The following is a 70,511-nucleotide window of genomic DNA, read 5'->3' as shown; positions in this document are numbered from 1 at the left end:
TGGTCCCCGAGCCACTTAGTTATCACTTTTGCCTTATGGCACGACGCTCCATCGTGCTGGAAAATGCATTGTTCTTCACCAAACTGTTGTTGGATTGTTGGAAGAAGTTGCTGTTGGAGGGTGTTTTGGTACCATTCTTTATTCATGGCTGTGTTTTTGGGCAGAATTGTGAGTGAGCCCACTCCCTTGGATGAGAAGCAACCCCACACATGAATGGTGTCAGGATGCTTTACTGTTGGCATGACACAGGACTGATGGTAGCGCTCACCTTTTCTTCTCCGGACAAGCCTTTTTCCAGATGCCCCAAACAATCGGAAAGGGACTTCATCGGAGAATATGACTTTGCCCCAGTCCTCAGCAGTCCATTCACTATACTTTCTGCAGAAGATCAATCTGTCCCTGATGTTTTTTTTGGAGAGAAGTGGCTTCTTTGCTGCCGTTCTTTACACCAGGCCATCTTCCAGAAGTCTTGGCCTCACTGTGCGTGCAGATGCGCTCACACCTGCCTGCTGCCATTCCTGAGCAAGCTCTGCACTGGTGGCACTCCGATCCCGCAGCTGAATCCTCTTTAGGAGACGATCCTGGCGCTTGCTGGACTTTCTTGGACGCCCTGAAGCCTTCTTTACAAGAATTGAACCTCTTTCCTTGAAGTTCTTGATGATCCTATAAATTGTTGATGTAGGTGCAATCTTAGTAGCCACAATATCCTTGCCTGTGAAGCCATTTTTATGCAACGCAATGATGGCTGCACGCGTTTCTTTGCAGGTCACCATGGTTAACAATGGAAGAACAATGATTTCAAGCATCACCCTCTTTTTAACATGTCAAGTCTGCCATTCTAACCCAATCAGCCTGACATAATGATCTCCAGCCTTGTGCTCGTCAACATTCTCACCTGAGTTAACAAGACGATTACTGAAATGATCTCAGCAGGTCCTTTAATGACAGCAATGAAATGCAGTGGAAAGGTTTTTTTGGGATTAAGTTAATTTTCATGTCAAAGAAGGACTATGCAATTCATCTGATGTATATACATATATACATACATACATACATATATATATATATATATATATATATATATAATTTATTTTTATTTATTCATTTTTCAGAGAAGATTCTTTTAAAATTCTGTCTGTATGCCACAATAAAATAATTTTTCAAGGTTGAAAATAAAGTAAATAAAAAAGTGCATTGAAAAAGAAAATATTGTTTTAGTCTTTCAGCTCTTAAAATAATCAAATTTTAATGTGTTAATTGTAGGTAATTTGTAATTACTTGTGAAATTTACTAACAATTTTTTAAATAAAATTTTTTTATGCACATTAAAAAATAAATTTTGCACAAAAATAAGAAGAGGCCAACATTTTTATTCACATGTAAAAATTAAAATGCATTCAGCAGACAAAGTGCAAACAAGCTTACCATATTAACAAAGCATTTCTCAAAAAACAAAAGAAGAAACAAACAAAAAACTACCAAATACAACAGTAGGACTGGATCCTTAGTAGGACTGGACTGGTAGTGATGTCAGAGGCTGTCACCGGACAACTCATTGGTGTTTTTTCAATGTATGCTTCAGACATGGATCACGACGAGGTGTTCCCCATAGGATATATATATATATATATATATATATATATATATATATATATATATATATATATATATATATATATATATGTAGGATCAATAAGTCATGTCATCTTGTCCATTACTTTAAATTCTACATCGAATTGATTTAACCTGTTTCAACTAAATTTTTTTTCCTTTGTTATACAAAGTCTAAATAAATTTTTTATGTCAGTTTGATCATACTTATTTTTTTTTGACCTGAAGCAACTGACCTTAAGTTTTAAGTTGAAGTCGATGGATTTTTTTGTGTGTGTGTGTGTGTGTGTGTTTGTGTGTGTTTGTGTGTGTGTGTGTGTGTGTGTGTGTATGTGTGTGTGTGTGTGTGTACGTGTGTGTGTTCTCTTTAGTTCCTTCCCAAGATGAACCTGGTCTTTAATAAGAGCGGGGCATAAAAATACATAGGCAAGTAAAGCTCATATGAATTTGAGATACTGCTGACATTTCTTTCCAACTTAAGGAGCCCCAGCCTCCATTTAACGCTGTATATAAGTCCTGGATTGATATTATAAAACGTGAAAGGTTTATACAGAAAGGAAATGTAGAACATCTTGATAAGACAACAATTGCATCAAATTTTTGTTTCATTTGTTTTTATTTATTTATATGCACTTTTATTTATGAATGTCGTACCTTGATGCTGATTAGCTGAGCTGCCCTTGATTCTGCTAGAATGACAATAATATGTTTTTAGCAAACTAATTTGTATACCTTGAAATGTGGTACTCACACTTATACATACTGCACTTCAGAATATTAAATCCTCCCCAGATTCTCTGCTAGAAAGATTTTTATGCATTGTTTTTAATGTTTTGTTTTACAAACAAAATTTTCTCTCAAATGTTTTGTCTGCATGAGTGTGTGGTATGTTGAGCTCACTGCTGAAGCAGCACAAGCAGATGCCCGTGAGTCCGGCACCAAAAAAATCAGATTTGAGCATTTATTAACTCATTCCATTGTCCTTGAACATTTGCAAAATATTCTGTTTTAGAAAAATATGGCAGTGAAAAAGTATAGCAAATCCAGAAATGTACTACACCAACACACTTGATATGGTGTCTCTAGAGGCTTGTGCAGGCTGAGAAGTTTCTAGAACAATTCAGTGAAAATGTCAATACTGCAAATTTTTCTGGTCACATTTCATTGTTACAAAAGAACAGTTTATATAAGTTTATATAAACAAAAAACTTACCAGCAGTGAGGTTTGTGGTGGACTTAAAATAAATAGTGAATTATATAATGAAATAAATAATAAAATGTTACTGTATTTGTGCAGTATGTGATTGTGATACTGAATAATGAGAAATCCACACTTTATTTTCATTTGAAAAGGCATTCATAAATCACATTTGGCTCAGTAGAGGAAACTGATAGAACTGTGCAACATTGTGAAATGCACGATATAAGATAACCTACATAATGTTGATTTTCCTGTTGTGGTTGGTGACTGAATTTGCTCAGAAGGAACCACTATTTAGAGAAATACACACATATTAATAAGAACAACCCAAAGATTGAGTGGAAAATCCAGTATAAGAGACAGTAAATCATTACAATAATTAAAACACAAATTAAAAAAAAAAAAAAAAAGAAGTCTGAATGGACTAAATAATTGACCAAACAAAAGGTTTTTATTAACTATTTAAGTTGTGGAACTTTTCTGCTAAACTGAAGCAGAGCAAGTTTTATGCCTTTGCGAATGTATATTTTGGGTTATAGCACATTAACGTTTCGCACATTATTCATAGCACACACACCTAGATGACCTTTAAGAACTTCAAACCACACCAGCTTACAAAGCCAGCACTCTACAACAGCTCGTGACTCGAGCACTTATGGTGATCATGGCATAGGTCTGTCTCAGTGAAAACAGCATCTCTGTCTGTAGCATAGACTGTGGTTTTATGACCACAGGTAATGAAGGCTCTTCTAGAGCTATCTAAATTAGATAAACTTAGATAAGTTTCCCTTTTATTCGTGATGACTGAATTTACACAGGGGGGAAAAAGCTATACATTAAAAAATAAAAAATAAACATTGTACAAACTTGAATTAATTAACATTTTAATGTGGACAAGTGAATATTACCAGCATTACAGACCTGTTAGGTTGAGCTTCTCACTATATGATTGTCTGGATGTTTGGAGAGTAACTGCAGCTCACTACTTTATTCTCGACTGACATCAGATTATCTAAATATGTATATTCCAAGATTGTAAAACCACATTGGGTTTTTCCAGACAGTTCATGGGATTGTATCTTTTTCAACTGTGGATATCTCCAAGAGAAAGAAAACAAGTATAACCACCATCATCTGATCCTGGTATGTCACAAAAAAATTCTAAATTCAATTTAAATAATTAAAATACTAAAAACATAAATAAATCAAGATGTATTTTTTTTTGATATATGAACATTGTTTGATTTTGCAAGTACAGTTCTGCATATGTTGTAACTGTTGAATGATTTACAATCGCTATTTTGAAGCAATGAAAGGAAACCTATAAAACAAATGGCACAATATGTCCAATTAAACATATGACACAGGAGTATAATGATCAGAACATTTAATTTTTCTGATGCAAAAAGGAAGTTCAGAATAGAATATTCATATCAAAGCCAATTTATCAATTTTCTAACAGTTGTTTGTGTTTGTCTCAAGCGTTAAGGTTGTGTTTGTCTAAAGTGTTAAACCACAGGACACCATTGTGGTTGAGCAGAGATGGGGGCTGCAAAAAAAAAAACAAGACAACTGCTGTTTAATAACTTTATTTAAACTCTGATTTAAGTCTGCTGGTTTTAGTCTATTTTTTTACTTTAAAATTGTGATATAAAATAAGGTAATAAAAGTTATTAAAATTAAATATAAAATTAAATTAAATAATTTCTTACAGAACACCACCATTCAGAAGATTGGGCTTGGAAAGATGTTTTAATGTTTTTTGGAAGAAGTCTCTCTTGCTCACAGAGGTTGCATTTATTTGATCACGAATACAAAACAAGTAAAATTTTCAAATATTAACAGCAAAAAGAATATTAAAATATGAAGAGAAATATGAAGAGAGAAAAATTGCAAAAGGTACAAGAAGAGAGAGAAAAAAGAGGTGCTTTAAATAATGAACATCAGGTAAAATATTCACACAAAGCAACAGGACAAAATATAAGTGTCCCTATGTTCATCAATAAAACTGCTATTCACAATAACACTGTACAAAATTGTTATGTAATTATTATTACTTAATGATATGCATATTAATGCTGTGTGCCTTTTGATGTGGTTATACTATACGCTTGAAACTGCCAAAAATACAAGTAAACTGAAATCAGACAGATGATTGTCACAGTTTTGAAAGGTTAAGATAATAAAATTAAGAAGCAGAAGTTACAATAACATTTACAATAAAAGGCATTTGCTATAGAGAAATAAATCCTGTTTAAAATGAAGATTGATCATCTCTAGCCTGCATTAAAACAGTAGCAGGCAGAATCTTATTCTTTCAGCGGACCGTCAGGTGACTGTAAACTCTGCTGTTGTCACTTGAAACGGCCGTTTTTGAGGATGGAGGCATACAATTGATTCAGTTCAACCTAGAGGAAAGTTAAATCTTGAAATGAACATAAATATTGTGCAATGTGTAACCAACTCCCTTTCTCACCTTAATTGGCATTGATTCTTGACTGTTTCCTGCATAACATGACACATCAGATATCAAATAATGACCATGTGGAAGTTCAGACTAAGATGAAGATATAGTTTATCAAATATACCTGGTGGTTGTGAGGGGGGTTTCATGGAGTCGATGGTTGAATAAATCCCTGCGTCTTCCTCTCCAGTCTAAATAACAAAGAGTGATATATTAAACAGCAGGAAATATTAAAATGATCCAATTAGCTGCTCTAACAAATGTGAAATTTTAACACTTACTGTGTATGAACTGGCTGTTGCTAAAGAATATCCTACAATGAAGACTGACATTTCAGCAAACCTTGGCCTGAACTTATGTTTTGAGTAAGAAATGGCTTAAATTGAGGGGGGGGGGGGGACGTACCCAGTTGTTTGCTGACGAATTCCATCCAAATCCTAGTAGATTTCACAAGTAGAATTTATGCACGGTTTCTCTTTTTCTCTCTCTTTTTTTTTTACATGTCATTTTAAAGGAGTAGTTCACCCCAAAAACAATGCTGACAGTTATTCACGCACAGCCCATTCAAGATATAGATGAGTTTGTTTCTTCATCAGAACGGATTTGGAGAAATTTAGGATTACATCAGTTGCTCACCATTGGATCCTCTGCAGTAAATGGGTGCCATCAGAATGAGAGTCCAAACAGTTGATAAAAAATCACAATAATCCCCAAGTAATCCACACAACTACAGTACATTAGTTAATGTCTTGTGAAGTAAAAAGCTGTGTGTTTGTAATAAACAAATCCATCATTGAAGGGTTAGTTTCACCAAAAAATGAAAAATCTGTCATTAATTACTCACCCTCACATCATTCCAAACCCATAAGACCTTTGTTCATCTTCAGAACATAAATTAAGATATTTCTGATGAAATCCGAGAGCTCTTTGACCCTCCCATAGACAGCAATGATATTATCACAATTGTAAACTTTAATTGATGGACTGGAGTCATGTGGATTACAACTGTTTAGACTCTGATTCTGATGGCACCCATTCACTGCAGAGGATCCATTGGTGAAAAAGGGATGTACTGATGAAGTAAATTTTCAGCAAATGTTCTTTTTCAGTGAACTATTCCATTAATTATTTCATAAATAGTATGTACTCAAGATATACTCAGAAACATCTTTACCTCTCCGCCTTTGATTTTCCTGTGATGAAAGAAACGTCAAACTTTCAAGCTGAACATTTATCTGTACAATCAGAGTGTTAAAACTATAAGCCATAAGGAAGACATGTCCATTTTATACACTTACTTGTGCATCTGTACAAACAGATGCCCACGAGTCCAGTCACCACAATTCCTCCACCACTTGCAACCACAGCAATTAAGAAAAGCATTTCTGTATGAGACAAAGATATTAAATATTAACAAGAAATGCACTGTGGCATTAATTTATATAGTTAATGTTCAGTGCCATCCAGTTTCCAATAAAAGCGCTGCACTGAATAAATGAATCCTCTTAGTAAAGCTACTTACTTGTATTTGAGTACTTTTTGATTTCAGGACCTTCAGTCATCAAGGGGAAAACTGTAAAGAAAAAACTGACCATTAGCATATCTGTATTATATTCAGCATGTTTATTAATCTTGTTTTGATTGAACACATTCACATCTGATTCATAGATTAAATGATCAACTTATTAAGCTTGGATGTGAATTGAGAATTTTTAAGACCATAGGTATAGAAATATATCGTATTTACCTAATGCGTGTTCTGTAGTATGAGTAAGTGCAGTCGATTCCAAGGATGTTGAAGTTTTGTAAATCAGAGGAGATGAGGACTCAACATCTGTAGGATCTATTGAACTATGGCTGTCATGGGTACTTAGACTGGACATATCTGTAGTAACACAACACATTTAGATGAGTGGATTTAAACCCAACCAATCAAAATGTTTGGTAAGTAGAGGAAAATCGTGAGAAGGAATGATGCACTTACCGGTTATCAAATCTGTTATGATTTCAGTACTGGATGTTACAGCCAAAGCTATTGAACCCACAGAACAAGAGTTACACTACATGTTAAACATATTATTAATGTGCAAATTATTGTTAAATGGATGATAATCATATGAGGTATGTGTACAAAATGAAATAGAATTATGGCTGAATTATGTTATTTGAGAGGATATAGCTTAGTTGTTAAGTCATAACAATCAATCAAGGCAACTTACATGTTTCCGTGTTCGATGTTGATGACACAGTGGACAAATTCGCTGAAATGGATGTGTAAATGAATTATGAAATCGCAATGATCAGTTAAGATTAGAGAGTGTTAAAATTAAAAAAAAAAAACTAAAATTGATATTTAAAGGATTATTTAGCTATTGGTCTATTGTGATTTGAGTCTATATAAATCTATATAAAAGCTTGCATAGTTATATTTTAGCAGATACAGTAAAAAGACTTTTTATTTAGTGTTAAAGACTCAGTGACTAAGGGTGTACAGTCCCTCCATAAGTATTGGAACAGTAAAGACAAAATTGTTCTGTTTGCTGTGGAGTCAAGAAATCTGTAAATATGATTATAATATGACTTATCAGTCTTATCAGTTATATCCATTGCTTCTGCATTCTAAGTCTTGCATTCGATGATGACACACACAAACCAGGATGACGACGAGGAAGCCGACTCTTAAAGAAAAGCAAGCAATTTGGATGCTTAAAGAAAAGAGGAAGTCAATTAGAACTAAATGAAAAACAAAGGGCATGAAATAAAGAGTTTGGAAACTACCAGCGACATCAGCAACCAACGATGACCTGATTGGATGAGAAAAATAACAGTAGTTGATGACAGACAAATCATAAAAGCCGTAAAAATTAACCCTAAAAACATGTCTGTAAAATCACTAAAAACCTCCAGAAAGCTGGGGTGATCCTCTGTCAATCTACAGTCTGCAGGAGAATTTGTCACAGAATTACAGAAGCTACACAGCAAGATGCAAACTGCTGATCAGTACTAAAAATAGAAAGGCAAGATGCTCCATAAATGTGAGCCAGTAGAGTTTTGGAACTGAGTTGATGGACCGATGACACAAAGATTAACCTTCATCTAAGTGATTGGAAAGCAAAAGTGTGGAGAAAAAAAGGAACTGCAAATGATCCTAAGCATACATCCTCATCTGTAAATCTTGGTGGAGGTGGTGTCATGGCATGGGCATGCATGGCTGTCTCTAGGACAGGACCTCTTCATTTTAATGATGTCTTAATGTATGATGACAGTAGCAGTGTATTTGTATTTGCCAGTAGCAAATGTATTTGGAAGGGTACAAAATCATCTTAGCTACCAATATTCAAAAAAAAAATGCCACCAAACTCATTAGAAAGCACTTCATATTGGATCAGGACAATGACCCAAAACTCCCTGCCAGTTCAGTCAAATAAATCTAAAGTTTTAGATTGCCCAAATTAATCTTCAGATTTAAATACGATTGAACATTTATTTCACCATCTGAAGAGGAGACTAAAGACAGAAACTCCCCAAAACAAGAAACAGTTGAAATTGGCTGCATTAAAGTCTGGGGGAAATTATTTCAAAGCATAAGACCAAGAGTCTGGTGATGTCTATGGGTTGCAGACTCACTGCTCTGATCGCATGCAAGGGATCTGCAACTAAATATAACTTGTAATCTATTACATCTGCCTTAAATTCAACTGTTCCAATACTTATGCTCACATCAAATAGTGGGATGAACCCTAAAAGTGCTGTCCTTTTTATTTGGTAAAACATGTATGTGTCGAAAGACCTAATAATAATATGTCACATTCTGTAGTTTTGTCGCATATTCATCTTTTAATCATATTTGCAAATGTCTTGACTCCACAGCAGATAAAGCAGTTTTGTCTTTATTGTTCCAACACTTATGGAGGGTATTGTATATAGATTTTTGTTCACTGCAAAGACAAGGCTCATGGTTATGACATCAGCTAAATCCTATTAACGGTTAAAAAAAAAGGAGGTGGTGACACTGTTTCCTGCCTAAACTTAGTGTTTCAATTGGAAATGCATCAGCGCAAAAAAAAAATAAACTCACTTTCAGCACCTACAATGCGTTCTAGCATTTTCTTATGTTACAAGAATATTACTTAATCCAAGGTATTTGAAGTAAGGAAATCTGGAAATTCCATGATAATCCCAACCTTGATAGGTTTTTCCCTTGGGGGTCATTGTAGTCGGGCTGCTCTCTGTGGTTGGTGGCAAAGACGACATGGCAGGCAAACCTTGCAAGAAACAAAAGCATCTGCTTTGAAAAGAATAAACCACTTCATCTGTCAATTTAAAATAATTTGTGATTAAACATTTTACCTCTGACCCTGACTGAGACTATGTTGGAATGAGGTGATGTTCCATTTTCTTTTAAAGCATGCACAGTATAGTAGCAGGATATGTTAACATGTGAACTCTCCTGATCGTGTGACCATATGATCAGGTCAGCAGCGGTAAGGGAAAAGTTACACGATGCACTTGGTTTTAAAAAGTCCTCCTGTCCTACAAGGTAAAACATGCACTCAGATATATGCTGATCCTCATGACCTCCACAGACCATCTGCACCTTCTCTTCATCAGTAGCAAATGTTGGATATATTGTCAGCTTGGCCTGCGGCAAACCTATAACAAACATGAGACACACAAATTCACCTTTGCAACAAAATATCATAATTAAGTATTATTATAAAATTAATTGGAATTTTTAATTATTCAATTATTATTATTAATTTAAAGCTCTTTGGTGACATTAACACATGCACATATATTTTGTATTAATTTAATAAATTTTAACTTTGCATGTGTTAATGTCATTAATTTAACATACAATTCCAATTCTATATGTATAATTGGACCAAATAGCATTTATTAAACAACTGACTCTTGAATATGAAGTAAAGTTTATTTTAGAAAGAGAAAAAAAATGTTAAAGTAAATATTACATTAACATCTGTTCAACATTTGGGCGACACTTTAAAATGAGGTCTCTTAATAACATTTGTAACGCATTAACATGAAAAAACAATGAGCAATACATTTTTACAGAATAATGTTAAAGTTAGTTAAAGTATTTTTCACATTTTTCATAGTTCACAGTGCATTAACAATGTTTTTAAAACTGCATTAGAACATTTAGATCAATATTAGCTCATATTCATAAAGGCTGGAGATGTTCATTATTAGTTCATTTTAACCAATGTATAATTAATGTTAGCAAATGAAACCTTGTAATTGTAAACTGTCACTAACATTCGTAAAAGTCAGGTCTAGAGCTCTAAAATTAGTATACTTTATATTAAAAACCAAACTGCAATGTTCAACGGGGAAGATAAATGGAAATTTCTGTATTATTATCTTTATAAAGCATAAGGGATCACTTACCTTGCGATTTATCCTCCAGTACAAGATGAAAGATTATGAAGATGAACAGGGCCATCACACAATGTCTGCAGGTGACAAACTTAAGATTAGAACTGAACAATAGACAATACTCTGAAAGTGTCTGAGAGGGAAGTAGGTAATGAGACTTACCTTAACATGGGCAGAAAGTCAGTTCAGCTTGACATTTCTGACAAGAATCCTATTAAAATATATTTCTAACCAATTACATGTATCAATTTCAGAATATGATCAAATCTGAAAAACTGACCACCAAGTAAGAAAACTAAAAGTGAAAATCATCCTCCAGAAACAGGTGTAGGTTAACATGGGTGATAAAGACATTTAAAGGAGAAGTTTACACAATCCCTTTCACTTAATCTATCAGCTTTTGTTTACTGAAACAAGAAGTACAATGGTCCTTGAAGTTAGATTATGAGTCAGGCGAAGATTAAATGTCACCTTATACACAATACATAATGTCAGGATAGCAAATCGTTGGATTAAGCAAAATGCTGAGTATTCATAAGGACTTCATGTTATGCAGTTCTGGGGGAAAAAAGGGCATCGATGGAAGAAAATAGTGGACAAAAATGTTTTTATATTTCTAAAATGTTGTTTGTTGCAAATGTGTGTTATAATCAGGCTTAACTTCCTCAGACTCCCCTATAAACCCAATATAAGAAACAAAGTGTCCTCTGAAGTCAGTAAGGGATGCCTATGTCCTTTTTTTTGAGAAAAAAAAAATGTCATCAATAAACCCCAGCAAATATTTACAAATGGCATTGCTTAGCAGATGGAAAATGTATATTTTTAGCCATTGTAGAATTCTGTCTGTTTTAGGTGATATTTACACATCCCCTTATTAATCTTATGGACACATTGGAGACCAAACTATTTAGGCATGTTGTACAAGGTCACCAATGACGTTTGCAACCGCTTGTGTCAGAGAGATACCACAGGAACAATGCAGTGCCGTTAATTTAAAGCATTTACGGATGGTCTTAATGGGGTCAATGTAACAACAATCCACACCCATCGCTGTGGCCTTCGAGGCCTGAAAAGGATCTACTGCCTGGGTTCAGAGAACAAAATCGAGGTCCCCTTAATGTCAGATATTAAATGTCTAGGGCCTGTTTGAACAGGGGGTTGGTGATTATATAAATCGGTCAAACAGAGAAAAGGGAATTCTTCTTTGAGCAAAGAGGATCTGCTTTGAAAGGTTGCTAGGAGTGACAAAAGCCACAGAAATGGAAGTGCTTGCCAGACTTTCTCTCTCTTTTGTAAACAGTTACAAGGAGAGTCTGAGACATTCGTCACATAAAAAAAAGAATGACTGAATTTGTCTATTTACATTTTTACTGTAGCTAAACTTTGTCAACATCAGTGATATACATTGAATTGAATTATCAGAACAGTGCATTTGAATATGTATGAAATAATCCAGTAAAAAATGCTTATAATTTACAATATATATATTTGGCAATAGTGTTTGTGGTGCATGATGACAAATAAATACAAATTAAAAAAGTAATTTTAAAATATTCTGGATGTAATGTTGAATCCAAACCACTATGGGCAATGACATTTAACCCTTTTTCATAATTTCAATATGACTGACCTTGTTAATGTTACATTTTTGTATTTTTATTTATATGAACACAAATTCAAAATGCCTGACAAAAGCTGTGATACATGTCAAATTATCTGTTACTGCAGTGGGGAAATGCGTAAAAAAAAAAATCACAAACCTCAAAACCAAATGTTCTCACCTTCAGATGTAGATGAGTTTGTTTCTTCTTCAAAGCAGATTTGACGAAGCACTAGTGGAAGCATTATTATGGATTATTGACTGGTATTTTGTCCAAAAGCGATGGTTCGAAGTTGTGTGTGGATTACTTGTTAATTATTGTGAGGTTTTTATCAGCTGTTTGGACTCTCATTCTGACGGCACCCATTCACTCCAGAGGATCCATTGGTGAGGAAGACATTACACTGAATTTCTCCAAATCTTGTGAATAAACTCATCTACATCTTGGATGGTCTGAGGGTGAGTACATTTTAAGCAAATTTAAATGTTTGAGTGGACTATTTTAAATAATTTTATTCTATTCTTTATAATCTATTCCTTTTGAGAAAAAACTTACAAGTATTAGAATTATTTTGGCATAACCTTCAATCTACTCAGTTTTTATATGCAATCTAATACTTTTATAAGACAAAGTGTCACAACTGCACGTTCAGGAAACAGATTGGTCCAAGAACTTCACAATATTATCAACTGGAGGAGTATAGTGACCAGTAACTCCAATAAAATGCAGCTATAATAATGCTCTCCGGTAGCTTTGGTAGCTTTATGAGCATTTTATTGGAAACCTTAAATAATAAAATATTTTTTCCAGTCCTTTGTAGCTGGGTTGTCCTAGAGTTAGCTTTAACCAACTGAGGTAAATAGAGAGGAATTTTATAAAACCAGCTAGAAACTAGAAATCTCAGCTCATTATGTTTCCACAGATCCAGTATCTATGAAATATATGTATATAACAAATCCAGTTTAAAAAATAAAAACAGCAGATTTAGTTATAAATTATATTAATCATACTGAAAACAAAAATATATCAGTGAAAAACACTCCGCTGCCTAGCAATTCTAGCTCATTTTTCATTGTAAAAACTGAAAAATTTCTAATATACCACTTCCTAACATTCTGTCCTCATCATCTCCATTATGAGTCTTTTAAGGACTATAGGAGATATCAGATGAGTGTATTTACACAGCCACTGTGGTGGTCGAAGACACAGAAGTTGAGGCTCCTTCCGGTGTAACCTTGGCCAGTCGGTGGTCCTTGTTTTTGGAGCAGCTCTGTCCACAGAGCTGGCAGGACGCGCAGCAGGAGTTGCAGCAGGGGAAGAAGCGAAACACACTCACGCGCCACAGGAACCAGCCAGGGGCCCAACAACACCAGCACATGAGAACCCCTCCTGCTATCACACCCAGAACTACATACAGCACCAGCAGAGAAATGGAAGACTGGGAATCTGGAGAAGAAAGGATTTCATCTAAGGAACTCGGACGTACAATTCCCAGTGAGATTTTAATATATTCAGCACAAACACATATGCACTCACTGCATATTCTTAAACCTGCAAAAAATGCCATTTATGGAATCAATTAATAAAGGACCAAAATGGTAAGGAGAAGTCTTTTAAAATAAAGCAATAAGCCACGATAGTGTGTGTGTTATAGTACATTTTGCATGATTAAGTTAGTAGCAAAAGCAATATATAAAAGACACTTTGCTCAATAAATATTTATATGAATAATAGTTATCGAATTAAATCAAGCAATACAGTTCCTTAGCCTAAACTTACATTAATATAAAAAATGAAATACAATCGCATCCAATCAGACCAAGCAGAACACATGCCAACAGCTAATTAACTACATTAATTTAGTTGTAATTATCATTTAATTTTGTAATATAATTACGTATTGAAGATTTATGTATCATATTGCTTACATATCACCAGTGTTAAGTTTATTTGCTATTATAATATGTATTAATATGTTGGGTCCCACTTTATATTGTGTCCCTAATACCTGTGTACTTGCATCTTAACTGGATGTGTACATAGTATGTAACCACATTGCAAGTACACATTGGTACATAGTATCCACAGGTCTAATTTTTGTGTAACTACACATATGTGACAACTCACTGAATGGTATGTGTAAGTTCAAATGTGTAACAGGACATTGGTAACAACACTTTTTGTTAATGAAAGTACAAACGTGTAACAGGACTAACAGCACTTTTTGGTAAAGAAAGTGTTACACTTTATATTAGCTTTATCATGTAATGTCACACAGCAGCGGCCATCAAGTTAGGATTTACATATAAATGGTGGTTGGTTTCCAGAATGTTACACTTTATATTAAGTGTACAGTTCCCGAGGAGTTACCATGTAAGTACACTGGTAATACAGTGGAGCACCAACTCCAACTCGAGATCCAACTCCTCCCACTTTACATATCCCTAAACCTACACATCGCCACCCCCTGGATCAAATGGTTCCAATTACTCTTATACATATTGTTGTTACAAAATGTAGTAATAGGATTCCTGTTACATGAGTACTTGGTGAAGTGAAAAAAAGTGTTGTTACCAATTTCCTGTTATACATTTGTACTTACACAAATCACCTTGAGTTTTGATAAATGTGTGTAGTTACACAGCTGTAGATACTATGTACCAATGTGTACTTACACTGTGCTTAAATACTATACACATTTAGTTATAGGTAAGTACACAGGTATTAGGGACACAATATAAAGTGGTACCATATGTTGTATCAGAACAATTTTTAATAGTTTTAGAGGCTTTTTGTTGAATTTGGCAACTATGTGTTCTTCATCCAGTAAAATATGATATGATAGTCCCTAAAGTTTTCTTTGTGAAATCAGTTTCTTCAAGTATAGTGTGGTATTGGTTAAACACCTGTGGATTTTTAAAAGCAGTTTAGACCGAATGCGGAGTTAAATGTAAGCTTTTAGTTCAAATGCACAAGAGTAGTTTCTACATAGCAGACAAGTGCTTTTGAGAAGTTACAACTAACAGCTGATTTACTGCTCACTGTTTGCAATGAACATTTATGTGCTCTTCAATTAGCTTTGTGTCCTTAGCCTTTCAGAGTTCCCCATTATAAAGCAATAAAATAAAATTTATGGACACTCAAAAAGAGGTGCAGTTCTGAACAGTAGTCGATATATTTAGGTTATGTGCACTGAACCATCTTTTTACACTTCTTACACTTATCTATCTAATTCCTTTTAAGATCTAAATATGCACTTAAAGCAAGATGGTGGATACTGTACAGTTGCTTTAGTGACTTCAAACCCACAACCATGTAAAACCGATTAACTGAACGCTTTAGACAGTAACATGTGCTTGGTTCTGTTAGTTTGGCCTCCTTCAGTTAAGCATACAGAATTCTGGGAAGCCTGAAAAACTTCCATAGATGCTGAAGTTTTTTTATGGAACTATAGATGCCAATACAGAACCCTTATTTATAAGAGCGTTGCAGAATATTTATTCTGTTTCTGTTTGGCTGCATATTTTTTATTGCATTTAAGAACTACTTACCGGTCACAGAATCTGGATCAGGAATGGCGTTTGGAGTGGCACAGTTCTTTAAAGTGGACTCTGTCCAAGTGGGAACATCCAGCATCTGTGTAGGTTGGGTAACATGATGCTGTGGGGGCTTGGGTGTAGATAAAGGACCTGAAACACACAAAAACAGGAGCAAAATCTATCAAGAACAAATCCCAGATGGAAAAGCCTTCTCAAAATAAACTCACTGACCATTGCAACCAGGGTAATTGATTAAGTCACTGCCATCGCCACAGTTGTCAATGCCTTTATCATCCGCACAAACCAGACTCATTGGAATACACTTCCCATTGCGACAGTTGAAATAAGGTTCTCCGCTGCATTCTGATTGGTTAAAACCTGGAGAGACAAACAATATGAGCAAGCTGTTGATATTCTATCATGATTTAACTTCTAGAAAAAGTGAAGTGGGTGTAAATTCATTCTAACCCAGCCTGAATGATGTAAAGTCTCCAACAAAGTCCACCCTTGGCTGAGTTCCTCTTGTTACAAGACGTAGAGTTAGAAATTTGCCCGTTGACAACACTGGACGGGGAGGGCTCTTCCCACAGAGTGGCTGGCCTATAGGGGGTGCGGACTTATCCCTCCCGTCGTAGAACTGGATGTACGAGCCAGCATGGCAGGGGTCTACAGGCCCCTCCCCGGTGGTTGGCTCCAAGCTCAGATCAGGCCGCGTCGGGCCAGAAGAGGAGGACCCCCTAGGTGAATCTGGGAGGAGGGGTGCGGGGCTTTGCGGTGACACTCTTAGCAGGCTGTAGACCAGAAAGAAGCGAAAGTAGAACTGCACCTTGTCCCGGGGGGTGGCGGACTGTATGGTGAGGTGGCAATCTGTCCCAATGGAGACAAAGTAGTACTTCCGGGACTCCTGGTGGGACTTTACGATCATGCCGTCCCCCTGTATTGTCTGGCCACAGAAGTCCACAACATTCACTGTTGGGAATATTGAGATGGCCATAAGATTAAAAATCAAATAATCCACATGACTCCAGCCCATCAATTAACATCTCGTGAAGTGAAAAGCTGTATGTTCATAATAAACAAATCCATCAAGAAGTTTTTAACTTCAAGCCATTGCTTAAAATACGAGTCCTCTATCCATAATATTGCTTTATCCAGTAAAATGTTGTCTCGTCTGAATCAGATCAAGCATCATTTACAAGTGAAAACAGTCCAAAATGGTTCTAAACAAATATGTTTTTGGATTTTGATGTGAGAGGACAACGGGATGGACTTTTTCAGTAGAGGAAGACATTAACTGATGGAATTGAGTTGTGTTGATATCAGCTGTTTAGACTCTTATACTGTCGGCACCCATTCACTACAGAGGATCCACTGGTGGGCAAGTGATGCAACACCACATTTCTCCAAATCTTTTCTGATGAAGAAACAAACTTGCCTAAGAATTAGATTTTCATTTGGGTGCAAATTTTCATTCTTTTGGATAAACTATTCCTTTAATGGTCATGTAGACTGAAACAAATAACACATGGAATGAAGGAAAGCAGAACAAATGCAGTTCAATTTAAGAAAGACCACAAGCATGAACTGGCTTTGCAACACTCCCCCCCCCCACCCCCAAATCTGGGGTTACGAACCAAATAATAGGAAGATTTACAACCTCTCCTTGGTTTATTAGCTTTGTTACCAAGGGCAACCAGTAGATCCGTGATGTCTCACTGCCAGGAATGTCCAGAGAAACCTTCTATTGGTGGAAAAGGACCAATACCTCAAAATATTCTGTAACCATGTGTCCTCAACTGAGCAGCAGCAGAATAGTGAGTTCCCTATAAATGTTTTAATTGGCCAGACCAAAGCGCTCTATCACACCTGGGTTTCCACTGTAATTTCAAACTCTAGAGAAACAGCAAAGAGCGTGCCAACTCGGTGGGTAATGACAAAGATGCCAGGACCTTTTCACAGGACCAGATGAAGAGGCGCTATATCAGTTTTTTTAATGTCAGATCAAATGAATCATCCTTAATCAGATGTATTGTCTCTTAATGAAAAACATTTATTATAGTTTGTTCACTCAAAAAAATTATTCAAGGCCTTCTTAGGTATGACACATTTAAATTGTGTTCACTTTATTTAAATATAGCTAATTGGGAATAATACATATATATATTTAATAAGTCTAACGTAAAATGTATAAATAGTGTTATCTATGAGATTTATTTTAATTTGCTTAACTAATAAAATTAATTTGGCTTCGTGTGTCCGCCATTTTCTCATCTGCCGCCGAAAGGACTGCTATGTCGTATTCGTTATTAAGTATTATTTTGTTTGAGTATTTGTAATAAAGAATTTACCTAACTGTAAGAGAATGTTTAACTTATTATATCATAATTTTGAGTGAAAATACATTTTGGTCCAAAAATAGCAAAAACTACTACTTTATTCAGCATTGTCTTCTCTTCCGGGTCTGATGAGCGCGTCGTATGTATTTTCAATGCTTCAACAAATTCTAACTGACCCTCTGATGTCACATGGACTACTTTGATGATGTTTTTCTTACCTTTCTGGACATGGACAGTATACCGTACACACAGTTTCAATGGGGGGACAGAAAGCTCTCGGACTAAATGTAAAATATCTTAAACTGTGTTCCGAAGATGAACGGAGGTCTCACTGGTTTGGAACGACATGAGGGTGTTTTTGACTTTAGAATTCCATAAAGTGTTCATGTGTTACAAAGGCTGGGAAAAAAAGGCTTTAAAATGTGTACTTGCATTTTTCTAAGTACTTTTCACATTAACACATCTAAATAAAAATCTCAATCAAGATTTGTCTCTTGTCTTTATGGTGTGCAAAAGAAGGATTTCCTAATTGATTTTTCAATTAAATGTTTTAAGTTTAAGAAGCATAAAACTAATTTTATAAATGTATCCATTTCATCTTAACTATTTGGTCAAAATTGAGTTGGACCAACTCACTTAAGTTGGTCAAAATTGAGTTGGACCAACTTGATTACATTTCATTACATAAATTAGTTTTTTATGAGTTGGGTGTACACATATTTATTGGATGGAAATCCTGCCCTCAATTAAATTGAGTTTGTCCAATGAGTTATTTTTTTGAGTTAATAAAAAAAGGATTTACTACAAACATTTTAATGTTTGTATAAGTAATTAAATATACATTATATTTCATTTTAGATTTTGGTAAAAGGTTTTGTTATTACATGTTCAGTATTTTATTATAATAATACTAATAATAGCATACATGCATATTAACACACACACACACACATTTTGTAAGTAAAATAAAAATAATAAAATGTTTTTAAAAAAATTATTTGTGTACATTTTTTAAATGTAGGCATTAAAACATATTTAAAAAACATTTTAGGAATTAAATTTTTTTTTTTTTTTTACTTTCAATTTCAACTTTCAACTTCATTAGTTAACTGTGGTAAGAAAAATTACACGGGACGAGCCAAATGTGTGTGAAAGCCATTGCAATTCCAACTAGTTCTAATGCCAATACACACAAATGAGAAAACGAAAAGAAACCTGATTGCAACAAGTGTCGGAGTCAACGAGGTAATAACGGGATAAATCGTGAGAACTGAACACCCATCACCCTACCTGTCTCAATGGAGTGACTCTGGCGTGTCATTAAGCTGAAGAGAACAAACCATGCTGACAGGTGCTGAATGCATCGCACTCTGGCCATCTCGCGTGTCCAAGCAAAAGCACTTGCTGCTCCAGTGTTAAATACAATTGTTCTGTCGCATTTGTACCACGCAAAGTCTACTCTTGTGAAAACCAAACATTACCTTAATTTATAAAGACGACATATAGCCCCAGAAACACCCCTAGAAGTGCTTTTTAATGTTTTTTAAGCAGGAATATTTGTCTGTGGGGTTTCAAATGCCTCGAGCTTAATCCTTGTTCAACATCCTGGCTTTTGTGCTTTTGAAGACTCTTTGTCAAATTTATGCGTCTGAACTATTTCCATGACAACAGGACCAATGTCACAGACCTAAAGGAGGAGCTGTGCAGGACCCCCTCGAAGCTGCCCCAGCCCAAGCACCATCTACAGCTGAAGACAGCTAAACTTCTGTCACAATGATTACATTTAATATGTAAAGTTTTTGTCCAGCTCTCAAAGCCAACGGCTGGAGTTTTATAATTCTATGTGTACTGTTGTACAAAAGGATTGGGTATATATATATTAATTCTGCATTATTATATTTTTCACATATATAATAATTGTTATTAACTTCATGAGGTGAGTCACATGAGTAATTCATATTGGATTCTTGCTGTTGCTTATCATTATTTATTCCAACATATTTCATTTAGTCATTTAGCAGAAGTTTTTATCCAAAGTGACTTACAAATGAGGACAATGGAAGCAATCAAATTCAGCAAAAGAGCAATGATAAGCAAGAGCTATAACAAGACTCAGTTAGCTTAATGCAGTACACGTAGCAATTTTTAAATTAAATAATAAAATAAAATGAGATAAAATAGAAAAAGAATAGAGCAACTAGGGTTAGCGGCTTTTTTTGTTAATTGTATAACAAATCAAAAAAAGATTAGAGAAGCTAGTGTTAGTTTTTTAACAGACAAACACAGCCAATCTGTGAATAAATGCATGCATAGACATGATTTATATTTGTCTACACAACAAATTTCAGGTCAGCAGGTTTATTAGAAATGAATTCTGTCAGATGTATCCAAACCTAGTTGAAACTCTCTGTAAAACAATTTATAGCACACAATAAAAAACAAACACTGGTGCTGGTCTGAGACTTAAACCCAGTAAGATTCTGCAGTGGGACCCAAAGCAGGTCACGCTTACAAACATACACTCCACAACAGCACTTACACAAATTCAAAGAAAACTCAGCCATTAAACCACAATTTTGTCTAAGTTATTTTTCTCTAGACTTAATTAATGACCTTTGTGTGACACAGAAACCTCTGACATGCTCAGATTTCAGAGTTCAGAGGTGGAGTTTAAAGTCCAATAAAAAGCTTTTAAACCATTAGGGTCTTTATCAAAGCTTCTTATTAAAAGTTTAATTGGACTTTTCTCTTGTAAGTGTGTGAATGTGACTATTGATCTGTTTGGGCACAATTCTCACAAAACCCACAAATATGTGATTAACGTGAAGAAAATATAATTTACCAATATAATTGTTTAGCACACAAGGTCACTGTGACTTTTGACACTGACCCCCTTTTTTCAGGGACTAATTATTATTATTGTTAGCTATATTTTTGTTCATACAAACAATTAGGCCACATTATTTGTATGAACATACAGTTTTTTAAAACTATGACGTCCATTTAACTTTTCCAAGATGCAAAAATATATAAATAAATAAAAAATCAGAGAGGAAATGTACAGAAACCTGTTTTTGAATTTGTGGTGTAAGTTACTTCAGCATAGGACTATGTCTTCTATGTCAAAGTGGAATGAGCCATTTATGATCATTTACATGTAACCTAGCTCAAAAACAGCACATTATTTTGTGTTTCAAGAGTTTGTCTTGCATTTCAACAACTCAGTGTATTGTATTTTTTTTTCACAGCAGCGAGAAAGTTGCCATGTGGCAACAGCACGAGCGGCCCGCTGACGCACTGGCGTGGCGTCAGACGCCGCGTTTACGTCACGCGTAAGTACGTACGTCTCATAGAAGTTTGAAACTGACGAAGGGACAAAAAAATATTTATATAAAAACTGACGCAAGGGCGCTAAATACAAACGTACCATAAATAAAGTGTGATTTAAAATTCCTATATTTATGAAAGCATCCTCACAGTCAAGAATCTCTTGGTAAATTTACGCCAGGTGCACGTATTTAATGAAAATAAGTCAAGAGCTAGCTGCTAGCATGCTAACTGCGCAGCTTTAGCCGTCTCGATGAAAACGTCAATATTATTGTGTTTACTAAAGATATATAAAACAATATAGCTGTGTTGAACCCGTGAACCGGCGTGTTTATTTTTGACGGTATGTTTTAATCTAAACTGTGAATTATGTTGATGGGATAATCAAAAATTTATGTGCTAATTGGGACTCAATGGTTTTTCTTGAGTATTATTTGCTGTGCTTGCCAGTTGTTTGCTTGTTGAAATAAATTAGCTGTCATTAGAGTGTTTTTCTGATATTTGGGGTAAAATCAAAAGTATTGTGATGCAAGGCCTGTTCATCACACAGATGTGTTTATCTGTCAAATGTGTGTGATGTGATTTTCTGTGTAAGATGTCTGTGTTTGTTTTTTAATAATTTATTGCTGTGTGCAGTATGGAATCTTTGTGTAACTCTCTAAAAGTGTGTGTTGTGGTGTGTGTTCAGGTGTATTGTGTGTAACTCTAAAGACTTGTTGTTCTTTGTGCAGAATGGCTCCTCGTTTGCAGCTGGAAAAAGCTGCTTGGCAGTGGGCAGAGACGGTCAAACCAGAGGACATCACACATGAACACATAGAGTTAGCTTACAGGATAGCAGTACTGGCGTGCAAAAGAGGCACATGCAGGTAATGTGATGACAATAGTGATCTTTGTTTACTTCCCTCTCCGTTTAATTCTATCATGTTGTTGAGTGCATTAACTGTAATCTTGATTTAAAGAGACCGTTTCAATGAAACAACAGTGAAAACGTGTTAATTAGTGCAGATGGTTGTAATCACTTCACCGTCTCACCCTCAACATTTTTTGCTGCCACACAGGAGGAACTGTAGAGGGAATCCCAACTGTCTAGTCGGTATTGGGGAACAATCATGGTTGGGAGAAATTGATGAAAATGCCTTCCACAACATCGATGACCCAAATTCTGAAAGACGAGATAAAGTACGCTGAATAGCATGGTTTAATTTAAAATGATGAAAACCATACAGTATGTGAATCTGTCCTGTAGTATGCTAATACATAATGAAATAGTGCTATTTTAGTGTTATGTATATGTTATTATAGTATTTACTAATGTTTTAAATGGGTTTTTATATTATAATATTTTTTTTATTTTATATGTTTAGTTTCATTTTAGAATTCAAGGGTCCTCAAGTGGCTTAGGGCAAGTTTATTAATCATCATTTATGTGATTTCTCTCTCTGTTGAAGAACACGTTTGTGGGCTTGACGAATCTTGGTGCCACATGTTACGTGAACACTTTCCTTCAGGTGTGGTTCCACAATCTGGAGCTTCGTAGAGCCTTATATGGATTTCAGAATTCCAGAGCAGAAGGGCACAACACGGATTCGGGTGAGCTCAAGGGTCTGTCTTTTAAAGCCTAAATGGTTTTATTGTCAACATGCTTTACTTGTAATTGGGAAAAAGATTATACCGGTGTAGCATGCAGTATTTGTTGTAGTGACAATTGCCATTTAGTAACTCTAACTGGAGAAACTTTAAAGCTAAGCGTGAAGGGTACCATACTGAAAGTTTTAAATATGTGTTCAAAACTTAGAAAAGCCACATTTATTTAAAAAGCTTTTTCTAATTTCTAAACATTATCTTGCAGATTATGAACCGCGGACGATTTGTGAACATCTCCAGTATCTGTTTGCATTGCTACAGAACAGCAACAGACGGTATATCGACCCCTCGGGGCTGGTCAAGGCTCTTGGGCTCGACACAGGACAACAGCAGGTAGGCCGAAACAAGATGAAGCATGTTAGAGTGCCCTGTGGATCATGGGAAAGCTCAAAATACAGTTTTCTTTTATTTTTAGGATGCTCAGGAATTCTCCAAACTCTTCCTCTCACTTCTTGAAGACACACTTTCAAAGCAGAAGGACCCAAATCTCCAAAATGTCATTCAACAACAGTTTTGTGGACAGTTCTCTTATGTTACAGTGTAAGTTATTCTAAACGAATGTTATTTCATTACTCTCACTCTGAGTTTAATAGGTTATAATATAGTAATTAGTGCTTGTTTTTGTTGTGTTATGCCAGTTGCAACAAATGTGGACGTGAGTCTCCTCTACCATCACGATTTTATGAGCTTGAGTTGAACATTCAAGGACACAAAAACCTTGCGGAGTGTGTAACGGAGTTTCTTAAGGTGATAGCTCATATTTCTGTGCCTGACAGCTCCATATGTCAGTATAGATCAGATATTGATGGTCTCACTGTGTTGTTCCTCATGTTGTTTAGGAGGAGAAGCTGGACGGTGATAATCGCTACTATTGTGAGAGCTGTCAGAGTAAACAAAACGCCACCCGTCGGATCAAGCTCCAGAGTCTTCCCCGCACAATCAACTTTCAGCTCATGCGTTTTGTTTTTGATAGGTGAGTGTCATAATTTATCAATTATCAGACCTGTTGCTAAATGTTTTATATTTTTAATCATTTGTTTTTTATCTTTCTCTGCTTTTATAGGCAAAGTGGTCATAAGAAGAAACTTAACACCTTTATTAGTTTTCCAGAAGTTCTTGACATGGGACCATTTTTGGAAGGACAGGGTATACTGTGCATTTAGTTTATACACTGTAGTTCAAAAGACTTGTTTTATGTTTTCGAAAAAGTCTCTTATGCTCACCAATATCAAAACTACAGTAAAAACAGTAATGTTGTGAATTATTATTAGAATTTAAAACAACTGTTTTCTGGTTGAATATAACGTCAAATTTAATTTAATTCTATAATGGCAAAGCTGAATTTTCAGCATCATTGCTCCAGTCTTCAGTGTGTCACATGATCCTTCAGAAATCCTTCTAATATGCTGATTTTCTGCTCAAGAAACATTTCATTATCAGTTGAAAACAGTTGTGCTGCTTAATACTTTTTTCTGTGGAAACCATGATACATTTTTCCAAAGAACAGTATTTATTTGAAATAGAAATATTTTGTAACGATGTAAAGTCTTACTATCACTTTTGATACATTTAATGCTGAATACAAGTATTGAATTAAAAAATTCTAATTTTACTGACCCCATATTTCTCAGACAATAGTGTTTGTAATTTAGGAATCTGAGATAATGTGTTTAATTAACGTTGCTTGATTCTTTTTTTCTTCCTCCACCTCTACATTCTGAAGAGAAGTGTACGTATGAGCTCAGTGCAGTGTTGATTCATCGTGGCGTGAGTGCATATTCTGGCCACTACATCGCTCATGTAAGAGACGCCCACACCAACGACTGGTACAAATTCAATGATGAGGAGATCGAGAAAATGGAGGGCAAGAAACTTCAGCTGGGCATTGAGGAAGACATCGGTAACAGCACATTTGGACAATTTACTTTTAATGGAAAACATGAAAATGCAAAAGTGTACTTTATTGCTAATTCTTGTTTACATTGCAGCCGAGACTGCCAAGTCTCAAACCCGAAAGCCAAAATGTAGCAAAGGCTATCACTGTTCGAGAAACGCGTACATGTTAGTGTACAAACAGCAGATGGAAGAGATTGACCAAATAGAAACTAACGTTGAAGTACCAGGTAAAACTGACTGAGAATATACCTCTGTGGACATTATGGATTAATCAATCACATTTTCGAGTACTGTGGTTGTCATTAAGAAGAGAGTAATTATTCCCCCATTTATTATACAATATTTTTTGTAAGTGTTATATGTACATCATAAGATGTATTTGCTTGGTTTTTAGCTTTTCTTCAGAAGTTGGTTGACCAGGACAACAAGAAGTTTGAGGAGTGGTGCAATGAGATGGCAGACATGCGAAAGCAGAGTGTTGACAAAGGCAAAGCCAAACATGAGGAGGTGAAGGAGCTCTACGAATTGTTACCTGCAGAAGACGGTCCGTAAACATGCCCCTTGCATTAGTTTCTCCAACAATATGAACTGTTAAAAGGTTAGTTCATCGAAAAATCTAAATTATGTCATTAAAAACTCCCGTTCCAAACCCGTAAGACCTCCGTTTATCTCTGAAACACAGTTTAAGATATTTTAGATTTAGTCCGTGAGCTCTCAGTCCCTCCATTGAAGCTGTGTGTACCGTATACTGTCCATGTCCAGAAAGGTAAGAAAAACATCATCAAAGTAGTCCATGTGACATCAGAGGGTCAGTTAGAATATTTTGAAGCATCGAAAATAAATTTTGGTCCAAAAATGGTTAATTTGGTTCATTATCTGGCTCGGCTCGGTGTTCATCTTCAGTTCTCTCTTCACAGCAGTTCAGTCAGTGTACTGTTTGAGTAAATGAATTACTCCGGGATATTGGTTCGTTTGAACTCAGAGGGAGTGTCAGCCACATTAAAAAAGTTAACAGCTTAAGTCATTTGTGGATTAATGTATATTAGAGACGTGAACCATTTAAAATGATTCAGTTCGATTTGGTGAACTGGTTCAAAAAGATACGGTCACATCGAATGATTCGTTCGCGAACCGGATATCACAAACTGCTTTGTTTTGAACTCTCTCACAACAGACACGGAAGAGAAGACAACACTGAATAAAGTCACAGTTTTTGCTATTTTTGGACCAAAATGTATTTTCGATACTTCAAAAAATTCTAACTGACCCTCTGATGTCACATGGACTACTTTGATGATGTTTTTCTTACCTTTCTGGACATGGACAGTATACCGTACACACAATGTAGAGACAGAAAGCTCTCGGACTAAATCTAAAATATCTTAAACAATGTTCCAAAGATAAATGGAGGTCTCACGGGTTTGGAACGACATGAGGGTGAGTTATTAATGACATAATTTAGATTTTTCGATGAACTACCTTTTAATCTCCATATTTTCAGTCTTACACAATGTTATATTTACACTACCATTCAGAAGTTTGGGATTGGTGAGATCTTATTGGGTTCAGACATCATTCTAAAATTCTGATTTGCTGCTTAAGAAATGTTTCCTATTATAATTGTTGAAAACAATTGTGCTGCCTCATATTTTTGTGTCATCTGTGATTAATATTTTCATGAATCTTTGATGAATACAAATTAAAAAACAAACAAACATCATATTTGAAATATAATTGTTTTGTAATTGTAACATTTTAAATGAAATGCGTAATTGCTGAATAAAAGTATTTATTTCTTTTTTTAAATGTACTAACCCCAAACTTTTGAACAATAGTGTAACCAGTTTTAAGACTTTTGTATTTGTGTGAAAATCATTTCTTTTCATTTTCAAGAAGAAATGAATGCTTTGGGCTCTTTCTGTGATTTTAGGCCAATCGTATGAGTTTGTGCCTCTGGAGTGGCTCAAGAAATGGCTTGATGACTCTACGGCCATCAAGGAAATTGACAACAGCCAATTCTTATGTTCCCATGGCAAACTGCACCCAGACAACATTGCCGAGGTCAAAAGAATATCCTCGAAGGCCGCTGATCTCCTTTTCGGCCGCTATGGAGGAATATCTCGACTAGGCCGTGAGACTTTTTTGTCAAAACTCTTAATTGCTCATTACGGTGTTTTATACATACATTCATTCATCCTGGGTCGTGTTTAGAGTCATCGCTCTGCAGAGACTGTGTCACTCAGCGATGTCGGGTGATCAGACTGAAAAACCAGCTGAATGAAGATTACAGAGAGGTCATGAATCTTGTCAAAGGCCCTTTAAAAAGGTATAAGTGCTGCTTTAACCTGGATCTCCAAAAGATACACTGTTATTTTAGTATCAATGACATGCTATTATAGCCTTTATTGTTTTGAATTTGGTTTGATTTTTATATTTCCCATTTATTTTTTACGTTTTATCAATTTTGTGTCTAGTTTTTCTTGATTTTTTTTGTAATTTTAAATTAATGAAATATTTTATTAATTGTTTTAGTTCATTACAATAACCCTGCTAATGCAGTTCATTAAATATTTGAAGAAGCTGATGTGGTGTTTATGTTGGCTGTATTAAGTGATGAATCAGGTTTCTGGATCGGTAAGGCTTCTTTAAGAAGCTGGAGACAATTGGCATTAGACCAGCTAGAGGAAGATGAGGAGGAAACCAAACACAACAACAGCAGAGTTAACGGAGAGAGAAGCAGCAGTGCAGAATCTAAAGGTACTGAGACTTACTGAGGTTGTTTATGGCTTTTGCTCTTGTCTTTAGTTGTTTATTTTCTTTTTTCATTTCGTTAGCCGATGGACTTAAAGGAGATAACGAAGAGGGGGATGGTGAAGAGATGAAAAACTTTAATGAAGACATCCTCTGCTATCACGGTTTGTTTTCTCTCTGGATAAAACTGAAATATTTTGTTTATTATATTTCCTATTATATTTTAATATTTAGTGGTGTCTATACTGTTTAATGATGTTTTTAGTGATGCACAGACTTGTTGTAATTTAAATAACATTTTTAGAAATTCTGTATTTTTCATTAGCAAGGCTGATTTATGTAATTGTGTTGTCTCTTTCTCCTGTAGGTGGTCTGAGTATAATGGAGAATGACAGGCGGGTGGTTTCTGCTGAGGTGTGGAATAAACTTCGGATGTATTTCCCCAGAGCACCAGAGTTCCCACAAATTCACGAGTCCTGTCAGCAGTGCATGGTAATAAAATGTTCAATTAAGTCTCATGGGACACTCATAATCTTGTGCACTGCTTACTGAGCTTTTTTGGGCAAAGGTTTTAAGATGGACTTTAATGTCTTTCAGAGACTGGAAAGAGAAGGTAAAGAAAATGAGGCTTTGAACAGAATGATGGCAAATGAACAGAAGAGCTCGCTGCTCAACCTCTTCCAGGAGAAGAATCGGCCCACACTACAGAAATGGCCACAGGTGATACCATTTTCCAAATTAAAGGATTCCATGTCAGGCTTTTCCATGATGTTAGAGGGTGAATGCATCAGCATTTTAATATTATTTTCAAACTGACTTTGGTTTTGATTGTGTTTTAGGACACCGATGTTCTGTACATTGTGCCTCATTACTTTGTAGATGAATGGAGGAAATTTATCAGGTACTGATAAAACTTTTTCTGTAATTATTAAGATTTTTCAGTTTAAATATGAATTATTTTTGTGTCCTAAATTATTGTTACGTCATCAGTTATACCTGATTTCCACAGGAGGCCCACAAAGAGCAACCCAGTGTCCAGTGTGGGGAACAGCATCCTGCTCTGTCCTCACGGAGGCTTCATGTTCACATATGACTCCATGCTGCAAGGAGACGCTCAACAGTGAGTTACTCACTTCTGACCTATCAAATGTCCAGGTTCATAAGTTTAAAGTCAGTGAGGATTTTCTTTTTTTTTAAGAAATAAGCAAGTATTCATTAAATTGCTCGAAAGTAATTATAAAGACTTTTGTAAAGTTGCGAATGATTTCTGCTGTTCTTTTGAACTTTCTGTTCATCAAAGAATTAAGCAAAATTGTTCATATTTAGAAATGTTTAAAATGCACATAAAAAAGCTTTTTTCATGTTTTACAATTAAAAGGGCACTTTTAAGTCTTGGTTGTTTGTGTTTGTCAATGCACAGTATAGCTCTTCTCTGGCCTGCTGAATGGGAGGTGATCAGCAGAATGTTTCTGGTGGACCAGGTCATCTCCATATGTCGGATTCATGACAAAACACAAGACAATGGCAATGTGCAATATCAGACTCATCCAGGTGAGCTAAACCGACAACCCTCAGCCAGGAGTTTTTCCAAACAGGCATTGTGTCTCATGTGAGAATGTGCTCTAAGATCTGTGTCGGGAGTGCAGAGAGGGCTTCATATTCCAGCAGCAGAGGGACATGAGGGAGTATGCGCAGGCCACAGTGTATGTTCGCAAAGTCATTGACAAGAAAAGGGTGAGTTTTTGCATGATCAGTTTAACCCTAAGCACTATGAGTGTACAACCAGTGATAAATAAGCTGTGCTGTTTGTTACAGATGATTAAAGAATCTGCCCCTGAGTTCAGTGTAAGTGGGTCAGATGTAGAGGATGAAAGAGAAGAGCCAAAGATGGATGGAGAGAACGATCCAGATTTCAGCCAGGTATGTTTAAAGATCCGTCTGCTTGTCTTTATGGCTATCCAACTATCTATCTATGCTTCATGCCTCCTTCTTTAAATCAGTCTGAGGGTGGAGCCAAACGGCAGAAGCTGAGTGAGTCCGGCTCTTTTTCTATGGCCCCTGTGACCACTGCGTCCAAGTCTTGCATCAGGAGGAGCACAAGGCACCGGAAACTCCGCGGGGAGAAAGCCCTCATCGTCTCTGCCAACCAGACACTCAAAGAGCTAAAGATCCAGGTCTTTTATTGCTGTGACAGTTGAGTATTCCCTTTTTATGTGATGCAGCGTGATGTCTTATTTAAAATGATTGCATCCACAGATCATGCATGCATTCTCTGTGGCTCCATTCGACCAAAACCTCTCCATAGATGGGCGCTGTTTAACAGATGACTCTGCCACACTAGGAAGTCTTGGAGTTATTCCAGAAAGCATCATTTGCCTTAAGGTACAACTCTCAAGTATTTATGATGGGAGCTGATACTGTGTTTTTTGAAAGAAGGCTGCATTAATTTGTAATATTACAGCTGAATTTACAGCATCTTGACAGTCAATGTCACATAATCCTTCAGAAATAATTCTGATATGCTGCTTACTAATGCTTATACTTATTACTTATGTTGATAACAGCTATGCTGCTTGATATTTTTGTGGAAACTGGTATTTTTTTGTGAGATCTCTTAATAAATTGAAAGTTCAGAAGAATAGCATTTATTTGAAATAGCATTATAAATGTTGGGACATTTAATCTTGTGCCCTTTCTGAATAAAGGTATTTCTTTTAAAGAAAAAAATCATACTGACCACAAACTTGTAAATGTGCTGTTTACTTTTTCCTCTATAGGCTGATGAACCTATTGCTGATTATGCTGCAATGGATGATGTTTATCAAGGTAAGTGCTGTTTACATCTGCTTAAATTCTCTAACCAGTATGTCCCATTTTCAAAGATCTATTTCTGCACTTTTATTTTTCTAGTCTGTATGCCTGAAGAAGGATTTAAAGGTATGCATACACTATTTTGTGATTGTTTCAGATATGCATTTTAATCTTTAAAGCCTTTGTGAAAGAATCCAGAAACAGTATATTAAGAAATATTATTCACAATCTACCGCATTTTCTTCCTTTGTTCAGGCACTGGCCTGTTAGGACACTGAGTGAAACAATGCTGACAATGTCTGAACAAGGATAAAGCTTGAATTACACATAGATGTTCATTCTTGGAATGAAGTCTTTTTTTATTTGACTTTTTTGGTTGTTTTTTTTTTTTTTTTTTTATTGAAACAACTTCAAAAGTGTCTTTTTGCTTTAAAACATCATGCTGGCTTTTAATATTGAAAGATGTTGATGCATTCTGCAAGATTTTGTGGTCGTGCTTAACATGACTGTGAAAAATACGGGTCGGGATTTCCTCAAAGGACATTCCATTTCAAGGAAAATCGGAATTCCTTCTGGTTTTGTTGCAATGTCATGTTCAGGGATTATGGCCTGAGCATATGTACGGTATGTGTGTAAAACAGTAAGTCTCTGTAAATCCTTTGTTGAAAAGAAGCTTGTGATGGCACTGCAATAGAGCTCGTACATATATAAGAATGCATGAGCAACTTGAATATTAAAAAATATTTTTAATTTCTTTGTTTTGTTCATGTAAATAACCTCATCAAAACACAGCAGTGGAGAGATGTCTAGAAAGATGAGGATAAATATGACACATTTCCAAAAGTGGGGAATATTACAGCATTGCTAAATAGTTTAGACATGTTCTGCTACTTGAAATAGTGTGCAGGCATTTGTGTGAACTTTTCTGTATGTTCTTTCATATGGGCAATAAATATTCTTTTTACATCTTCAGATGTGTAGTTTGTGCGTACAACAGTTGCAGAAATGTTACTTTGAAATGAGCACTTATATGAATTTGTATTCAAGTTGTTGGGTTGTATGTTTCTGTTACCGTTTTATTTCTGGTCTGATCAGTCAGCAACTTAAGACAGCAAAGAAAAAATATATATATGCTGACGTATAGTAAAAATAACAAATCTATTTTGTTCGTATCACTATATTCATATCACTATAAATATGAAATATTTATATGCTTTTAACCTGTATTAAAAAAACCTACTTTTTAAAGTATTTTTACATAGATGTAATACCCATTTTGATTTATAATGTAATTTTAATCAGCAAATTCTAAAATCTGTGTTCCCAACATATTAATACTTTTATTTATTCAGGGGCTTGCAATAAAAATCGTATTTTACAGTGTTTTTGTTTGTTTGTTTGTTTGTTTGTTTTTAACTCTGTTCAACTGCAATATCTCTCCAAAAGATGAACATATCTTTAGCAAGAACATCATAAAGATTGAAAACTTGCTAAAATGTTCCTGAGATGTTTATTTTAAATTAATTTGAAAATAAATATTTGACATTTGCATAACAAATTTATATTATAATAAAATATGACAATTGCATAAATTTATATCATATTATATTATAGCCTATGTTCTAAGATGAGTCATTGTATTTGAACTTTTGCAGATGACAGCAGTATCTTACTGGGTCTCAAGTGGTTAATACGACTTTATAAAATATGTTATACGCTGATTTACAACTATAAACCTATCTCGCAATAAAGGGAATTTAATATAATTAATCGGTAATTATTCAAACACACACGATATTCATGTATTTTGTATCCATAAAGGTTTTTATATTTATATATTTATATTTATGCATTTAGCAGACGCTTTTATCCAAAGCGACTTACAGTGCATTCAGGCTATCAATTTTTACCTATCATGTGTTCACGGGGATTCGAACCCCCAACAGCAGCGCAGTGCTCTACCAATTGAGCTACAGGATTTTATTGTTTTTGGGTGCTTGTTGTGACTATATTAATGATGTCTGTGGTGGAGTATTTGTCATTCTTTCCCTTCAAAAGCTTCCCGATAACCAGCTGTTTTTATACGCATGCGCATTAAGGAGGTAATCATGCCGCGCATGTACGTCATGGCTCGCTCATCTGTACGCGCTTGCGCACTGTCGGAGTCTTTTGGGCCGAAATCTTTATTTCGCAGCGGAATGTTGTCCTTCGAAGGAGTTTAAATAAAGAGCCGGATCATTTGAATTTAAAGGTAAAGGGGAAGTGTGTAGCTGTAGTTTACTGTAAGAGCCACAACGATTTGCCTCTAATATTGTGCCGTTTGCATTTTTTGCTGCTTTTTTTATATTAGCATCAGATAGCATGTCGGGTTAGCGGCAAACTGAAATGTCACTCATTGCATGCGATTATGACATCGTTTATCCTTATCATTCCCCTATGCTTGGAATAAATATGCTAAAATGTCTCCCTTTCAGTTATAAAAACACATTGTGCTTGTTTTCATTTAACTTATATTTCATTTGTCATAATAATCAGATGCTTTTAGAGCAGCTGAGATAAACAGAGATGTTATGGTGTAACGTTACTATATTAGTCACCGTAGATGAGCAGGTTTCTGTCAAGGACCTCTTATACATTTATTTAGGAACAGGGTAACGTTATGTGTATTTCACAAAAGAAAAAAAAGGTAATCTTTGAGCACGTTGTGTGTGTGTGTTGTTTCCCATTACAATTAATATCTAGAAAGTCTTAAACTTTAAAATTAAGTTAGTTGATCTGTCAATGGGGTAAGAAAAATAAACTAAGGGAATAAGGAGTAATAATAATAAAGTAAATAATATTATTTTTATATAAGCATAAACTTACTTAAATCAAGATACATTTACTTGAGTGGGAGAATAGCCTAACATGTTTTTGTTGTTGTTGTTGGGGTAAATAATTAAAAATGAATTGAATTAATGTTTAAAATAGAAACGTTTGCTTGCAAAGCAAAATAATTTAAGATGTTGACTTTGCGTTTATGCTTAAAACAAGAACAAATATCTTTCAGTGGGGTCAGAAATGATATTACTTTTTCTTAACCTGTTGAGATATTGTTTTCTCATTTTAAGGATAAACGTACTTGATACATTGTTCTGCATTTCCTCTTTTCCACCTCTGCAGGTACAGGATGGAGCTCCCAAACTACAGCCGGCAGCTCATGCAGCAGCTGCAAGCTTTACGTAAAGAAAGGCAGTTTTGCGACTGCTCCATCCTGGTGGGTGAGACCCCGCACCCCGCTCACAAGCTAGTGCTGGCGGCCTCCAGTATGTTACTGAAGTCTGTTCTGGAAGGTTCTGACAGCATCTCCATCGACACAGACTTACTGTCCTCTCAAGAGTTTTCTTCTCTTCTGGACATGGTGTACACTGGGAAACTGCCTCCAGGTAAACACAACTTCACCCGACTCATCGCCGCTGCGGACAGCTTGCAGATGTTTGATGTGGCTGTTGGTTGTAAGAACATTCTCACTGACCTCATGAAGCAGACTTCTGTGGAAATGAGAGAGTCGATGAAACCTCAGGTTATTAAACATTGTGTTAAGGAGCCGTCTGAATCCGAAGAGCTTAAAAGGGACAAAAATAGTTTTGAAGGTAAAAAGTTGACTAATTAATAGTAGAGATTTCTGTTTGAGATCACATTGTTCCAATGGCTTTTATGAATTATGTTTATTTCTGTTTTCAGAGGACAGTGCAGTTGAGTTGATCTCTCAAAATCAAGCTGGGGTCACAAAAATCCTCCAGAATGGACGATCGTATGTAAAGGTTCTTGAAATGTGGGATACAGTATCCACAGAGGAGCGCCAGGTACAATAATAATAAAAAAAAAGAAAAAGAAATAAAAATATTTGATGATTCACTTTTTAAATAAACAGTTCACACATAAATGATGTTTTGCTGAAAATGTACTCACTCACAGGCCTTCATCATTACAGATTTGGAGAAATTTAGCATTACATCAGTTGCTCACCAGTGGATCCTCTGCAGTGAATGGGTGCCGTCAAAATGAGAGTCCAAACAGCTGATAAAAACATCACAATAATCCACAAGTAATCCACACAGCTCCAGTATATTAGTTAACATCTTTTGAAGTGAAATATTGCATGTTTGTAACAAACAAATCCATCATTAAACATTTTTGACTTCATGCCATTGCTTATAGCCCAAATAATTTGTAATAATGCTTCCTACAATGAAACAGTCCTTACCCTGTTGTCCTCTCACATCATAATCCACTAACATATTTATTAACAACTGTTTCTGCTCGTAAAAAGTGTTTGATCTCAACATTTTTCACTGTAGAAAAGCAATATTAGGAATGAGGACTCATATTTTAGCCTTAAATGAAAAGCTAAACATTTTTGAAATGATGAATTTGTTTATCAAAAACATGCAGCTTTTCACTTTAATAGACATTAATTGATGAACATGAGTTGTGTGGATTATTTCTGGATTATTGTGATGTTTTTATCAGCTATTTAGACTCTCATTCTGTTGGCACCCATTCACTGCAAGTATCTTTTGGTGAGCAAGTCACGTAATGTTGAATTTTTTCCAGATCTCTAATAAACAAACTCATCTATGTTTTGGATGGCCAGAGGGTAAATAAACATTCAGCTAATTTTCAGTTTAGAATGAACTGTTCCTTTAAAGCCTATTGATGATCTAAAGAAAGAGTTAGGGCTGGATTCAGATCTCACTTCTGATCTTCTGCAGGTCATACTGGAGAGCTTCAAAGGAGATCCACCAGCAGATGAGGTTTACCAGAGGTTGCTCAATTTTGTGAAAGTAGAGAAAGCTGTCTCAGCTCAAACAGTCCTTAATTTGTTAGAACAGCTAAAATGTTTAAATCCTGAGCCGGGGTCAGTTTTGGAGGACCAGGGAAACAAGAGCTGTCCCGAGCAAGGAGGTGAGCTGACCTGGGTTGAGTGAAAATGTGAAGTTTTGAATCATGGGGTATTAAAAGGATAAATGGCTAAACATTTCAGGCAGAATTTGTTAAACTTTGAGTGAATGTACAAATAAAGAGACTGCTCTCTTTACTTACAGTTCCTGCATCAGGAGTTCAGTGGTCTAGTGGGATTTTAGCCCATATATCAGAACTATCTCATCACCTCTCCAGTGTCAGCAACCTCTCAGAGCTTTTGACCAACGCAGTAAACAGATGTACAAATGAAGTGGAAAAAGAGGTATATTTGTTCCTTACAGTTTCTTATATAATACAGTACAGCAGTACACAGTGATTATAATTTGTTATATACACACTACCATCTAAAGGTTTGAGATTAGTTAGATTTATTGAATGTCACAGAGGCTGCATTTATTTGAAAAAAATAAAAATGCAGTAAAAACAATACTTTTGTGAAATAACCGTTGTCTATTTGAATATATTTTAAAATGTAATTTATTCCTGTGATGCAAAGCTGATATTTCACCAGCCATTACGCCAGTCTTCAGTGTCACATGATCAAACACTTCTCATTGTTATTATTTGAAAACATTTTTTTATGATTCTTTGAGGAGTAGAAAGTTCAAAAGAAAAGCTTTTCTGAAATAAAAATCTTTTGACTTATTGAATACATCCTTGCTGATTAAAGTATACATTTATTTCCAAAAACAACAACAAATCTTACTGATGCCACACTTTTAAACTCAGGTAGTGCTGCAGTGCTGTTCTGGTCCATCTTCTGTGGAGGTGGTGGAAAGTTTGTTATGTAAACTCCGAGAGATGACCGTAAGTGAAGAAACGTTTCTGATGCTGCTCCATGAGGTGAAGGAAAGCTCCTCAGATGTGCTTCAGCTTCTGCAGTCCTTGAAAGACGCAAGGGGTATGAACAGTAAAACGTGCCAACAATACCTAATCTGTTTCATCACACAGCAAATCCCTGATGACTTATACTTCTGATGACTTATTCTTCATCAGGTGACACAGCAGAATACCGCAGTGGGGTGGATTTGTTGAGAATATATCAGAACAGGCTCATAGAACTGAATCTGGACCTCCAGCTTATCGAACAGAGCTCTAAAAAGGGTCCAGATATGAATGCAAATGAGAGAGAGGTACCTGTGTTGCATTATTAATCGGCTTTTCATAATTTTAAAGTGGCTTCAAAGCAAGGAAGCAGCTTTTACATGTATATATTTGTGTGCATTCAGTGTATTAAAGCTCTTCTGGGAGAGAAAGGAGATGCTGAGGTGGTTGGTAGGCTGATATCTGCAGCGCTGGATGGTTCACTGCAAGCCGTGACTGTTTGGAGGCTTCTGCTGTGGATAGAGACACACAGTCCAGAGCTGCAGCTCCTCATGCAGGAGGTCAAGGAGAAACCAAATGCTCAAAAACTTCTCCAAACCAGTGAGTGTTTAAAAGGCTTTGAATCAACACACTGCTTTTGGTCGATAGCTTTGTAGTTCTCTGAAAGGCTGAGTGTAAATTGCATCTTTAATAAGTGAATTAGACCCATTGCTCTGTGTTCCAAAATATTTTGCTGTGTTTCATTTTTTAGTTAAAGACATAGATGTGCTCTTTAAGCACAAATCACTCATTCTGGAAACAGTCAGTGACATTACCCTGCTCGAACAAGGTTTGAACACAGTGGATCATGGGAAAGAGCAATTTGCTGAGGTAAGAGGCGGAGGAAAAATATAATAAATGTATTAAATATATGCCTTAATTTGCATACTGCACACACTGAACAGTGTGTGTGTGTATATATATATATATATATATTAGTGGTGGGCCGTTATCGGCGTTAACGTGCTGCATTAACGTGAGACTCTTATCGGGCGATAAAAAAAATATCGCCGTTAATCTATTCTCAAAGTTGGGTTGGGAGCTGGGTCTATACTACGCGAGCTATGATGACTTTCACCTTGATATTTTATATAACCGCCTGGCTGAGGCCAGCCTAAAAAGATGCTCAGTTCAGTTGACGGGCCACTGCTGTGCATCGTCACGAAAGCTTATCTTTTTCACGTGTTTTTAAGCCTTACCGCTTGTCGATTTAAACATTAAAGCATCCAAAAACAAGACGCGGAAAAGCTGAACAGAGTAGTGGGTCGCGCGCTGTGTTCGGTGCGCACGAGAGAGAGAGAGCCGCGTATCACGGACAGTGACACTGAACCGAGCTCTCTTCTGCGAAGTTCTCCTCGAAGTCCCTCCTGCACCTGAACGAACAAATACAAATCGCAGTTTGAACAAACAAAAAGATGTGAAAGAGCACAATTCAGCACCGCGGTGTTCTGGTGTTCAGGGCCTTGTTGAGAAGGGGTTTATCAAGCTAGATGGTGCATTAGAGAAGGGGCTCATCTCCTGTTTCCAAAATGCATCACAAACTGCTTGAAAAAGCTGTAAACTAATTCCACATTGCACAAAGTGCAAACAACCTTACGCCTGTTTCACACATACTCCGTCTGCAGTGTGTATGCAGTCTGTGTGCGTTACGTATGTGGTGCAGCACAGACTCGATGTGCTTTCACACAGGACACGTTTGCAGTTCACTACTCTGTACGTAAACGATCGCTGCACTGCTGCAGACGCAACGCTCCTGGAACGCAACTGAAATCCGTTAACATGGGTTAAAAAATATGCAATGCATACACACTGCAGACGGTGTATGTGTGAAACAGGCGTAAGGTTGTTTGCACTTTGTGCAATGTGGAATTAGTTTAAAGCTTTTTCAAGCAGTTTGTGATGCATTTTGGAAACAGGAGATGAGCCCCTTCTCTAATGCACCATCTAGCTTGATAAACCTCTTCTCAAAGACTTACTGTTTGTCAATTTTATTTGGGTAACACACATATTCTGAATGCAGATTAATTTCAAGATCACAGTGAGATCAATCTAGATTAAAAAAATTAATCTATGCCCACCTATAATATATATATATATATATATATATATATATATATATGTATACACACACACACACATACAGACATGACTGTTCGGTTTATATATTTTCGGTACGGCAGGAATATTTAATGTTAATTTTTAAATTAAACAGCTACTTACTGAACAAATTGCTCTTAAAATATATTAAATTATAATGAACATTTTCTTATGGATAAAAATCTACCTCAGTTTATGATCTAAACTATAGGGAGCCCTTTTACATTATTATAAGTTAACAATTAAAAACAGAGGCCAAACTTACACATAATGCAGTTTTTAAATTAAATTCTAAGTTAAAAAAAAACTTCTATTTGTTGTTGAAATATATTAATTTACACAGTGGCTGTCATAAGCTGTTGCATAACTGATTTATTTAAACAATAAATAAAATTAAAACATCACTAACAAGTAAAGTAAAATACAATGAGCATATAATATTTAGCAAAATGCTCTTCTCTAGACTTAATTTCTCATATGTTTTAAAAAGTTTGGTTTTGGTTAGATTTTTTAAAATGTGTATTTAATTTATGCCTGTGATGACAAAACTGACTTTCAGATTTCTTATTTTTAATGCTTAAAACCAGTCTTAATATTTTTGTGGACACTGATACTTTTTTTGTTTTGTTTTTGCTGCATTCTTTGAGAAATCAAAAGTTCAAAAGAACAGCATTTGTATGAAACGGAAAACCTTTTGTAACATTATAATTCTTTACTGTCACTTTTGATCAATTCCATGTGTCCTCGCTGAATAGAATTATTCATTTCTTTCAAAATGATAATAATAATTAAAACAAAACATCCCGATCACAAACTTTTAAATGCTAGTATAATTCTTCCAGTAGTGTATTAGTCTAAAATGCACAGATGCATATTTAAAAACATCCACTCCAGAATAATAAACTAACTACATTATATAACATTACTTTTGTGCGTCCCAGTTTCTCCAGAGCTGTCGGAGGGCCGATGGTGAGCTGGAGTCAGTTCATCAGACTGTGGAGAGAGTTTTGAGTCGTGACTCAGAGTTTGCCAGTTCACTGTGCCAGTTGCTGTCTGCCAACCAGCAGAACGTCCCGCAGCTGAAAGACCTCAAACATCCCGGTGAAGGACCTCTCAGTACACAGATTTCTGTCCAAGTGATATGATAGTAAGGCATCACTTTGAAAGTATCTAATGGAAACAAACCATTATATTTTATTCTTTTTCTAAACAGGGCCTCTGCCAGATTCTGCGAAATCTGAGGCTGAACAGGAAGGATCTACAGCAGACTCTGAGGATGATGATGGCGAAGACCCCAAAACAAAAGGCAGAAGAAAGGCTGTCCCTGTGTCGTACAGCTGCGAGTGGTGTAAAAAGACATTTGACTTTAAGTGTCGTCTGATAAAGCACAGGAAAGGCTGTGCCCTCGCGCCGGGGAAGGAGCAGCGCTGCTCAGAGTGTTCAGTGGCCTTTCCGACGCTCAAGAGCCTTCACCAGCACTGCATGGAAGTCCATGGTGGCCCTCCGGCGAAGAAGAAGAAAACAGAACAAGTGCCATGTGACATGTGCGACAAAACTTTCAAACACTCTTCAGGTACGCAGAGATCCTTTTCAAGCTGAACAAACGCTGGCTCATACAAGTGACGCAGATCCAAAACTGGCCTGCAACAGTATTCTCTTATAATTTAGTGTACCTCTCCATTATGATGTCAAAAGTGCTTGAACACTTGAAGTCACTGTTTTAATTGAATTTTGTTATTATTAGTAGTATAATGATATTTGGTAACACTTTATCTGAAGGTGTCCTTTTTGCGTTACATGTGCTATTATAATAGCAATTAATTGTGCATAATTACATGCAAGTAACCCTAAGCCAAACCCTAATCCTATCCCTAACCATATATTTAGTACATGTAGTTAATTAATATTACTTAAATGTATAATTACACTGTAACAAGGACACCTGAATATAAAGTGTAACCAAATATTTAGATTAATATTTAACTTTCATTAACAACAATGATTAAGTACATTAAATGTAAATATTTTGTATTGTTTCATATTTATGTTCATATTACAAATTAAATAATATTATTTATTAAGATGGTAAATAATAATAATAATATAAATATTGTATTGTTATGAATCAAAATACACACTATAATACTAGTTACTAATATGATAAAAAAAGTAATTCATTATTATTAAGCTAAAATGTTATTAAAAACACTTGTTTATTTAAAAACAATAAGCAATATATTGTTATTCATAACATATATTATACATATTATGTTATTAATTATGAATTAAATGATAATAATAACAACAATAATAATATACATTATTATTGGTAGCATTATTGTTAGTGTTTTTATTCGAAATATTATTAGAAGTATTGTTATTAATTAAATAAACGTTATAAAATAAATGTTTTCATTAGCATATTACTTTTTTCTATGGTATCAGAATTGGTATCGAGTGTCCTAAAAACTTTACTGGTTTGAAATGTTGAAATGTGAAAACACTACATCTCTATAAAATTCAAATAAATATCTTTCAGGTCTTTTATATCATAAACGCACTGAACATTTCGAGGAGAGACCATACGCATGCGAGGAGTGCGGGGCGAAGTTTGCTGCTACCTCGTCTCTGAAGAACCACATGCGTCTACACACAGGAGAAAAACCCTTCCACTGCAAACACTGTGACATGAGCTTTTCTGTGGCTGCTGCTCTCTCATACCACACCAAGAAGAAGCATGCTGAGGGTGGGATGGTTCAAACATGTTTTGTACGTATATCATGTGTGTATCATATATAGCAAATGTGGAAACCAATGTGTGGCGAATTTCTGCATTTGCAGGTAAAATGTACTGCTGTCAGTACTGCTCGGCCTCATTTGCTCAGTCCATTGAACTGACGCGTCACGTCCGCACGCACACGGGAGACAAACCTTATGTCTGCAGGGAATGCGGCAAAGGCTTCAAACAAGCCAATGGGCTGTCCGTCCATCTGCAGAACTTTCACAGTGAGCACATCCACACTTGATACATTTCACTTTCTAATAAACACAAACTAAACTAGTGACATGTTATTTGTCTCATCAGACATTACAGAGCCACATGACTGCCAGAAATGCCGAGTGAGTTTCTCCTCTCTGGACGAGCTCCGTCAGCACATCCAGGAGGTGCATCCGAAAGAGCTGCACCAATGTCCCGAGTGCAGCAAGATCTTCAACAGTGAAGCCAATCTGGAGAAGCACATGAACATTCATGACGGGAACAAACCTTACGGCTGCAAGATGTGTAAAAAGTCCTATCAGGTAAGAACAACTCGCTTCATCTGTTGAATGATAAAGGATACATTTCTCTGACAACAGAAAACTGTTACAACGTAGCTCTCTTTTTTTGCAATTTGCTTAAAAGGGCTACATTTATGCATGAAACAAACAAGTACAGTGACTCCTAAATGTATTTTGACACTTAAACTACACATAAAAATAAATACACGTAATTGCATTTAATACAAAATATCAAACCCAATGATATTTATTTTAAATTTATGTTTATGAATTTAACAGAAGCATTTATCCAAAGCAACATTATAATATTATATTATATTATTCAGAAGTTTGGGTTAAATAGATTTTTTAAATACCTTTGTAAGACATCTTTTATGCTTGCCAAGGCTTAATTATTTGTTTAAAAAATACAGCAAAAATAGTCCTATTGTGAAATACTGTTGCAAATGAACTATTTTGTATTTTTATATATTTTAAAATGTAATTTATTCCTGTAATCCAAAGATGAATTTTCAGCATCATTATTTCAGTCTTCAGTGTCACATGATCGTTCAGAAATCATTCTAATGTGCTGATTTCCTGCTCAAATATTTTTTATTATTATCAATGTTAAAATCAATTATGATTGATTATTTGATGAGTATTTAGAACGGTTTTCATTTTTTAAATATATACTTGTATAATCTAATATTAAATATATCATTATATTATTATTTCAATTATATGTGTAGTTTTTTTTTTTATATTTATTTTAAATATATAAGATAAAATAAACATAAAAAAGGTTATGATTTTACATTTGTTTCTGTTTCAGACGCTCTCTGGTCTGTGGTACCACAATCGTACAGCTCACCCCGAGAGCGCCTCTGCCCAGGGCAACAAAGCTATTAAATCTCTGCTGCAGTGTGACAAGTGTGACAAGACATTTAGCAACCGAAATAGTCTGTTAAAACACCAGATAACCAATCACAAAGGTAAGGAGTGTCCACTGATCCTAGAAAGTTATTACCACTGCTACTGTTAATTACATTTACTCTATACTAGTATTGATTGATTGTGTGTGTGTGTGTGTGTGTTTGTTGTTCAGAAGTGCACTTATGGAAGTGTGTGAACTGTGACAGCACTATGACGAGTGAGCAGGAGCTACAGCAGCACATATGCAGCGGTCCGGCGAGTCAGACCGGCTCTGTGTTCAGCTGCATGGTCTGCTCTCTCCACTTCACCTCAGAGACTGAGTTCCAGCAGCACTTCCTGTCCAAACATCTGCAGGTCATGCAAGAGGAAGCACAGACACAGGCCTCCAGTGCTCAAACGGTGACAAATCTCTCATATTCAAACATTTAAAGGGATAGTTTACCCAAAAAAATAAAAATTCTGTCATGAATTACTCACCCTCATGTTGTTCCAAACCTGTAAGACCTGTTCCTCTTCAGAACACAAATGATGATATTTCTAATGAAATCCGAGAGCTTTCTGCCCTGCACAGACAGCAACACAAATAAAGTGAAAGTGACATGACATACAGTCAAGTATGGTGACCCATACTCAGAATTCGTGCTCTGCATTTATCCCATCCAAAGTGCACACACACAGCAGTGAACACACACACTGTGAACACACACCCGGAGCAGTGGGCAGCCATTTAGCAGTTGGGGGTTCGGTGCCTTGCTCAAGGGCTCCTCAGTCGTGGTATTGCCAGCCCGAGACTCGAACCCACACCCTTAGGGTCAGGAGTTAAACTCTCTAACCACTAGGCCACAACTTCCCCCTGAAATACCACGTTCAAGGCCCAGAAAATTAGTAAGGACATTTTTCAAATACATCCTGGTACTCTTATGAACACACGTCAAAGAATGACACAGAAGAGAAGAAAGTGTTGAATAAAGTTGCTATTTTCATTTTCTTCTAAAGTCGCTATTTTTGTTGTTTTCACAAAAAGTATTCTCGTAGCTTCATAACATTATGGTTGAACCGCTGATGTCACATGGACTATTTTAACCATGTCCTCACTACCTTTCATGACCTTGAATGTGTCAGTTTGTTACTTTCTATGTTGGGTCAGAAAGCTCTTGAATTTCATCAAAAATATCTTCATTCATATCTCAAAATAGGAACAAAGGTCTTATGGGTTTGGAACGATATAAGGGTGAGTAATTAATGACAGACCTTTCATTTTTGGGTGAACTACCTCTTTAAGATATTAGAAATAGTGCATTTATTTGTGGGAAGTGAAATTAAGTTTATTCTGAAGTTCAAATATTGTTTAAAAGGATGATAGACATTAATAAAAAAAAACAATAATAATAATTTTAAAAAAATTATATGAAGATCAAACTGTTATCCATGAATTCCATCTGTTTTATGTAATGATTAAATGATTTTACAGCAATAATTATTATAATATACACGCATTTTATTATTTATAATTGTATAATTATTATTATAAATGAATAAGTGTTTTTATTAGCACATAGATTTTTACTATTATATCAAATTGGTATAAATGATCATAAAATTTCATTTTCAGCACATCATTTACAGCAATGTTGTGGAAACACTATTATCAATATGTTTATTAAACAAAACATGCCAAATGCCAATAATCAGTAATGATTTAATCATAAATTATTAATTTTCTGAAAAAATGGCAAGGTATTTGTGACTCTTTCCAGGTGATTCAGTGTGAGGATGCAGCCGGTCAAGAGGCGGAGCAAGTGATTAGCCTCGACCAATCCCAGATTGAAGGGTCACCGCAGCTGTTTGTGGCTCTGGGTGATCAGCAGGAAGCAGCCAGCGGCGCTGGAATCGTGGCTGTGAGTATGGAGGATCTACTGAACGGCACCGTCACGCTCATCTGTGAAGAGGGCCAGTGAACTCTGGGCCACATGGCTTTATGATCATGACTTTGCTTTGAAACCGAGTGCATGTTACAGTTGTTTTTGTACAAGAATGAAAATGTTTTTTAATGAACACATGCTTTAGTGTCTGGGTCAATTGATTTGATTTTCCCTCTTGGAAGAGTGTTTTTCAGGCTTATCGTACATGTCGAGCATGCAAAATCTGTTAAAAATAGTGTAAGATGACATCAGTCTCTTCAGTGCAGTCTGAATCTCTTTTCATTGTTTCATTATGAACTATTTATTTATCACATACGGATTTTAAATGAGAAAGGTCTCTTGAATTTGTTTCCAACACATTATCTACCTCTGATCAAGCATCATGTACAGGGATCATTTTAGTTTCTGGCATGCTTTATGATTGTTTTTCTGCTGAAAATTAACTTGTGACGAAGCGGACTGTTTGATTCACTTTTCATTTCTACAATGTGATGAATGCAATTTTAAATAGAGATGAGAATTAACTTTGTATAAGTATAAATGGCAAATATTATTAAACGTATGACTTTATAAGCAGGTAAAACATTTTAAGTCTTTTTGTAAATTATACATTTATTTAACAGAAATTCACAAAGCACTGATTAAAAACAATCATTTACTGTTCATATGAAAGACAACACCAACCCTCAAATACTTCTCATACAGTAAGGTTTATAGCATAAAATAGTCAAAAATATATATAGTTCTTAGTTAATATGCCATTAATTCATAGACAACCCTGAGGCCTAGTTTTTTACATTCATAAAGCTGTAGCTTTTAAATCTTAAAATCTGACCACACTGTGCAGTTACACAAAAAAATATCTGTACACTCAATAGAAACTTTTGATGTTGAATCAATACAGTAAACATTCTGGATTAAACTGGATCATCACGATTCAGTCAGAGTCCACGGCACATAAACATTGTAACAGTTGACTATTAGTATTTAGAACAAAAATAATACAAACATAAACAAAAAAAATAAATAATTTCTAGTTATCATGTGCCACATAATGCAAATAACTATGCTGGTTCTGACTTCACAAATAAAGCTTTAAAAAAAACAGGTGCGCACATTAATTTGCTTATTTTACTGCCTAGACTCAATATGCACAATATAACAATATCGAAATAAATCAAAGTTTACTGAAAATGTATTCCTCCTCAGGCGATCCAAGATGTAGATGAGGTTGTTTCTTGTGGATTACTGTGATGTTTTTATAAGCTGTTAGGACTTGCATTCTGACGGCACCCATTCACTGGTGTGAAAGTGATGTAATGCTATATTTCTTCAAATCTGTTCCTATGAAGAATCTCTTACGGCCTGACAGTGAGTAAACTTCAAGCAAATTTTCATTTTTGGATGAACTACTACTGTAAATATACACACAAACACTAAGCTGGTCATCAGCCATAATGAAAATAAATGTGGGGTATAGCAAATTTCTCCTCGCATGTCTAGTCCAGACAAAGAAAATGTTGTTTATGTCAGTATCATACAGACACTATATGGATGAAGGTGCGCAATCAAATACTGCAACATAAACAGAACTACAGCACTCTAAAATAATGCTAAACTCACATAGACAGTGTTGAATGAAGAGAAGAATGTGACGATGCATATAACATTTTCAAGCTTGCTATAAACAATAAGCATATTCTTGCAATGCAAATGTTTATTTTCCTAGAGTGCTGCAAGGCTCCCTATTCAGCAGTGCAAAGTAACATAACACCAAAAAACAGCTCCCAATTCATCACATAAAATGTGTCCTGTGCAAAGCACAGCCAGTTGCTTGTAAGTTTAAACAAATGTGAATATAGATATGTTCAAGCATATCCTCTAAAACAGAATATCAGTAGTCACCTTACTTAAATGTGCATTTAGGCCGAATAAATTCGATTGTGAGAATGAGTTCAACAGACTCACTATGAACTTCAAACATTCTTTGTGTTTTTAACCAAAATTATGTAAATACTGAAAATATGCAAAATGCAAGTCTTTGGGAACAAGAGCAACTGAAAAATAAAATCCCAGGTAGATTCTGAAATAAATTACCTGAGGTTTCACAATAAATCACAAGGACTCGCTGGATCATGTAATCATTAACAGCAAATTCACTTTCTTAAAGTGACAACATTCACTTCACTAACGGCCTTAAAGGGATAGTTCACCCAAAAATGAAAATTCTGTCATTAATTACTCACCCTCATGTTGTTCCAAACCTGTAAGACCTTCGTTCATCTTTGGAACACAAATTAAGATATTTTTGATGAAATCCAAGAGCTTTCAGATCCTCCATAGACAGCAAAGCAACTGAAATGTTCCCAGCTCAGAAAGTTGCCCATTGAATACAGTTGTTATTTTTGTTTTCTTTGCGCACAAAAAGTATTCTTGCAGCTTCGTAAAATTACGGTTTATGTTCTGAAGATAAACAAAGGTCTTAAAGGTTTGGACAACATGAGGGTGAGTAACAAATGACAGAATTAAAATTTTAGGGTGAACGATTTCTTTAAGTTGCTCACTTTAAGTTGCTCAAGTTTGACAGACTTTTTGTTGGCTCTAATTTGTTCTCTTAAAATACAACAGTGCTCTTGGACTTTATACTGACACCTACTGGCCTGGATGAATGTTTAGTGTTTACCATTTTATGTAGACATTAGTATTTCTATCTCTACCCTTACAAGGCTGCAAGTACACATAAAGTGTGCCATTTGGGGCAGAGCCAAAACGTTATGTGAGTGCACATCATATAAAATATGTGTTTTTGTTTTTTGTCCAAAAAAAAAACAACGTTTTTTATGTTTGTTTGTTTTTTATTCACAGAGTAGTGCTGCTTCTAAAGCCTACTATAGTCCAGATAAATAGGCTTTAATTTGAGGCTTTAGTTTTCACTTAGTAATCTTCTTTTTGGGCAGGAAAGCACTAGTGATTTGGTTTATCACCACTAAGGCAGGAAAAAGTGGAACGAGTAGGAATATATACCAGACTGTGCCTGTCACCAATGCTTGAAACCAATCTGTAAACATGACTTACATGACAGCGAGGTAGGCCAGCGGACCACAGGTGGCATGATTCAGTCTCAGCCGAGGAAATGAGCGAGTGCTGATGAGTTTGGGGAAGAGGAGAAAGACGCCACAGATCGCCTGCAGCATGGTAGCAGCCATCGTAGCGACTCCCAGCAGGCTGTGCCAGGAAGTGAAGTGAGGATGCTCCTTTATGTTCTTGCTGGCCACCATGAAGCAAAATCCTGCAATTTTTTCAGGATTCTTTTATAAATAGAAAGCACAAAAAACAGTTTATTTAGAACTGAATGTTTAGCAAAAAAAAAAAAAAAAGACTATTTGCTATACTGTACATGGGTTAAAATCTGAGACTAACCTCTGTCGGGTCATGTCACATTATTAGTACAGAATGTGTTATCTTTGTCATCAAGGTGAATGTAATCAGATTCCTACGTGAAAGCAGCTGAGGCTGAATCCATTGGCTTTGTGTTTCACCACACTCAATTCATTATTTACAAAAGACATATTTTATTCATTCCCTGAGAGGCCGAATTTCACTGAGAAACAATGCATTATTAAAAACTCCAGGAGTGATATATATATATATATGTATGTATATATATATATATATATATATATATATATATATATATATATATATATATATATATTCATTCAATCAATCTATGCCTGAAAACATGATAAACTGTATAATACTTTATTGTGTATTTGAATGTATAAAAATTTACCCCAAGCGACATGCAGACAAGATGCCATGAGAAGAGACCTGAAATTAATAAACACGGGAGATTTTTAATATTTGGAAATACTTCATATTAATTTTCATTTTATGACCAAAAAATATGTGCTTACTGTCATTAGTTTATGGTCATATTACAGAACAACCATGGTACACATCCAAAAATCATAGTAATACCATGGTTCTTTATTGTACTTTCAAATTGAAAAATTTAAATACTATTACATCACCATGGTACATCTCGTCAAAAACATATACAAATATTCAAAATCATTGTAATATCACACTACTTTGATATATACCATGGAAGTGACTGATTATTGTATTTATAGCCTATGGTACTCCAATGTACTACATAAAATATCATAAAATTTGAATAGTACACTTCCAAAACATGGTACTACCATGGTAACATCTAAAACCTAATGTATTTCTTGTATTGTAGAAATGGATACATTTGGAGTAGACACGACAAGACCCTTTCACTACTATTTACTCGATATACATATTATTCATAAATCAATTTAGGCTCATATGTAATATTTATCTGTCATATATTGTATGTTATTAATACTTAAGAGTATTACCAAGATTTTCTTTTTCATAGTACTATCACTTTTTTAGGCATGTGCTATTGTATCTTTGAGTAACGTTACCCCGAATCTCGGGGGATGAGATTACCACCTGATACATCACTATACCATGGTACTGCCACAGCACTATGTGTAACTGAAAGAGCTGATGTCAGAAGCGCAGTGACTCACTTCTTCCTGTTCTGGACAGAATGGATGAGAGAATGACGAGACTTTAGATGCAATGTATTTCCTGGATTGGAGTCCTACAGTAAAGGATTGTCTCTTAATATTCAGGAGCCATGCAGTTCCGACTGGAAGGTGACCAAGCAACTCAATAAGACCACATTAATATTCAACAGCCAAGCGTTCGCTATTGTCGCGCAGCCGAGGTACGTCAGCATTTCCTTTTTAATATTCAAATTGACATGATACGTAACTGTAAGCTATTTAATTATTCATTAGCTAAGCTTCTGCCGGTGTAGTTACGGGAGACGAACAGGTGACCCATTCACACACACACAAACTAATTTTGCCCATTTTGTAGATTTGGCGGAGTGTGCTTTTAGTATTTTTTTGATAGCAGTCAAAAAGTGCTCAAACATTACTACAAAATTAACTAAAATATATAAAGAAAAAATACTAGATGAATATAAATTTAAGACGAGTGAAAAAAAATAGTATTTTCTTTCTAAAATGTAATTTTTTTTATCACTGTAATAAGACTTGAAGTAGATCATAATGGAAATGTCACAATGAACGGTTTCATCAGATTCACCATTTAACAATTTGTTTAAAGAATGAAAGAATGAATAAAGACATAGTGCTGAGTATAAAGAATATTTTAATCCATTTTATAAACAACATTTATGTAGCAGCATTATTCAGTAGATTCTGAGGTATTTTCTGAATTCACAGAGAAATTCACTCCCCCATCTTGTTTCATACACCTCCACACACACTGACAGACCGACATTCATAGTAACTAAACATGCGCGAGCGCGCACACACACACACACACACACACACACACACACTTCAAACAGTCAGTCAAACATCCAGAGTCCTGTGTCCATAGTTGTGTATGGTAGAGTTCATAGGGCTCGCTCTTAGTGGCTTGTAAGGCTGGCACTCTCAGTGGTGCAATTTTGGCTGTTGAAAAAGGCAATTGAGAACAATTAATATGAAAAGAACCAATATTAACATCAGTGTTAGAATATTAGGTTACACTTTATTTTAAGGTGTCTTTGTTACATTGTAATTATACATTTAAGTATTGAGTAATTAACTACATGTACTTACTATATAGTTAGGATTAGGGTTTGGCTTAAGGTTATTTGCATGTATCTATGCATAATTAATTGTAACTATAATAGTAATTAAATGTAACAAGGACACCTTAAAATAAAATTTAACAGATTATTATACCGATTCCTCCTCAGCATCACATGATCTTTCAGAAATTATTCTAATATGCTGATTTGCTCCTTTCTTATATGCCAAACTTTTGAACAGTAGTGTTCCTCATCTCCTTTTCACACTGCAGATCCTTGTAAAACGCTTATTCAAACGAACCCTCATATTAGTGTAGAATTGTCTAATCTGGTTATGCTTTCATAACTGAACCCCGCCCCCCAGATTTTAAGAATTGTATCTTTTTTTTTTTTTTTGAGTTGAACTTTGTATTCATTAGTCAACAGTTTTCAACCTCAAGCTGTTGAAACAGAATAACAGGAAGAGCAATTAACTGCAGTACAATTCATAGAAACTGACCTTTCTAGGAATTTCTAGTTTGACAAAAACAGATAAACGCTGAAGTATAAGACTAATTTTACCATATTTAAATCCATATATATTTTACATCTACATTATTCAACACTTCATATGTTGACTACTGTATTTGGATTTAAATGTAAACCAAACATATTTACGTGCAGGGGTTCTGTGGAGATGGGACTGTTCACTATAACCATTATTACAATTACACTGAAGAGAAATAAAATTATTCTGGTGTATTTTTCGCTTTATTGGTGAAACTGCTTGTTTCCTTTTTAGCAGATGAGTTTGAGGTTAACAGGGGTAACAGTTGAAAGATATTAAGGTTGCATTTACAAATCTAAATGTTCGCTCACCTTTTGTGTGCTGAGTTTCTTTTCCCCTCCTATGGAGAGCCCCGCCCCTTTGCTTTCTTTCCAGGGATAGAAGCCAGAATGAGGGGAAGTGGGAAGCCGGTGGGGTTTGGAGGGTGGAGAGGAGCCACTGCTCTTGCGTTTCTTCCCCAAAGCCTTGTGATCAAAGCTGGCCACCCTGCCATGCAGGCCTGAGTCCACTCCTCGGCTGTGCAGAGCAGCGTCCGTTGGCAAGTGGCGGCTCGGGGGGTGAGTCCTCTTAAAGGCCCATGAGGATGGTGTGAGTTGGGGACGAGGCTTGCTTCCCGGTGAAAGCGAGCCGTTGGTTTGTCCGTGAGAGGCTGACGGTGGCGTTTTGCTGATGAGGGGCCGCCCCTTGTTGTGAGACACACAGTTCTTGTCTGGGCTGACAGCGTCCGACTCCTCAAAAGAGGCTTTCCGTTTGCGCAGAGAGGCGGCATCCGGTGTGGTCGCCCGCTCTGCTTCCCTGAGACGCAGCTGCTGTTTGTTGGGACGGCTGGATGAGCTCTTGGGCCGCCCGGGGCCCGACTGAGCAGGGGCTCGACCGAGTTTAGAAGGTGGGGCCGTTGACTGGCCGCCCCCAGAGTTCTCGGTCTGACTGTAAGCTTTGCTGGTGGAGGAACTCTGCGGGTTTGTCTCCTTGCCTGGTCCGTGGGAAGAGTAGAAGGAAGTCTTGAGAGAAGTCGAATTGTGACTTCCCGCTTTCTGTTTGGAATGCTGGGAAATGGAGGAAGGAGAGGCAGGAACGGCTGCAGGCTTAGCTGGGGGACTCTGGGAGTGAGGAGCTGGTGATTGAGGTATTTTTCTGTGAGTAGGAGAGGAATCAGGGGACGTGAGATGAAACATTTGCTTTCGCATGCAGTGCAGGGAGTAAAAACACAGCTTTGTCAAACAGAAACAGGTTTTGTTAGGGACTGAAGTGCTAATGGAGATTAAACTTAGAGCTACTCTGATGAAAGAAACAGAATAAAGCTACTGGATCAGGCTCAGAGCAAGTGATCTGTGAGTGAATCTTACGAAACCTGTCGAGAACATGTCCCGCTCACATTCCACCCCAAAATCAAATGGCAATTTATTTATTTTTTTAGGACAACTATGTTTTTTTTGCATTGTGTATTATTACAAAAATGAAACGCATTCCTCCAAATTTATATTATTGCAATGCATCTATCATCTTACTAGAAGTTGCTGTAATACAGATATTTGTTAAAATGAGCACTAATAAATGCAGCACAAATGCATCGTACCTTGATTAGCTCTTAAAAACTTTAAAATAAGATTTTGAATTATATATTTAAACATTTTGAAATTTTTACTATTTCAGAAAGGTCCTTAAATTTACATAAAAATTCTGCAACAATTAATTAAAACACGCTTTGATGACAATGCAAAAACAGGGAGAAATATTACTTGGACATAACAATAATAATAATAATAATGCTCATCAAGGCTGCATTTATCTGATCAAAAATACCATAAAAAATTTTATATTGTGAAATATGATGACATAAAATAATGTTTTTCTATTTTAATATATATAAAATCTTATTTATTTCTGTGATGTAAAGCTGAATTTTAGTCTTCAGTTTCACATGATCCTTCAGAAATCATTCTAATATGCTGATTTTTTATCAGTGCTGGAAACGGCTTAATATTTTTTTTGGAACCTGTGATACTTTTTTTTTTCAGGATTCTTTGATGAATAAAAAGTTAAAAAGAAGAGCATTTATTTAAAATAGAAATCTTTTCTAAAAATATACACTACAGTTCAAACGTTTTTTTTTTTACTTTTACTCAGCAAGGATGTGTTTATTTGTTAAGTAATAGCAAAGATTTATATTGTTAGAAAAGATTGATATTTTGAATAAATGCTTTTCTCTTTAAATTTAATTCATCAAAGAATCCTGAAAAAATTAGTGCCGTTTCCAAAAAAATATTTGGCAGCACAATTGTTGCCAACATTGATAATTCTAATAACAAATCAGTATATTAGAATGATTTATGTAGAATCATGAGCAACTTTATACTGGAGTAATGTCTGATGGAACTGTAGCTTTGCATCACAGAAATAAATTATATTTAAAAGTATATTAATATAGAAACCATTATTTTATATTGTAATGACATTTTGCAAGATTAATATTTTTTTTCTGTATTTTTGATCAAATGGATGCAGTCTTGATGAGCAGAAGAGACTTCTTTATAGAGTAACAAGTCTTACTGATCCCAACCTTCTGACTGGTAGTGTATATATTTTTAATAGGTTTGAAATTATTTTACTATATTTAAATATTTTTTCATTACAATAATACAAATTTGAAAGAAAAAAAAAAAGATCTTAAAAACGTATAGTTCTGTCAAAGAAATTCTGTCATTATTTAGGCCTCCTCACCAACATCTCAATCCAAACCCGTAAGACGTTCATTCATCTTCGGAACTGAAACGTTTAAGACCCAGAAAGGTAAGGGACATCGTTAAAATATTCAGTGTGACATCTTCGGGCTCAAAAATTATTCTCATAGCTTCGTAAAATTAAGGTTGAACCACTGATGTCACATGGACTATTTCAACAATGCCCTTACTACCTTTCTGGGTCTTGAGCGTGTCAGTTGCACTGCTGTCTATGAAGGGTCAGAAAACTCTCAGATTTCATCAAAAAGATCTTCATTTGTGTTCCGAAGATGATACTTATAAACTATGCAACAATAAAAATCATATGACATGTTTTGTAAGATTTTCACAAAAGCAGTGCCTGTTTTCAAGCATTTTGTTGACATCACCCAACTGCTTGTATCTATGACAGGACATATGTAAAGCGGTTCTTACTTCCACAGATGGGCGCTGAGGTGATTCTCCACCATGGCACTCATGGCAGACCGCAGATGGTGCAACCGTCGATCGAAAGTGAAGACACCGTGACCCAGAGAATGACTCCCAAATGAACAAAGCTGTAGCGGAAAGGCCAGAGATTTACACTAATACCCTTTCTTTCACTCATTCAGTTAAACCTGTTTGAGATGTCACAGTCATGTAAAGACCACAGACGATGTCGTGTAACGTCTGAAGCCCAGTTTACAACTATGCAACTTTGCTAAGCAGTTACTAAGGGTTCATTCATATCTCTGTTATAGAGATACTTGCTTTATACTAGAACACACTTTTATAACTCTTATTGAATGGTTATTAAATAATAATTCGATGACACTGTGAAAGTGTTTAGCTGTACCACGGCTGGTTTGGGATGCCATGGAGTTGAGTGCCAGTCTGTGAGGTCATCATTCCCCTCTGCTTCGCTCTCATCTCCTGAGATGTGGGTCTGGGTGAGAGGTGAGTGTGGCCATGTGCTGGCATCCTCCAGATGAGGTTTATCCTCCTCCACACTCTCAGACAATGTGTGTGTTCTGCAACACAAACAGATGAACAGAAACAAACAGGCAGTTACACAAAATGTATGTGTGTGTGTGTGTGTGTGTGTGTGTGTATAGATTTTTAAATATTGAACATTTGGCTTGATGTAATAAAGGATAAATATATAATTTATACAAATTACACAAAAAAATATTATGATTAAAATATTCATATTTTAAATTGTTGCTTTTTTTCCATATTGATGTTTCTAACCTAAATGCAGGGCTGTTCATCAGAGGTCTCCGGCAGAGAGGGGGTACAGGTGCGTCTCTGGGAGGTTCTGGGCTTACAGTCGGAGCAGCTGAACTCTCGGGGGCCTGAGATACCCGATCACGAGCCTTCGAACTCATCTTCAGCTCTGCCACCAGCTGGTCGAAGTTTTTACTCCTGCCTTGCACCTTCCTGCGCTGATGAATGGAATGAATCTGGAGGACAGACGATGTATTGTTTTTATTTTTTTGGCTATAAGACTTGCAGCACATTTTCAGGGAATCACATCATTCATAAAACGTACGTTAACTGGGGAGCGCAAGAGCTTTCATCATGAATTGTGGTTTTGGATTTTGTAGATTAGGCAAATTTTAAGGGATTGTGTAGTTTTAATAAATAATTTAGAGGAAGTGCTCAACCCTATGACTGCAGAAAGAAAGTGTTATTCTCACGGTATGCCCCAAAAATCCTTTTATATAACACTTGTGCGTCCTAGATTTTGAACATCATCTAGCTGTAGAGCAAGACATTTATTCTTCCTTTACTTCTTTAAAAAAAATTGATATCAATTATTAACTTTGAGGTTGAAAACTGTAAATATTGCATGATTTAAATACACTTTTTAGTAACCCTAAAAACAGCTTCATAATCAGTCCATATATTATAACACATGAATATGAGAGCAGTAAGAGAGGTCATACTATTCTTTTATCAATTAAATATTTAGATTTCTTATTACAGATTTTCACTTAAAATTTCTCATGCAAGTTATTACAATGTTTTAGTAAATAAAAAACAATAATTATTGCTGTTTATATCTTGTTATATTTGTATTTTAGCTACCAGGACTATAGACAGCCAACATCTACTGATTTAACAAAAACCTGAAGTCATGCTTTTCAAATGAAGTGAGGCTTTTCCTGTAATCCCTTCCCCATTTCCTGTCAGTCATGTCCGCTGAACTTCCTGTCTGTCTACACACTGAAACCAGCGTCCACTGAATGGCTTCAATGCTCTGAAGGCGAGATAGATTTTCACTACTACCACTACTACCACAAGACAGCAAAAAGGTAGAAACAGTTCAGCTTTCCATGATATTCTGGGACTGAATGAAGATCAGTATTGAAGACGTGTTCACTATGATATGTGGAAGTGAGGGCCAACTCACATTGCAGGTCAAAAGACGAGTACAAACTTTCTTTCTCTCAGGGTCCAACACACCACAGTGTTTGTCAAGGTCACATTCTTTTTCTGCAAGAAAAAGCTTTTTTTCACATATATATACTCTGTTCTGGTATAAATGCAAATGTAGCCTCATGTTGATTTTTCAAACAAAGGGCCACAGTAAGAACTTACTGGAGACCATTTTGTATGTTTTCGGCCCACGGAGATGTCCGGAGGTGACAGGGGCCGAGGCAGCCTCGCCTCTCTGGGATTGAGGCCTCTCAGTTGAGGAAGGCCGATTGGGCGACGGGCCTCCATGTGGCCATGGGGGGTCTCTGTGAGTAGGGGGAGGGGAGCTCCGCGTGGGTTCGATGGGAGGCGGCTGCTTAAAAACAGCTGATTCTGAATGACCCGAGTTTGAAGGTGAGTGCCTGGAGGAAAGATTGTCATATTTATGTAAATTATACAGATTGTATATGATGCTAATAACCACAGATTACACTGACCTACATCATATTTGCTGAATGAATACTTGTTTCTTACTAATTTTGAGATGCTGATTCCAAAAATAGTCCTTGTTTTGCTGTAGCACATCATTTTGTAGCTTTTTTTTTTTTTGCTTTCAACAACCATTTGTAAAGTAAAGTCTTGTATTGTCACTTAGCCACCAGAAAAACTGCCACAAAAACATGATTCCTGTCTTCATCTGAGCCAGGTCACAACTGAAACAATAATGTGTAGAAAATTGTTTCAGAATCATTCATGCATTTGAAAATCTTCAAAGAATCGAACAAATCAATTCTCATCTGATTTTCATATGTACGTATGATTTCAAAGACATTGTTTTATGCCTAATCCTGATCTCCAGATCATTACTGAATCTTTTTCCACTCTTTTGCAGTAAGTACAAAGTATACATTTTTGACTGTTTTATTTTGATAAGCGTTTTAAAAAGATAGTTCTCCCTAAAAAAGAAAATTGTCATTAATTACTCACCCTCATGTCGTTTTAAACCCGCAAGACATTTGTTCATCTTCAGAACACAAATAAAGATATTTCTGATAAAATCAGAGTTGTTATTTTTATTTTCTTTATGCACAAAATTATTGTTTAACCAGTGATGTCACATGGACTATTTTAACTATGTGCTTACTACCTTTTTAAGCCTTGAAAGTGTCAGTTGTGTTGCTGTCTATGCAGGGTCAGAGAGCTCTAGGATTTCACAAAGAATATCTTCATTTGTGTTCTGAAGATGAACAAAGGTCTTGCGGGTTTAAAACGACATGAGGGTGAGTAATTAATGACAGGATTTTCATTTTTGGGTGAACTGTTTTCTTTACAGTAGATACATATATATCATTTTGTGAGAGAGAACAAAAACCAACACTGAACTTTTAATCATCAAATTAGGTAAAATTAGGATTACACTTCAGACCCTGTTTTAACATTGACAAACAAGATCATATTAGTAAATCTTACCGAACTCCATCTTTCGGAGGTTTCGAGTGTCTGAACTGAGGCGGCGTTGAGGGAGATTGCGGAGATGCCCTCGGTGGCCCGACATTCTGGTTCCTACCACTCCAAGAGGATGGCGGGGGGGGTCCATGACGGGGCCTCTGCTGCTGAGGTGGAGGTGGGGTGGAGCGGAGGTGTGCATAGAGCTTACCCAGAGGGCCGTGTCTCTTCTCGCAATGCTTCTCGAATGCCTGAGGCTTTACCACCTGACTACAGTGACCGCAAACCACAAGATAGAAGTCATCCTGCCCAGGATAATGACCAAAGATGGACATATCTGCAGAAGCATACCAAACAATAGGGAAAATTTTACTTTGTTTTTCCAAATGCACTCAACAAGAAAGATTAATTCTGTGTATTTAAAGCATTGTTTGAGAACTCAAACTACCGAAAATGTTTCTACAGTGCCTACTAGTAATATTCCAATATTTGTTCATCTTAAAAGGTTACTCATCTCCAAGATGAAAATTTTGTCATTAATCAATTACCCCCATGTTGTTCCAAACAAAAGCTTCGTTCGTCTTCGGAACACAATTTAAGATATTTTGGATGAAAACCAGGAGGCTTGTGACTGTCCCATAGACTGCCAAGTAACTTACACTGTCATGGTCCAGAAAAGTATGAAAGACATCATCAGAATAGTCCATCTGCCATCTGTGGTTCAACCGCAACGTTATGAAGTGACGAGAAATTTTTTTTTAGTATGCAAAATACAAAATAACTTTATTCAACAATTTGTCTCCTCTGTCTCTTCACATCACACAGCACCACTTTGGAGAACATCCACTGAACGCAAACTAAAGACAAATCTTCTGTGTCAGCTGCACTGTGTAAACAGGGTAATTTACCTGAATCCACCCTGTAACATTGTAATAATAGCTCTGTTGAACTAAATTACTGAAATTAAACAGCAGGTAAACTCGAATGTAACACAAGAACATGTCTATTATCCACTGATAAGGCTGTTTATAAAGGTTAAACCAGATAACAAGAACTACCATGTTTTTTACTGTAAAAAAAAAAAAAACAGCCAAACACCAGTCAATTAATCAGCTCATATGTCAGTTCTGCACTAAATGGCTTTGTGTTCATACCATTGTGTCCCCTTGAAATCAAAGGAAACCCTACCCTCTTTCCTCAGTGTCATGGTTTCCACCGATTTTTTGCCATTCTTGCTGTATTCATCTCCATCGGACCCTATGAAAAATGGTTGGAGGAAGTTTATGTTAGAACGGGTACATAAAACATGACCATTATAAAAGAACAGACTTCCATGCATTATCATCACTGCTTCAGCAAAACAGCTCATCTGGGCATCTTATATAAATCCAACCTTCTTAACCCATTAATTCAATGATCCATAACCATATAAACTTTGAGAAGGATGTGTGCCCTTGCCCTTCAATAATCAGACCTATAATGGGCTCTTCTAAGGTGGACAAGATTTGGTCCAGTCCAGAATATGTGGTTCCAGTCTAATATGCAATATATTGAGTCAAAACTGAGAGAATTAAGCATAATGTGGTGTTTAATGAGACTCTTAATATGAGAGCCAGTCAATAGTTTAGCTTTTATTTCCCAAGATTTTCAGTGTAGAACCCAACACAAGCTCTTCTGTGGGTGGGGCCAAAATAAAAACTACCTGCATATGATCCCTACACTATTGACTGCTTTGATAACGTGCCACCGACAAAAGGAGATTCGTGGTTTAGAATGGAAAGCGTTCGTTTCATTTGAAGTTCCAAAGCGAACGCAGAACATGTTCTATTATGACGACACACACGAGAGAGAGAGAGAGAGAGAGAGAGAGAGAGAGAGAGAGAGAGAGAGAGAGAGAGAGAGAGCAGAAGCGCGTGACCCGGCCGGCGCTAGGACCCCGCAGGTTCTTTGTTTGGGTAACATGGGTCGTGATGCCGTGCCTTTTCCACGAAAAATAAAGCACATCCGTGAGACTTTTTGGTGGTGGATGGAGAAATAGCGGTGACGAAGTGCTCACTCACCCTCCGATGCTGTCAGGTTGGTTCTTTCGATCCAGACGCTCCAGCTTTGGCCCACGAAATCATCGAGACAAGGCACCCGCCGTTCCAGAGCAGCCATTACTTTAACTGCGCGTTCACGCACCGCCATCATCACTGCGCGGCAAGGCGCTGACGTCACAATGCGCGCCCCCGTGGTCGCAGGGGGAACCGGGAACACGCGTGCGCGCGCACTTGTCATGCTAAATGTTTGAGGATTTTTTTTCATGTGGTTTTTATTCATTTTTTTGCATTACTAATACTTTGTTTAACAATATTTTATGGGACGAAGCCTCTAACCCTTTACAGATGTGTAATGCAAATTGAGTGCATTAATAGGAAACTAAATAGAAATATTTCACATTCTTATTATATGAAAAAATATGAAAATATATTTTACCTCACATAAAACAATTACTTTATAAGCGTTGTGGTATTTTTTATTACATTAATTGTGAACCTGGACCACAAAACCAGTGATAAGGGTCAATTTTCTGAAATTGAGATTTATACATCACCTGAATAAATAAGCTTTCCACTGATTTATGGTTTTTTAGGAATCTGTGGGTGCAATAATAATAATAAACATTCAGTTGTCCAAATGATGTTCTTAGCCATGCATATTACTAACACAAATTAGGTTTTTATATATTTGTGGTAGGAAATTTACAAAATATCTTCATGGAACATGATCTATACATAATACCTTAATGATTCTTGGCATAAAAGAAATATCGATTATTTTGACCCATACAATGAATGAATTGCTATTGCTACAAATACACACGTGGTACTTATGACTGGTTTTGTGGTTCAGGGTCAAAATTAAGCATATGGAAAACAAATAAATGATCAATTTTAAAATAGTATTAATTTTGTCTATGTTTAGATTAAACCTTAATCGTTGGAGTTCTAGTTAAATGCAATGGTTTGTGTTTTTGCCTTTTTGTTGTTGTTACCTTCGGCCCAAAAGAAACGTACGTGACACCAGTGTCATTTAGTTGTTGGATTTATTACGTTTACAATACTACCATCTAGTGGTTATGTAGTAAACAACAGCCTTTCGGAAATGAAACACGAACCAATATACACAGCTCTCCTCTTTTAACACAAACCAGAACTGCACACAGCCTTCTGGAGATTTTCCTCCTGAACTTATGAGAGATATAAAACACAACAAAAATGTGCCCTGTATTTTCCAAAAGTCACAACCAAATTTGAGGATCGTTTCAGGACAAAAAATTTATCAATATGTGACCTGAGGAAAGACTTTTAAATGGCACTTTTGTTCTCTTTAAATCACAATTGTATACAAACTTCTTATACTATAATCATTTATATTAATGATTTAATGTGTTTAAGTCTAAAAAGTTTAGATGTGGCATCGAATGGTTTAATTTTAGGATTAGAACAACTACTGAGGATATAATAATAATAATAATAAAAAAGACTTGACAATTTAGATCGAAAAAAAGGGAGTTTTTTTTTTACCAGAACATAAACTGCACACAGGCGATCACGGTTCCCGAACAATCATTGTATTTTTAAGATTTAACTAAATGCAATCCCCCTCAAACATTTCTTTCTGTAAAAATAAGATGGTAAAACATGCCACAGAGGCAAAAAATGAAATGTACTTCCATTACATATAAACATCAACCCATGTGATAAAGATGCTTCATTTACAGTGTCAAGTCAAATAACAGCCAAATACAAATAAAGACAACATTCCTACTCCAAACAGTAGAAAAACAATTAAACAAGCGTTTCCTTCTGTCGAACAATGTCTAGTGTTGAATATTTAACATTTTTCCTGATAGCAAATTAAATATGGCCTTTGGCATAGTCATTTATTACCAAATACCACTTTAAAAAGAGTCAACACAAACATTTAAAATAAAGGTTACAGATGGATGAAACTGAGACAATTTTTTCAGTTTGTACTTCCCTGACAAATGTAAGGTGACATTCTATCAAGAACAAAGCACTTAAACCAATAAATAGTTATTAAAAACTACAAGGAACGACCAGTTTTAAATGTCTAGAGCTATTAGATATAAGTGTGCTAGTGTTTAAGCGCTCTTTTAAGCGTTTCTCATGAGGTCTGATTGTAGTGAACATTTAGAGTTACCGAAATGCAGGTCATCTTCATATCAAATTAGACAAATTAATAATAATGAAAAGCATCAATAACCTAGAACAGGTTTACTTCTGAGTTGTAATCGCAAAGCTACTGGTCTAATAAAATTTGGTTTCTTTTTACCTGCTTGACAAAATTAACTTCGGACAGTGCCATTAAACAGACACAAAAAGAAAAAATAAATGGATATCCATAAAGAATTCAGCTTTGAGTATTTATAATGTAGTGTACTGCATATCAAAGTGCAGTATTTTTTTTCAAGATGTGTTGACATGAACAAACGGTGATGTCCTCTGATTTATGAACAAATGGAGAGGAGAGGAAGGAGACCGTCTTGTCTAATTAGGAGGTGGAAACTCCTTCCTCTACGTTGGGCGGTGGATTGGCCGGCTTATGAAATGGAGTCTCCTTGTAGATGAACCAGCAGTTTCCTGCCCACAATATCAGGTTTAGGAATCCAAAGAGCTGGAAGATGCAGTAAAAGATTCATGAAATACTTCAACTGCTCATTTCTAAAATGCTCATTTACCTACAAATGAATTACTAGAATGATAATCAGTTATCACAATGGACTACACTTTACTCCCATTGAGATTATTTGTTAAAATGTGATGCAAGCAATTTTAACACATGAGCTGCAAGTGGCAATGGCAAAAAAAGACCGACACAGAAAAGAAGAAACTGTTGAATTAAGTTATTCTTTGTTTTTTGTTCAAAAATGATTCTTTATAAAATTACAGTTGAACCACTGATGTCACATGGACTATTTTAATGATATGATTGCTGCCTTTCTGGCAGTGTTGCCAAGTCCTCGGTTTTCCTGCTTTAACTGTTTCCATGGTTTTTTTTTTTTCAAGTTTGTGGGCTGAAGTGAACTCAGCAATGTTATATTTAGCCCCTGGAATGTGAATCATAAAACAAGTATGTTGGAAAATGAGTGGATTTGTTGTGAAAACCTGGCAACCCTGCTTTCTGGGCCTTGAAGGTGTCAGTTGCATTGCTGTATGTGCAGGGACAAAAAAACTCTTTGTTGATTTCATCAACAATATCTTAATTCGTCTTTAAAAGATGAATGAAGGTCTTGTGGGATCAGGACGACATGAGGGTGAGGAATTAATGACAGAATTGAATTTATTTAAGTGTCCATCTTGAAATAATACTAAAAATATAAAGCTTATTCTTGTATTTACTTCATAAAAATTGATAAATTGAAGGTGGACATTTTTACAATTATAGTAATAGGCCTTTTACTGGCTAAAAAGTGTGAATTATCAATCGGAAAACAAAAGGATGTTGCAGATTTTTTGATTTTTCAGCAAAGTTTGGATCATTTTGATAATTTAAAAGTCTTAGAAATGTGTGTATAAACTATAAACAAGTACGCTTTATATGATTAAATATTTGTCCATAATTTCAAATCAAATAATTAGTTTGTAGGTTTGGACAACCAAAAAGCAGTAAAAGTAGGACATGTGAACTCAATCATGTATACATAACCTACATAATAAAACAAATATTGCACAATAAAATGTGCTAGATAATAACCAGGCTTCATTTTAAATAAATAAGAGCAGAACTAACAGTTAGTAATCGTTCTTACCACAGAGGAGTTGAGACGACCCATCGAAGGGTAGGTCTTCACCACACAGTGATCTTCAGGAAGACATGCCTTTAGTAGCCCGTCAGGATTCGTAGCATATTTTACATCGGTTAAACCCTTTCCCCAGGCTGAGGAGCAAACCAGCCACAAGAAAGCAAAGATCCCAGTAACAATCAGATCCTGGAGAGGAAATAGAGGAAAGTTTGGGATATCAATCCCTATTCATGGAAATGTTATGGATAATGACATTCAGATAAAGTGGCTGTCAAAAGGAAAAGCACAAATGTAGGCCAACAGATGAAAGAAAATCATAAGTGTCACTTCCAGCATGAACAGTATTCACAATTAATAATTAATGTTTTCTGTTCAAATTAAAATTTAATTACTGAATTGGTTAATGTAAAAATTGCTGTATATATATATATATATATATATATATATATATATATATATATATATATATATATATATATATATATATATATATATGTGTGACAATTCTGCAATTGGATGAAGCACTTTGTTAATACTTTGAAAATGTTTGCAAATAAATTATTAAAAAAAAAAAATAAATGTAAATAATAAATAAAGCTCTTATTTGCAACCACATGTACAGCTATAAAAAATATATATTTAAATGTCTACTGAATTAATACACAAATTAATAAACTAAATCAAACCAATTTAGAAACTAAATGACATTTTATTTTAATTTTCACAAATATTCTTCATCACAAAGATAATTTTGTTCCAAACGTTTCATGATGTTCATGATGAGTGGATTTAAAGCAAAACCGAACAACTTCACGGATATTAATGAGATTGATATTATCACAGTAATATTTCCAAATAAACATGAGTGACGACTCACAATTGTGGGGCCACGGTTAGACTCCCTGTAAACCTGCTGGTAGCCAAAGTACAGGATGATGGTGAAAGTACAGTAGAGAAAGCCCAAGACGCCCACACAGACGAAGAACTCAGCCGAGGAGGAGAAATCTCCCTGCAGGTAAGTCACGTTCTTGCTGTTATTGCAGTGAGGAATCTCATATGGCTGACTCGGAAGCCTAGTAAGAGGAAGTCACATGTTCACTAGGGCTCAGTTGTCTCTCCAGTTAACCTTCACTTTCTTCAGTCAACATACATATGGATTACTCATTGCATGACTAACAGCAGGGCAGCATTTTAACAAAAAAAGACACTTTCACTTAGAAATAATAAATAAAGTAGAGATCTGGATGCTTTACCTAAAAGGATATCCAAAATGAGCAGTAACGTCGTCTGTTTTACTTCCACAATTAACAGTGAACAGAGTTGATCCAACATAACCACCGGTGGTGGCAAAGGCACAAATGGTGAAGATCTAGAAACACAACAATCATCATAATTAGACATTTAGGAAAACTGCATTTTTACATTTCTTCAGAACAGCTGTCATGCATCGGTCTGCATTTGGCTGTTTTGATATTACCAGCACTGAATCAGTGTCATTTTAGTATCGTCGAGACAGTTTTAACGTTTTTATTAATGTTTTGAATAAGTTTTCATTTTTCAATTTAAAATGTAATTGTGTTTTCTGTAAGTTTTATTCCATTTTATTTCATCACATTATGTGTGATCAACATATAAATTTTGTTGTGCATGAAATTATTTTCAAGAATCAAGGTTGTAATTTTCCACAACTTTCTGAAGCATAAAATGTAACACACAGATGCAGTCCAATTAGTGACAGTTTAACATACACAAAAATGTATTTGCGTGTGGTAATACCTGATTTCTCATCATAATCTTCATCCAGACAAGCCCTACATCTGTAAATGATCCTTCAACACTTTTGCCCTCACTGACTCACACATATCCTGGCGCATGGATCGCTGCTTTCCTTTTACAAACACTCCACTTCCACACAGGACGTGGCTTCTACAGACATTTGTGAGAGTAACTACAGTAGCGCAACTTTGATTTACAGATTCTGCTGGGATTTTTTCAGTGTTCTCTGAGCCAGTCTTTTCTTTCGTTCCAAGGTGTTTTACTGTGGAAAAGTGAAAGGATCCATAGCAATCACGGAAAAGTAACTTTTAAGAGCCATACAGTGGAACAGAAGAACACTGTGGAACTTAGATTTAGCGAGGAGCTAATAGGAAAACCCTCATATTATTCAGAATCAGAATCAGAATCAGAAAGAGCTTTATTGCCAAGTATGCTTGCGCATACAAGGAATTTGTTTTAGTGACATAAGCTTCCAGTAAACAGAGACAACAACACACAGACAAAAAAAAAAAAAATAAATAAATAAGTGTATAAACAATTGTGCTATAAATGATAATGGAATAGGATTGAGTGAGATGCAGGAATGATCTAGGATGGAGGGGTAACAACTAAATATAAGGATATTGCACATTTTTGCATAAGCATAAGTTTAAGTGGGAAACATTTAACTGTTCATGAGGTAGATTGCCTGGGGGAAGAAACTATTCTTGTGCCTTGCTGTTCTTGTATTTGCGGCTCTGAGGCGCCGGCCAGATGGCAAAAGTTCAAAGATGGGGTGACTTGGATGTGAGGGATCCAGAGTGATTTTCTGAGTCCTTTTCCTCACTCTGGATGTGTACAGTTCTTGGAGGGTGGGCAGGGGAGCACCAATAATCCTTTCAGCAGTCCGAACAGTTCTCTGTAGTCTTCTGATATCTGATTTTGTAGCTGAACCAAACCAGACAGTAATTGAAGTACACAGGACTGACTCAATGACGGCTGAGTAGAACTGTTTCAGCAGCTCCTGTGGCAGGTTAAACTTCCTCAGCTCGCGAAGGAAGTACAACCTTTGTTGGGCTTTTTTCACAATGGAGCCAATGTGATTGTCCCACTTCAGGTCCTGAGAGATGGTGGTTCCCAGGAATCTGAATGACTCCACTGCAGCCACAGTGCTGTTCATGATGGTGAGTGGGGAAAGTGCAGGGGGGTTTCTCCTAAAGTCCACAGTCATCTCCACTGTTTTGAGCGTGTTCAGCTCCAGGTTGTTAAGACTGCACCAGACAGCCAGCTGCTCAACCTCCTGTCTGTAAGCAGACTCGTCACCGTCCTGGATGAGGCCGATGACTGTAGTGTCGTCTGCAAACTTCAGGAGCTTGACAGAGGGGTCTTTAGAGGTGCAGTCGTTGGTGTACAGGGAGAAGAGCAGAGGGGAGAGAACACATCCCTGAGGGGCACCAGTGTTGGTGGAGCAGCTGTTTGACATGAATTTCCCCAGTCTCACTAACTGTTGCCTATCTGTCAGAAAGCTGGTGATCCACTGACAGATAGAGCTAGGAACAGAGAGCTGGGTCAGTTTGGTCTGGAGGGTTGTTGGGATGATGGTGTTGAAAGCCGAACTAAAGTCCACAAACAGGATCCTCACATAAGTCCCTGTTTTGTCCAGATGTTGCAGGATGAAGTGCAATGCCATGTTGATTGCATCATCCACGGACCTGTTTGCTCGGTACGCAAACTGCAGGGGGTCCAGTAAGGGTCCAGTGATGTCCTTCAGATAAGCCAGAACCAGTTTCAAACCATCGGAAAGAATCTTCATATTTTTGGGTGAACTATACCTTTAAAGACAGCTCTACTCACAGCCCGAGTCATTGGAAATGAAGCACACATATTTAAACCTAGTTAAAGTTCAACCTTTCTTTTACATTTCAGCTACATATTAAAGAATCGCAAGGACTGTTTGATCACTGAAGCGTCTCTGTGGAACCCCTGTTTAAGAAACAATGAGGGATCTTCTGAGAAGCAGCTGCTGTTATACCGGAGAAACAATAGTGGGATGCAGAACTTCCCTCCAGAACAGAGTCCTTTGTGAGAAATCTATTTTCAATATGCTGCTGTTTAAAATTGGTGAATCTAATGAAAAAAAAAATGTCTCGGAAACAAAAAAGTAATGTGGTTTGTGAATTGTTAAAGGCAGGGTAGGAGATCGTAAAATAGGTCGATTTTATATTATTATTATTATAAACATAAAATTATTAATTGTATTTCAAAAAACCAAACCTTACACTATCCAATAGAAATAGTTTTCTCCTCTCTTTAAACCAGCTATCTGATCCTTAGACACATCTGTCTGTATTGCACCCCAAAGTGATTGTAAAAATAGCCCTACATTTTTGCTGCCAAGAAAATCCGAGAGTGGGTGTGCGATCCTCACCCCGGCAAGACTTTGGCTTCATTCCTGTTGAGCGTGCGGTGCAGGTGCTTGGCACAGAGAAGCACATTGGGCCAGCTAAGGGTGCCTGCCAACAAACAGAACCACATGTTGTACGGATGCCACGTTCACGCTGGAATGCACACCTACACGCAGCAAGTCACTATTAAAGAGCACCTTTGTGTGAATGAACCTTCCATGACACCACCGTCAACATGATCAGAGGTTGGTTTACCGGTTAGCAACCAAAGCTTCCTCTCCACTGTTGCATTACTGCTGGGAGATCGGTGTTGAGGTGGTTAAACGCAAAAACATCACTGACTGCAGACACATGCTGATTTTGGAGGGAGTGGCTGACATTCTTGCTTTACAAGTAAAAATGTGTCAAACCGCCCATTTCCTCCGATTTTATTCAATTCAGGACATTCTTGAGAAAAGTGCTTATGAAGGCATATAAGCCATTTCTTCCACCTCATTTAAAGCCCTTTTATGCAACTAACATCAGACGTGATACACCTTAAAGAAGCACAAATGTGCACGGCCAGTCAAAAGTTTGAAATAATCATTCAGTCTTCCAGTCTTCAGTGTCACATGATCCTTCAGAAATCATTCTAAAATGGTAATTTGGTGCTCAAGAAAATGTCTTATTATCATCAGTGTTGAAACCAGCTGTGCTGCTTCATATTTTTGTGGAAACTGTGATACACTACCATCCAAAAATTTGGGTTAAGATTTATGTTGAGGTAGGACATTTATAAAATTTATACTTTCAATTTCAATATTGATATTAAGAAGAACAAAATCAGCATACTGGTGGCGTACTTCCTTCTGTGTGAAAGAGGAGCAAGGGTTTAGCTGGTATAACCTACAGAGAGATAACAGCATAATTTACACCTTATGACCTCGTATTATCTTGCACTGTGGGTTTGCCTTGTCTGGAATTATTTCCATTGATCTTGTGAATCTGTAATGTGTCCCCAAAGCAGCACCTTTGCAGTCTGGATTAAGCTGCAGAAATGACATTACTTCCATACGAAGGATCCAAAACAACACACTACTGTGTTAAATTACACCTTGCCTTTGGCCAACACCTTGCACGTTCACCATGCAAAGACGAAGCAAAATTGTGTGCAAAGTGCAAATGTTTACAAAGGCTCAGGCAAAAGTGAAAGAGATCTAGACATTCCAGGTGAGATACACATATATACACACCTCTAGATCTACACACAAACACATACAAATACATACACGTATATAGTATACACACATACACGTATGGATATTAATTCAGTTAGTGAACATCTATTAAACTGCATGCTATTTGAGCAACAGCAGCTGGGATCCTTTTCTGAAGATACCACATCACTTCTAAAAATGATCTTGGCTGGTTTTCAGTGCTATCGGATATTTACGTCAGCGAATATACAGGTAGTGTTTCACATATCAACACTGAAATTTGTGGCAGTTAGTTTCTACTTCCGGCCTTCTAAACCATTTCAGACTTACTGGATCGAATTTTAGTCTAGTGTATGACTAAATAGCAGACAAACAAAAATATAATAAGCTCACAAGCCGAAGTAGTTGATGTTCCCTAAGAAAGCTATATTATTTTACCATAAATCTATTCTTGATTCAGCAAAACTTCATTTTAGATCAGATCAGACACATTAAAAACGAAAGTTAATTTCATATCCAGCCTGATTTTTTAGTAGGTTAATGAGCTCCAGGCCTAGTTACCCACATCAGTTGGAAACACTTTGCAAATGGGTGTGTTTTATAGCTTGTGTAGCCTAGATTTTTCATTGTTTGCAGTGGTATATATACAGAAGACTCTTAATGCGCATGTGGCAAACAGGACTGTACTGGTTGCTCCTACTGTTGTTAATGTAAACTTCACTTAATTCTCAAGGGACTGTGCAAGGCAGGACTTGTATAAATTTGCATGCATTTGTATGTTTGAGATGAGTTCTACAGCACATGTCCAATCACATGACACACCTAAAGATCTCCATATGTTAAATGACCTACAGTGGACTGGTGTAGGCGCAGTGGATAAGACACATGCCTTTGATGTGAAAGACTCGGGTTCGAATCCACTGTAAGACACCAATGTGTCCCTGAGCAAGACACTTAACCCCTAGTTGCTCCAGAGGCGTGCGACCTCTGACATATATAGCAATTGTTAGTCGCGTCAGCTAAAATGAATAAATGTAAAATGGATAATATAGCAATTTTGGTCCATTATTTTGACATGGGTGTTGTCCCTTGACAAAACAGCACCATATGTGGCTGCAACGTACTTGTATTATCGTGTAAGGTACATTTATATGATTGAAAATAAAGCGTTTAAATACATATATAACTATCGATCAACTCTTATAATGAACGTGCTATCAAGAAGACACAATGTGACATTTGGGTCTGTTGAGTGATCGCAGAAACTCACCCACTCCAGGACTCGGATAAATCCCAGCGGCTCTTTCAATGGTCCAAAATCCAGACTAAACCCCGACATGACTTTCTGTAAATGGAGAAATTAAAGATGAAAGGCTCAACTTGATTTTTCCTCAGCGGAAAAGACGAAGATCACCAAACCGTTGCTAGTTTACTACCTGCACGATTTCCATGTTTTTATGATGACGCTGATAGTAAAGACTTCGATTAAGGGATAGTTTCCGAGTTTGTTATTGACAGAAGAAGAAGACACGAGAGAGTGACATTCAAGGCTTTCGACAGAGGGAAAACAGGACTTATGTCGACCAGCTTGTCAAACTTTCAACAGTGAGACACGTGATTTCAACTTTCACGGGTAAATTCACCGCGGTGTTGCCAGATCTCCCAAAACCCTGCACAATAAGCCCAAATAAGCTGAAGTTTTTTTGCTTACAGTTGATAGTTTGATTTGTTTAATTGATGTGACTTTTATAAAATGTTTAATACATATATATAATATTAATTAATATTTTATAAAGTGTTATAAATTCACCTCAAGTGTATTTATAATAAACATAATAATTGTTGTTAATCAATAACAGAAATATATTATAATTATGGGCTATAATTACCTATTTATCCTATAAATAAATAAAAAATCCAAATGTTTTCAAAGGTAAAGGCGCTGTATGTAGCACCTCCT

At 36.1% G+C, this 70,511-nt stretch overlaps 6 protein-coding genes and 1 long non-coding RNA gene across 10 annotated transcripts; 2 read left to right on the top strand and 5 right to left on the bottom strand.

The window, feature by feature from the left end:
- Positions 1-4,431: 4,431 nt before the first annotated feature.
- LOC132126682 (uncharacterized) lies at positions 4,432-5,757 on the bottom strand. Its single transcript, XR_009427432.1, has 5 exons — positions 5,682-5,757; positions 5,558-5,589; positions 5,401-5,467; positions 5,289-5,317; positions 4,432-5,220 (listed from the first exon to the last, which is right to left on the bottom strand). It is a non-coding gene; the product is annotated as an uncharacterized LOC132126682 (long non-coding RNA).
- A 603-nt stretch (positions 5,758-6,360) lies between these two features.
- On the bottom strand, positions 6,361-10,798 carry LOC132126704 (uncharacterized). Its single transcript, XM_059538155.1, has 8 exons — positions 10,689-10,798; positions 9,627-9,929; positions 9,461-9,541; positions 7,496-7,537; positions 7,261-7,308; positions 7,024-7,161; positions 6,799-6,849; positions 6,361-6,661 (listed from the first exon to the last, which is right to left on the bottom strand). The coding sequence occupies exons 1-8, from the start codon at positions 10,741-10,743 to the stop codon at positions 6,534-6,536; spliced, it is 846 nt and encodes a 281-aa protein (XP_059394138.1). The 5' UTR covers positions 10,744-10,798; the 3' UTR covers positions 6,361-6,533.
- Positions 10,799-12,125: 1,327 nt separating this feature from the next.
- Positions 12,126-19,752, bottom strand: LOC132126340 (low-density lipoprotein receptor class A domain-containing protein 2-like). The gene is made up of 6 exons (XM_059537546.1): positions 19,443-19,752; positions 16,285-16,785; positions 16,048-16,194; positions 15,829-15,966; positions 12,833-13,723; positions 12,126-12,773 (listed from the first exon to the last, which is right to left on the bottom strand). The coding sequence occupies exons 1-5, from the start codon at positions 19,528-19,530 to the stop codon at positions 13,455-13,457; spliced, it is 1,143 nt and encodes a 380-aa protein (XP_059393529.1). The 5' UTR covers positions 19,531-19,752; the 3' UTR covers positions 12,126-12,773; positions 12,833-13,454.
- A 1,713-nt stretch (positions 19,753-21,465) lies between these two features.
- Positions 21,466-31,551, top strand: usp48 (ubiquitin specific peptidase 48). Of its 2 annotated transcripts, XM_059537286.1 has the most exons (28): positions 21,466-21,484; positions 22,211-22,345; positions 22,538-22,658; positions 22,928-23,069; positions 23,329-23,456; positions 23,539-23,663; positions 23,762-23,870; positions 23,963-24,096; positions 24,187-24,269; positions 24,847-25,023; positions 25,112-25,246; positions 25,414-25,563; positions 26,950-27,150; positions 27,231-27,345; positions 27,631-27,776; positions 27,854-27,934; positions 28,138-28,262; positions 28,368-28,490; positions 28,610-28,671; positions 28,780-28,890; positions 29,191-29,321; positions 29,398-29,504; positions 29,586-29,690; positions 29,771-29,944; positions 30,027-30,152; positions 30,548-30,596; positions 30,681-30,707; positions 30,837-31,551. In XM_059537286.1, the coding sequence occupies exons 2-28, from the start codon at positions 22,212-22,214 to the stop codon at positions 30,857-30,859; spliced, it is 3,144 nt and encodes a 1,047-aa protein (XP_059393269.1). In that variant the 5' UTR covers positions 21,466-21,484; position 22,211; the 3' UTR covers positions 30,860-31,551. The 2 variants fall into 2 exon arrangements, 1 of the variants encoding a protein (XP_059393269.1); XR_009427366.1 differs by lacking the exons at positions 29,586-29,690; positions 29,771-29,944; positions 30,027-30,152; ... (1 more) ...; positions 30,681-30,707; positions 30,837-31,551 and having other exon boundaries at positions 29,196-29,321.
- A 1,159-nt stretch (positions 31,552-32,710) lies between these two features.
- On the top strand, positions 32,711-45,206 carry zbtb40 (zinc finger and BTB domain containing 40). Of its 3 annotated transcripts, none has more exons than XM_059537509.1 (17): positions 32,711-32,832; positions 33,744-34,213; positions 34,305-34,426; positions 35,336-35,528; positions 35,669-35,808; positions 36,276-36,447; positions 36,543-36,679; positions 36,776-36,971; positions 37,123-37,241; positions 39,449-39,608; positions 39,733-40,080; positions 41,047-41,253; positions 41,349-41,513; positions 41,593-41,807; positions 42,601-42,760; positions 42,874-43,100; positions 44,459-45,206. In XM_059537509.1, the coding sequence occupies exons 2-17, from the start codon at positions 33,751-33,753 to the stop codon at positions 44,657-44,659; spliced, it is 3,225 nt and encodes a 1,074-aa protein (XP_059393492.1). In that variant the 5' UTR covers positions 32,711-32,832; positions 33,744-33,750; the 3' UTR covers positions 44,660-45,206. The 3 variants fall into 3 exon arrangements, with proteins under 3 accessions (XP_059393492.1, XP_059393491.1, XP_059393493.1); XM_059537508.1 differs by having other exon boundaries at positions 39,721-40,080; XM_059537510.1 differs by lacking the exon at positions 41,349-41,513 and having other exon boundaries at positions 39,721-40,080.
- A 4,620-nt stretch (positions 45,207-49,826) lies between these two features.
- Positions 49,827-59,625, bottom strand: atxn7l2a (ataxin 7-like 2a). The gene is made up of 10 exons (XM_059537261.1): positions 59,447-59,625; positions 58,575-58,643; positions 57,411-57,723; positions 56,124-56,362; positions 55,936-56,018; positions 54,771-54,982; positions 54,376-54,550; positions 53,976-54,097; positions 51,132-51,954; positions 49,827-50,151 (listed from the first exon to the last, which is right to left on the bottom strand). The coding sequence occupies exons 1-10, from the start codon at positions 59,574-59,576 to the stop codon at positions 50,134-50,136; spliced, it is 2,184 nt and encodes a 727-aa protein (XP_059393244.1). The 5' UTR covers positions 59,577-59,625; the 3' UTR covers positions 49,827-50,133.
- Positions 59,626-60,454: 829 nt separating this feature from the next.
- sypl2a (synaptophysin-like 2a) lies at positions 60,455-70,176 on the bottom strand. The gene is made up of 6 exons (XM_059537262.1): positions 69,988-70,176; positions 69,822-69,896; positions 64,449-64,564; positions 64,073-64,268; positions 63,202-63,381; positions 60,455-62,066 (listed from the first exon to the last, which is right to left on the bottom strand). Exons 1-6 carry the CDS (start codon positions 70,000-70,002, stop codon positions 61,944-61,946), a joined length of 705 nt encoding a protein of 234 aa, XP_059393245.1. The 5' UTR covers positions 70,003-70,176; the 3' UTR covers positions 60,455-61,943.
- Positions 70,177-70,511: the final 335 nt, after the last annotated feature.

This window comes from Carassius carassius, chromosome 44 (assembly GCF_963082965.1).
Source record: "Carassius carassius chromosome 44, fCarCar2.1, whole genome shotgun sequence".
Lineage (NCBI taxonomy): Eukaryota > Metazoa > Chordata > Actinopteri > Cypriniformes > Cyprinidae > Carassius > Carassius carassius.
This window is presented reverse-complemented; position numbering and strand designations above follow the sequence as displayed.

Bases quoted from the DNA above. Each gene is read 5' to 3' on its own strand.
- LOC132126704 (XM_059538155.1), bottom strand. From the start codon at position 10,743: ATGGCCCTGTTCATCTTCATAATCTTTCATCTTGTACTGGAGGATAAA. The intron at 9,930-10,688 runs GTAAGTGATCCC...TGTTTGTTATAG, and splicing joins ACTGGAGGATAAATCGCAAG to GTTTGCCGCAGGCCAAGCTG. The intron at 7,538-9,460 runs GTTGGGATTATC...CATCCATTTCAG, and splicing joins CAAGGGAAAAACCTATCAAG to CGAATTTGTCCACTGTGTCA.
- LOC132126340 (XM_059537546.1), bottom strand. From the start codon at position 19,530: ATGGCCAGAGTGCGATGCATTCAGCACCTGTCAGCATGGTTTGTTCTC. The intron at 16,195-16,284 runs GTTAGAATGAAT...TTGTCTCTCCAG, and splicing joins CTTTACATCATTCAGGCTGG to GTTTTAACCAATCAGAATGC. The intron at 15,967-16,047 runs GTCAGTGAGTTT...TGTGTGTTTCAG, and splicing joins CAATTACCCTGGTTGCAATG to GTCCTTTATCTACACCCAAG.
- usp48 (XM_059537286.1), top strand. From the start codon at position 22,212: ATGGCTCCTCGTTTGCAGCTGGAAAAAGCTGCTTGGCAGTGGGCAGAG. The intron at 27,346-27,630 runs GTATAAGTGCTG...GGCTGTATTAAG, and splicing joins GTCAAAGGCCCTTTAAAAAG to TGATGAATCAGGTTTCTGGA. The intron at 29,505-29,585 runs GTGAGTTTTTGC...TGTTTGTTACAG, and splicing joins AAGTCATTGACAAGAAAAGG to ATGATTAAAGAATCTGCCCC.
- zbtb40 (XM_059537508.1), top strand. From the start codon at position 33,751: ATGGAGCTCCCAAACTACAGCCGGCAGCTCATGCAGCAGCTGCAAGCT. The intron at 36,972-37,122 runs GTGAGTGTTTAA...TTCATTTTTTAG, and splicing joins TCAAAAACTTCTCCAAACCA to TTAAAGACATAGATGTGCTC. The intron at 42,761-42,873 runs GTAAGGAGTGTC...TTTGTTGTTCAG, and splicing joins CCAGATAACCAATCACAAAG to AAGTGCACTTATGGAAGTGT.
- atxn7l2a (XM_059537261.1), bottom strand. From the start codon at position 59,576: ATGATGGCGGTGCGTGAACGCGCAGTTAAAGTAATGGCTGCTCTGGAA. The intron at 54,983-55,935 runs GTGAGTTGGCCC...TCTGTCCTCCAG, and splicing joins CTCGTCTTTTGACCTGCAAT to ATTCATTCCATTCATCAGCG. The intron at 54,098-54,375 runs GTACAGCTAAAC...TTTCCGCTACAG, and splicing joins GGCATCCCAAACCAGCCGTG to CTTTGTTCATTTGGGAGTCA.
- sypl2a (XM_059537262.1), bottom strand. The intron at 64,565-69,821 runs GTGAGTTTCTGC...TTGTGTTTCTAG, and splicing joins TTATCCGAGTCCTGGAGTGG to ATCTTCACCATTTGTGCCTT. The intron at 64,269-64,448 runs GTAAAGCATCCA...TCCTCTTACTAG, and splicing joins CATTTTGGATATCCTTTTAG to GCTTCCGAGTCAGCCATATG.